At 36.5% G+C, this 72,089-nt stretch overlaps 5 protein-coding genes across 7 annotated transcripts in view; 3 read left to right on the top strand and 2 right to left on the bottom strand.

Annotated features, from left to right (window-relative positions):
• Positions 1-15,383: 15,383 nt before the first annotated feature.
• On the top strand, positions 15,384-17,935 carry LOC122037924. Its single transcript, XM_042597410.1, has 3 exons — positions 15,384-15,691; positions 16,078-16,151; positions 17,802-17,935. The coding sequence occupies exons 1-3, from the start codon at positions 15,503-15,505 to the stop codon at positions 17,875-17,877; spliced, it is 339 nt and encodes a 112-aa protein (XP_042453344.1). The 5' UTR covers positions 15,384-15,502; the 3' UTR covers positions 17,878-17,935.
• Positions 17,936-22,468: 4,533 nt separating this feature from the next.
• LOC122037926 (fasciclin-like arabinogalactan protein 15) lies at positions 22,469-25,102 on the top strand. The gene is made up of 2 exons (XM_042597413.1): positions 22,469-24,070; positions 24,820-25,102. Exons 1-2 carry the CDS (start codon positions 22,705-22,707, stop codon positions 24,891-24,893), a joined length of 1,440 nt encoding a protein of 479 aa, XP_042453347.1. The 5' UTR covers positions 22,469-22,704; the 3' UTR covers positions 24,894-25,102.
• Positions 25,103-27,737: 2,635 nt separating this feature from the next.
• On the bottom strand, positions 27,738-32,156 carry LOC122037925 (calcium-dependent protein kinase 10-like). Its single transcript, XM_042597412.1, has 7 exons — positions 30,872-32,156; positions 29,963-30,106; positions 29,681-29,833; positions 29,160-29,275; positions 28,686-28,853; positions 28,223-28,447; positions 27,738-28,131 (listed from the first exon to the last, which is right to left on the bottom strand). Exons 1-7 carry the CDS (start codon positions 31,701-31,703, stop codon positions 28,021-28,023), a joined length of 1,749 nt encoding a protein of 582 aa, XP_042453346.1. The 5' UTR covers positions 31,704-32,156; the 3' UTR covers positions 27,738-28,020.
• A 1,036-nt stretch (positions 32,157-33,192) lies between these two features.
• Positions 33,193-35,728, bottom strand: LOC122037927 (dnaJ protein homolog). The gene is made up of 6 exons (XM_042597414.1): positions 35,383-35,728; positions 34,613-34,775; positions 34,384-34,525; positions 34,018-34,294; positions 33,730-33,928; positions 33,193-33,641 (listed from the first exon to the last, which is right to left on the bottom strand). Exons 1-6 carry the CDS (start codon positions 35,530-35,532, stop codon positions 33,319-33,321), a joined length of 1,254 nt encoding a protein of 417 aa, XP_042453348.1. The 5' UTR covers positions 35,533-35,728; the 3' UTR covers positions 33,193-33,318.
• A 32,280-nt stretch (positions 35,729-68,008) lies between these two features.
• Positions 68,009-72,089, top strand: part of LOC122037928 (nuclear transcription factor Y subunit A-10-like) — a 5,038-nt gene continuing 957 nt past the window's right edge. Inside the window, exons 1-4 of one of the 3 annotated variants that reach the window (XM_042597415.1) lie at positions 68,009-68,267; positions 68,823-69,202; positions 70,850-70,968; positions 71,050-71,124. In XM_042597415.1, the coding sequence (XP_042453349.1) occupies positions 68,929-69,202; positions 70,850-70,968; positions 71,050-71,124 (468 nt within the window). In that variant the 5' untranslated portion in view covers positions 68,009-68,267; positions 68,823-68,928. Of the gene's footprint in view, positions 69,203-70,849; positions 70,969-71,049; positions 71,125-72,089 lie in introns of all 3 variants that reach the window. The other 2 variants (XM_042597416.1, XM_042597417.1) reach the window with 2 other exon arrangements.

Genomic DNA, 72,089 nt, shown 5'->3' on the forward strand with positions numbered 1-72,089 from the left:
TTATGGTTTGTTGCAAATTTGGCAACGAATTTGGGGACGAAATTGGCGACGAATAATATTTTCGTCCCCAAATTCGTTGCAAAAAAATATACAAATTTGCAACGAATAATTTTTTTGTTGCAAATTTAGCAACAAATTTGGGGACGAATTCACATAATGGTTTGTTGCAAATTTGGCAACGAATTTGGGGACGAAATTCGCGACGAATAAAAGTTTCGTCCCCAAATTCGTTGCAAAAAAGCATACAAATTTGCAACGAATAATTTTTTTGTTGCAAACTTAGCAACGAATTTGGGGACGAGTTTACATAAGTTTTGTTGCCAAATTTGTCTCTATTTTTGCAACAAATTTGGGGACGAATTCGGAGACAAATTTTTTTTTGTTGCGAAGTTTGTCCCTAATATTGCAACGAATTTGGGGACAAATTCGGTGACAAAATATGTTTTGTTGCCATTTTTGTCCCTAAATTTGCAACGAATATAAATTTGTTGCAAAATTGGCAACAAATTTGGCAACAAAAATTGCCAAATTTCATGAAAATATTAATAATTCAATTTTGTCCCAGAATTCGTCCCAAATTCTGGAACGAATTTTTTGGATTCGTCCCAGAATTCGTCCCAGAATCTGGGACGAATCCATAAATTCATCCCAGAATATGGGACGAATCCAGAATTCGTCCCAGATTCTGGGACGAAATCTGGGACGAAAATAAATTTGTCCCTAATTATGATAGAACGGGGACAAATCATTTTCGTCGCCAAATTCGTCCCTATATTAAATATTTTTTCCAGATTCAATTTATTTCTACAATTCAATCCATAGATACATAAACACCAAATTCAAATAACATATAATATACATTCAACACATCCTAATTTCACATACAATATTAATAATTGAACTCAACTCATAATTCAACAAATATAAAGATCTCAACAATCTTGTTCAAGCTTCTAGAAAATATTATACAAAGTTCAACAACCCAATGTTATATAAGTTCATCATCCATCAAGAAGGTAAATAAACTAATAATACATCAAGTCATCTTCGTCTGCCACAAAAGCTTTGCTCCCCATCAAATCTCCTTTGCCTACATAACAACAAACAAATAAACCAGATCATGTGTAACAAGAAAGATTATAAATATGATACGATATGACCATGTAACAAGAACGATTGGAAAAAAGACATAACTGTGAAATTCCTTAAACATTCAAATAAATGCCCTATTTACCAACGATATGAACCATCCATGTGATAGCAACGGTAAATAAAAGTATAAGAATTATCGTGAAGCTAAGTACAAGTATCGTAACTATGATACAACCTAATATAATTGGCACATCATATATATAGAGAGAGAAAGAGATCTTGTGTAGTATGGTATTAGGGTTCAAATTTCCTCACTTTGTTCACTTTATTTTTCATTTTAATTTGCTGAATTTATAGTTTTGTCCTTGGTTTGGTTGTATTTTGGTGTTTAATGTAAACTAAATAATGTTTAAAATAATTTCTGTGAATATGCAAATAATTTCTGTAAACTAATGATGGTTTTCATGGTGAATATGCAAATCTTTCTTCCTTTAGCTTTCATGCACCTGATCCTCATCTAAGTAAAACGGTTGCTAATTTCTATGTATTTTAGTTGAAACTTACTATGGATCCTGGACTAGGAGTCTAAGACACAACTACTGTTCTTTACACTAGTTCTTTTCTCTAGTAAGTTCAATCACTTGCTTTTGGTACAAAGTTTACTTATTGCTAAGCAAATATGATTAATTGTAAAGTGTCACAAAACGTTAGGACGACCAAAAAGGATATATTTTCGGAGCTCATTTATCAAACTATAAAAATTAAGCAAAATGATGGCATCAAAAGTTGTTGGATGCTTGTTGATCATTTTTATTAATTTCGCCTAATTGATTCTTTTCACATCCTCCTTGTAATCCTCTCCTCTTTTATGCTTTTATGTGGACATCTTGTATATGTGGTACTAATAATTAAGATAGGCTGATGAAGGGACTTGGCTTTGTTTAAATTAGATTGCCTTTTAATACGGAAAAGATGCATATCATGAAAAAAAGTTGATTTATGGTTTGATAGTTCTAAATTCAGATGTGTACAATTAATTTTGAAAATCTTAATTGGTATATTTTTTGATTTCTTTTACATAGCTATATTATCTTACAATTTAGATGTGTATAAATAATTTTGAGATTTTGGACATAAGATCGCTACTGAGTTTATCTAATACTTCTGTTTGCTTGTTTTTCATCTAAAACATGAATAATTAACAAAAGTTCAGACATATTAGAAGCATACAATTGAAGAAAGGACGAATAAGTGTAGGAAGAGTATAAAAGTAAAATTATCTCACTATAGAAAATGCTAATTCCAATGACCCATATTTCAACTTCAGATCATTTGATTCTTTGGAAACCTTAGCCTTATCTGCAAGAGCAATATCAGTTTCAAGAAAATCGAACCGCAACATAATGAAGCATCCTTGCTGCAAGAAGGGATGCTTTAACTTGCATTACCTACAAAGAAACAAACCTTCAGCAAGTTTCTTCTTCAAGTAGGTTAGCCGTTCCTTCAATGCCTTGAGTTCCACATTTTGCATCACTCTCCAGTTAATCTGCTGATCTGCTTTCCTCTAAAACACAAACAGCAAAACATTTAACGAAAATAAACTTACATTTCACCTAAAAGAAAGAGCATAAAAGCTGTCGAAGAAAAATCCATTAGTAAAAACAATTGAGCGAAATAAAGTTTTTTTTTTAAACGAGATGGAAATACAGTGGTACCATTCGGGAAAATTTAAAATTGAAAGTCACTAGTGTAGTACAATACAAAGTCAAAACGCCACAGACAACAGGCTTGAAGGCTAACCTTCTTGGCGAGCAAATCGTCCAGCTTCGAATAATGAGATTTACAGACGGTATTCAGAGATTTCAACAGAGGGCTGTACTCGTTTAACCTGAAATTTCTGAAATTATATCACTACATACCGACAATTGCCCATATCCAACTCCATATCAAAGATGATCAAAAGAAATCACTAGCTTGTGGCAGGGAGCACAAATTGATGCCAGATTTGAACCCTCGCAGATGGCGCAGCAACTGCTGCTGGGCTTCCTCACCATCAATTGACACCGGATTCGACCACGATCCAGCGACTGATCGCCAACAACAGAATGGAGACTTCGATTTTGTTTCTGGAAACTCGACTGATCGCCAACAACAGAACGGATCGTTCTCTGCTTCCAGCACGCACCTGCCCACGACTGCAGGCAGCCCCGCGACGCGGACAAGATTCGGCCAGCCACGGCAAGGCCCGCGCCGTCGCCGAGAGAGGGAGATCCGAGAGCAGTGGGCTTACCAATCGAAAACCTTCCACCGCTGGAGAGCAAGCGGTTGTCGCAGATCACGCCGTCGTCGGTCGGAGATGTGGCCGAAACCCTGGAAATCGCATGTTGGAAGGGGGAACGGGGGAGAAAGAAATGGGGAAGAACATAGGAATCGGGATGAGATGTAGATATAGGGTTTTTAGCATCAAATATGTTTTTGTTCCTAATTTTGGGACGAATCCCTGGATTCGTCCCAAAATCTGGGACGAATTCAGGAATTCGTCCCAGAATTTATTTATTTTTAAATAAAAGAGGAAAAAAATTAGAAAGAATAAATACGGACCTAGAGATATCGGAATTTGATGAAACAAGTTTCTATACGTTTGTATCATTGTCCTGATCGTAAATATATCCATGAAAATATTTTTTACCAAATATATTTATTTTTGGAATTTTTTAATCCCAATTTGACCTAATTTATTGTTAAAAATTTGAATCACTGAAAATATTAATTAAAAATTATGGATGAAGACATATTTAGGATCAGGTCAACGATACAAACGTATAGAAACTTATTTCATGAAATTTCGATGTCTCTAGGTCAAGATATAAGCCTTCGGTGTATGATTTTACCTTTTTAAAAATTATTTTCAATTTTGGGACGGATCCTGGATTCGTCCCAAAAATTTAATTATTTTAAAAAAATATATAACAAAATGGGACGCCTTAAATACAGACCTAGAGACATCAGAATTTGATGAAATAAGTTTCTATGCATTTGTATCATTGTCCTGATTGTAAATACAACCATAAAAATATTTTTTGACCAAATATATTTATTTTTAGCATTTTTTAATCCAAATATAACCTAATTTGTTGTTAAAAATTTGAATCACTGAAAATAATAATTAAAAATTATGGATGATGATGTATTTACGATCAGCTCAATGATACGGACGCATAGAAACTTGTTTCATCAAATTCTGATATCTCTAGGTTCATATTTAAGCCTTAGGTGTTTGATATTATTTATTTAAAAATAAATTCAGTTTTGGGACGAATCCTGGATTCGTCCCAAATTTTGGGACGAATCCAGGAATTTGTCCCAAAAAATTAATTATTTAAAAAAATAAAACAAAATTGGACGCCTTAAATACGGACCTAGAGACATCGGAATTTGATGAAACAAGTTTCTATGTGCTCGTATCATTGTCCTGATCGTAAATCTATCAAAAAAAAAATATTTTTATCAAATATATATATTTTTGGAATTTTTTTATTCCCAATTTGACTTAATTTGGTGTTAAAAATTTAAATAACTGAAAATATTAATTAAAAATTATGGATGATGATGTATTTATGATCATCTCAATGATACAGACGTATAGAAACTTGTTTCATCAAATTCCGATGTCTCTAGGTCCATATTTAAGCCTTAGGTGTTTGATATTATTTATTTAAAAATAAATTCAGTTTTGGGACGAATCCTGGATTCGTCCCAAATTTTGGGACGAATCCAGGAATTTGTCCCAAAGTTTGGGACGAATCTCTGGATTCGTCCCAAATTTTGGGACGAATCCTGAGATTTGTCCCAAAAAATTAATTATTTAAAAAAATAAAACAAAAATGGACGCCTTAAATACGGATCTAGAGACATCGGAATTTGATGAAACAAGTTTCTATGCACTCGTATCATTGTCTTGATCGTAAATCTATCAATAAAAATATTTTTTACCAAATATATATATTTTTGGAATTTTTTAATCCCAATTTGACCTAATTTGGTGTTAAAAATTCAAATCATTGAAAATATTAATTAAAAATTATGGATGATGACGTATTTATGATCAGCTCAATGATACGGATGTATAGAAACTTATTTCATCAAATTCCGATATCTCTAGGTCCATATTTAAGCTTTTGGACTCTAATTTACAATCGTTCAGTACACAACACCTTTTTAGTTAGTAACAACCTATATATGTTTTAAAAAATATCGACCTAGGGATATCGGAATTTGATGAAACAAGTTTCTATACGTTCGTATCGTTGTCCTAATCGTAAATCTATCAATAAAAATATTTTTTTTACCATATATATATATATATTTGGAATATTTTAATCCCAATTTGACCTAATTTGGTGTTAAAAATTAAATCACTGAAAAAATTAATTAAAAATTATGGATGATGATGTATTTACGATCAGCTCAATGATACGGATGTATAGAAACTTGTTTCATCAAATTCCGAGGTATTTAGGTCCATATTTAAGCCTTACGTGTTTCATTTTAATTATTTAAAAATAATTTTAGGTTTGGGACGAATTCTGGATTCGTCCCAAATTTTGGGACGAATCCAGGAATTCGTCCCAAAGTTTGGGACGAATCCAGAGATTCGTCCCAAATTTTGGGACGAATCCAGAGATTCGTCCCAAAAATTTAATCATTTTTTTTTTAAATAAACAAACTTGGACGGCTTAAATACGGACCTAGAGACATCAGAATTTGATGAAACAAGTTTCTATGTGCTCGTCTCATTGTCATGATCATAAGTCTATCAATAAAAATATTTTTTACCAAATATATATATATTTGGAATTTTTTAATCCCAATTTGACCTAATTTGGTGTTAAAAATTCAAATCACTGAAAATAATATTTAAAAATTATGGATGATGACGTATTTACGATCAGCTCAATGATACGGATACATAGAAACTTGTTTCATCAAATTCTGAGGTCTCTAGGTCCATATTTAAGCCTTACGTGTTTCATTTTAATTATTTAAAAATAATTTTAGGTTTGGGACGAATTCTGGATTCGTCCCAAATTTTGGGACGAATCCAGAGATTCGTCCCAAAAATTTAATCATTTTTTTAAAAATAAACAAACTTGGACGGCTTAAATACGGACCTAGAGATATCGGAATTTGATGAAACAAGTTTCTATGTGCTCGTCTCATTGTCATGATCGTAAATCTATCAATAAAAATATTTTCTACCAAATATATATATATTTGGAATTTTTTAATCCCAATTTGACCTAATTTGGTGTTAAAAATTTAAATCACTAAAAATAATATTTAAAAATTATGGATGATGACGTATTTACGATCAGTTCAACGATACGGATGCATAGAAACTTGTTTCATCAAATTCCGAGATCTGTAGGTCCTTATTTAAGCTTTCGGACACTAATTTACAAACGTTCAGTACACAACACATTTTTAGTTAGTATCAATCTATAGATGTTTTAAAAAATATCTACATAGAGACATCGGAATTTGATGAAACAAGTTTCTATGTGCTCGTCTCATTATCATGATCATAAATCTATCAATAAAAATATTTTTTACCAAATATATATATATTTGGAATTTTTTAATCCCAATTTGACCTAATTTGGTGTTAAAAATTCAAATTACTGAAAATAATAATTAAAAATTATGGATGATGACGTATTTACGATCAGCTCAACAATACGAATGCATAGAAACTTATTTTATCAAATTCCGAGGTCTCTAAGTCCATATTTAAGCCTTACGTGTTTCATTTTAATTATTTAAAAATAATTTTAGGTTTGGGACGAATTCTGGATTCGTCCCAAATTTTGGGACGAATCCAGAGATTCGTCCCAAAAATTTAATCGTTTTTTTTTAAATAAATAAACTTGGACGGCTTAAATACGGACCTAGAGACATCAGAATTTGATGAAACAAGTTTCTATGTGCTCGTCTCATTGTCATGATCATAAATCTATCAATAAAAATATTTTTTACCAAATATATATATATTTGGAATTTTTTAATCCCAATTTGACCTAATTTGGTGTTAAAAATTCAAATCACTGAAAATAATATTTAAAAATTATGGATGATGACGTATTTACGATCAGCTCAACGATACGAATGTATAGAAACTTGTTTCATCAAATTCCGAGGTCTATAGGTCCATATTTAAGCCTTACGTGTTTCATTTTAATTATTTAAAAATAATTTTAGGTTTGGGACGAATTCTGGATTCATCCCAAATTTTGGGACGAATCCAGGAATTCGTCCCAAAGTTTGGGACGAATCTCTGGATTCGTCCCAAATTTTGGGACGAATCCAGAGATTCGTCCCAAAAATTTAATCATTTTTTTTTAAAAATAAACAAACTTGGACGGCTTAAATACGGACCTAGAGACATCGGAATTTGATGAAACAAGTTTCTATGTGCTCGTCTCATTGTCATGATCATAAATATATCAATAAAAATATTTTTTACCAAATATATATATATTTGGAATTTTTTAATCCCAATTTGACCTAATTTGGTGTTAAAAATTTAAATCACTGAAAATAATATTTAAAAATTATGGATGATGACGTATTTATGATCAGCTCAACGATACGAATGTATAGAAACTTGTTTCATCAAATTCCGAGGTCTCTAGGTCCATATTTAAGTCTTACGTGTTTCATTTTAATTATTTAAAAATAATTTTAGGTTTGGGACGAATTCTGGATTCGTCCCAAATTTTGGGACGAATCCCGAATTCGTCCCAAATTTTGGGACGAATCCAGAATTCGTCCCAAAAATTTAATCATTTTTTTTAAAAATAAACAAACTTGGACGGCTTAAATACGGACCTAGAGACATCGGAATTTGATGAAACAAGTTTCTATGTGCTCGTCTCATTGTCTTGATCATAAATCTATCAATAAAAATATTTTTTACCAAATATATATATATTTGGAATTTTTTAATCCCAATTTGACCTAATTTGGTGTTAAAAATTTAAATCACTGAAAATAATATTTAAAAATTATGGATGATGACGTATTTACGATCAGCTCAACGATACGAATGTATAGAAACTTGTTTCATCAAATTCCGAGGTCTCTAGGTCTATATTTAAGCCTTACGTGTTTCATTTTAATTATTTAAAAATAATTTTAGGTTTGGGACGAATTCTGGATTCGTCCCAAAAATTTAATCATTTTTTTTTAAAATAAACAAACTTGGACGGCTTAAATACGGACCTAGAGATATCGGAATTTGATGAAACAAGTTTCTATGTGCTCGTCTCATTGTCATAATCATAAATCTATCAATAAAAATATTTTTTACCAAATATATATATATTTGGAATTTTTTAATCCCAATTTGACCTAATTTCGTGTTAAAAATTTAAATCACTGAAAATAATATTTAAAAATTATGGATGATGACGTATTTACGATCAGTTCAATGATACGGATGCATAGAAACTTGTTTCATCAAATTCCGAGATCTGTAGGTCCTTATTTAAGCTTTCGGACACTAATTTACAAACGTTCAGTACACAACACATTTTTAGTTAGTATCAATCTATAGATGTTTTAAAAAATATCTACATAGAGAAATCAGAATTTGATGAAACAAGTTTCTATGTGCTCGTCTCATTATCATGATCATAAATCTATCAATAAAAATATTTTTTACCAAATATATATATATTTGGAATTTTTTAATCCCAATTTGACCTAATTTGGTGTTAAAAATTCAAATTACTGAAAATAATAATTAAAAATTATGGATGATGACGTATTTACGATCAGCTCAACAATACAAATGCATAGAAACTTATTTCATCAAATTTCGAGATCTCTAAGTCCATATTTAAGCCTTACGTGTTTCATTTTAATTATTCAAAAATAATTTTAGGTTTGGGACGAATTCTGGATTCGTCCCAAATTTTGGGACGAATCCAAGAATTCGTCCCAAAGTTTGGGACGAATCTCTGGATTCGTCCCAAATTTTGGGACGAATCCAGAGATTCGTCCCAAAAATTTAATCATTTTTTTTTAAAATAAATAAACTTGGACGGCTTAAATACGGACCTAGAGACATCGGAATTTGATGAAACAAGTTTCTATATGCTCGTCTCATTTTCATGATCATAAATCTATCAATAAAAATATTTTTTACCAAATATATATATATTTGGAATTTTTTAATCCCAATTTGACCTAATTTGGTGTTAAAAATTCAAATCACTGAAAATAATATTTAAAAATTATGGATGATGACGTATTTACGATCAGCTCAACGATACGAATGTATAGAAACTTGTTTCATCAAATTCCGAGGTCTATAGGTCCATATTTAAGCCTTACGTGTTTCATTTTAATTATTTAAAAATAATTTTAGGTTTGGGACGAATTCTGGATTCGTCCCAAATTTTGGGACGAATCCAGAGATTCGTCCCAAAAATTTAATCATTTTTTTTTAAAATAAACAAACTTGGACGGCTTAAATACGGACCTAGAGATATCGGAATTTGATGAAACAAGTTTCTATGTGCTCTCATTGTCATGATCATAAATATATCAATAAAAATATTTTTTACCAAATATATATATATTTGGAATTTTTTAATCCCAATTTGACCTAATTTGGTGTTAAAAATTCAAATCACTGAAAATAATATTTAAAAATTATGGATGATGACGTATTTACGATCAGCTCAACGATACGAATGCATAGAAACTTGTTTCATCAAATTCCGAGGTCTCTAGGTCCATATTTAAGCATTACGTGTTTCATTTTAATTATTTATAAATAATTTTAGGTTTGGGACGAATTCTAGATTCGTCCCAAATTTTGGGACGAATCCTAGATTTGTCCCAGAATTTGGGATGAATCTTCGATTCGTTCCCAAATTTGGGACGAATCCAGTATTTGTTCCTAAATTTGGGACAAATTCTTTTTTCGTTCCAGATTTGGGGACGAATTTAGCAACGAATTATTTTATGTTGCAAACTTGAAACGAAACTTTTTTGTTGCAAGTTTTGTTGGTTATTTGGGTCGAAATTTATTTTCGACCCGAAATTTGTTCCAATTTTGGGACGAATTTTTTTCGTTCCAAACGTTTGTCCCCAAAATTGTATTTTTTTTGTAGTGGAATAAGGACTGTTTTACCTTGACTCCACTCTTATTTACTTGCGCTTGATACTTCCACTTAAACCTTTGAGTCATTCGTTTCTATATCCATACAGTCTCTTGTTGTCATCTATGATATTTAGCAGATACTAGATACCATGTTTGCATATTTTGATTGTTGTTTAGTTATGTTTTGTATTGAGCATGCTGGCTTCCTGTAGCATACCTGATTCTTATTTATATAGATATATATGATGATTGTTGCATTTGGTGCATAATATCATGGCAGACATGTCAACGACCAATTCTCTCTTGCGGTCGAGAGAGTCGTTGACTAGGGCCGCATCCTCGGCCACTCGACAGAGTGGTAGTTGGAGTTGATGCCGCTTGTCCCGTCGTGCCGCACTCGACCACTTGCAATTGGTGGTAGCTGGAGTTGCGAGCAGCAGGGACCCCCTTCGCTGTGTAGCTAATTAGCTACTTAGCACCTGTCCATCCGGTCACTCGAGAGGAGTGACGGCTTTGGGTGGTACAGTTGTCATCGATCCGGCCTCTCGACCATACAGGGGTTGTGGTGCAGAGAGGTGGGTCGGGTGACCATTCGTGCATACGCTGTTATCATTATATCTGCTGATAATGTTATTAGCTTATGCTGTTGTTGCTAGTTTATACTACTGTTGTTTCTTATGCTGATATGCTTACTTATGTTGAGATATACTCTCATTGTAGATATTTAGACATTGGTTTATTCACTGAAAGTTTGTATATACATTGCTTAATACTTCTGTAGTTATGAGCAGTACTGAAGCATATTAGTATCATTTATGACCTTCTATACCTAGCCTATGATATGGTTTCATGTATGAGCATTTATTGTGGTTTTCTTTTAGTATCTACTATTCTCTTATCAGACTGTATACTCTTGGCTTACTTTCTATTTGTGTATAATGTTCATGCACTATCTTTTTTTACCCGCTGAGTTCCAATACTCACCACCCCACAAAATGATTTTCTTTCGTCAGGTAACAGGTAGATGAGTCATGGATGCTTGGAGAGATGTCGGTTGCCAGTCCTGGGACCTACGTCACACTCGAGGATAATTTCTTTTTGGGTTTTGTTATCCTTTGGGTGGTATGTTGATTTTGTGAATTTTTTGTTTTTCAATAAGTCGATGTGAATTTTTGGAGTCAAGTCTGGTGATTGCAGGTACTTTTGTTAGTGCCATTGTTGGGCTTACGTTCGTATTATTTTATGTTTTCCGCTGTGCATATTTCCAGCCGTGTGAGCTGTTATTAATTGTGTGTTATGTTGTTTATATTTTATGTATGTTCTAGTCATGTGGGTTGATGGTTATATAGATGCATTGTGTGTATTTATTGCTTCAGATTGTCACCCGTACAGGGAAGGTGCTGTCGGGTTTTTGTCTGACAGAGACTCCTCTGGGGCGTGACATATACCCTAAGACACCAAAGGGACGTTAAGTGCTCACTTTATTGCTCTGAGTGAGAAAATATTCGATGAGACGATTGAACTCATTAGATGACTCTTGCGATAGTGAGGGAGACGAGATATCGTTGAATAGGGCTCTTGGCTCCCGTACGAATCTCAATCTAAGGTAGGGGAAAATTAAATATAATAGTAGGTGCCCTGGAGAGGTTCAGAGAGGATAGGAGTAGACCATAGGGATAGGAACGAAGACTCATTCTTTTCTTTCTTTTTGCGAGTAGTTCGTGAGAAGGGATAGGAAGGGGGACTCCTACAACTCCTTATTTAAAGATAGCTCCAACAAGAGAAAACCTCATACTTAAAGATAGCTCCATAGTTGATATGATTCCTGGTAGACTCCCTTAATTCGGGTATTCATTCTAGGAAAGATACAAAGTTAACTCACAACTACAGCTCTGGCAATTTATACTCCAAAGATTCAAAAAAACACACTACAAAAGAATCAGAACAGATTACAATATTACGTGATGACATGCGCCATTCACTTTAACCCTACCCCTACCCCTATCTGTATTTTGAGCCTATCGGGAATGTCGTCTCCCGTGTCGGTACAAACTCATAAGGAAGATTCTTTCCTGAACTCACTATGGGTGTAGCACCCGCTACTATTAGTTAAGAGTCTCTCCCAAGTTGCCTCTTTCCATTCCCAAGAATAGGAGCATATTCAACTCTATATGGGGCACGAGACTCAAGCGATAATAGATTTAGAATTTCAAAATCCGAGAAGAGTATTTGATCTTAGCATTATGTCTTTCCCTACAATCCTGACCTCATCCTTTTCTGCTTTTCTCCTTTTGTTTAGTGAGGCGAATCGAACTATACTGATATTCTCGTATGGTAATCTAGAAGGAGAGGGGGTAGGAAAAGGGTTCCTTCTAAACAAGGAGAGTCAGTCAAGCCTCACGTAGTCTAGTCCTTTGCTGGGATTGAGTTAAGTAGGCGGATCACAGAGGCTAGGGGTGGAGGGCTTATCATGTGTCGTCTTTATGAGGGTCCCGTCCTTCTATACCTAACTAAACTCATTAGTAGCGAGTTGACTAACGAACCTCTTAGCGAGTTATAAAGTAAAGGCGAGTTGACACTACACTAGTAGGATAAAGAGAGAGAAAGATTGAGACGACTTATGGGATATAGGTCTTGTTCTATTTATGGATGGGCTATTGAAGTTTTTTGGTCAAAGGTGAAACTATAAGGAGTTGTGGATGAGTGCCTAAAGTCATCAAGCCATTGAGTGTTCAAGAAGCTAGGACTACTGTTGGTGAGAGCCTTTTTTTTTTTAAAGGTCTTTCCTTAGCACATTTGACTCATTAGTGTTGGTCTACAATGTTATGTGCTATCCTCTATTCCTTTAGTCTCATGTTAAGGGTGGGTCTGGCTAGTCTAGAACCGAAGTGGTGTTCTTGATACGGGAGTGCGATGCCAAGAGGTGTTTACTATACAGTGGAGCCCAAAGCTGATCTATGAATCAAAACATTCACACTGAAAAGGATTTACAACTATCATTCAATCCAAAGCACCATATCTGATCTCCTACGCCTATCCTATAAGTGAACACAACCTTAGTAGGAGCCGCTCTAACTTTCTCTTTCAAAATCTATTTGACTTTACTTTAATAGCTTGAAGTGTACTAACTACTCACTTGTCCTCGCTATCTATGTTCAATCCCTGACCTGCATTCATCACTTCATTCTAAGAAAGGGCGAATCATAGTCTTGATTCTAGGCCTACTTTCTAGTAAGTGAAGAGAGGGAGGTGATATTGAACACCCAAGCTAAGGAGGGGAAGTAGTTTAGCAACGTATTAAACTGATAATATATTATATAAATATGTGTAAATTAAATTAATTTATTATATTAAATATTAAATTGATAATAACATATACTAAACTTCATCTTAACCAAAAGGCTAAGAAATATACACTTGCTAATGTTGTCAACCCAAGGTATTTATAGAAATTTTTCCGCTTATAGTATTGTCAATTCTAAGATATGGGACTAAAGAGAATCATGATTGTGCAAATTTTTTATATAAAAAATAATTATAGAAAATTATTAATAAGTCTTAAAATTATTTCCAGTGTGAAAAGAGAAAAAAAAGGACATTAATATGATTTAATTTTAGATTTCATCAAAATTAATTATTAAAATGTTAAGATTCTTAATTAATAAGTAAAATATAAAAGTTATGTTGGTTGCCTATGTGTACAGGAAAATCTATTGATTTTGGGTTGATTGATCTAATAAATTAAATTACCAAATACCTTGAAAAATCGAAGGACAACACAATAAAAATGGAGCCACGGGCTAGGGCTTCATGTTTCAAATTGGTTCATGCTTTACATCCTAAACTTGATATCAAAGTGAATTTTATGGTATGAAAAGCAAAAATTCTCAATTAATTCTGAGATTGCACTAGCAGAGCGCAATGTTTCATGATAAGAAATTGCTATCGAGTTTTAGTTGATGATAGAAAGAGAGAAAAGTGATCGATTATTTGAGTTTCCTATATTTTATTGGACAAAAAGAAAGTTAACAGGTTAAAAAAAATTATAAAAAGTTGAAGATCAAAATAATTTACCTAGGAGTTAAGTCCTATAAAAAATAAAATCCAATTCGTACCACTAACTTAAAAAAAAAAAACAAGTCTGGCCGGAGCCCACCCCAGCCATTAGGGTGCGTCTCCGTCCTAGTGTGTATATGTGCCCAATGTAACAAAAGTTTTTTTATTATTATTTTTTTGTTTAATCAAAGTCCTATATTGGAAATATTTAGAAAAGATCATAGGGGTTTAAAAAAATATAAGATATTTCCATTGGCATAAAACCTTTTAGATAGAGCCCAGCAGTAAAGTCATGAGAGCTTAAGCCCAAAATGAATAATATCATGCTATTGTAGAGATATGTGAACATCTTTCGATCACAACAAATGGTATCAGAGCCATCTAGACCATATCTCGTGTGAGATATCTTTGAACGAAGTTGTGGGTAGACCTAGAGCAGGTTAAGGTGATTGGATGTTCGATATCGAAAAGATCATGAGTTTAAAAAAATATAAGATATCTCCATTGGCATGAGACATTTTGGGTAGAGTCCAAGAACAAAGTTATGAGAGTTTAGACCCAAAGTGAATAATATCATACTATTGTGAAGATATGTGAATATCATTCGATCGTAATATTTTTATATTTTTTTACTTACTAGTATACTATTTAAGATTTTACCTTTATGTTTAGATGTTAGATTATAATATTAAGAAAAAAAATTAAAATGGAAAAAAAATTTAGGTGTTCATGCATATATAGATTTAATAGATTAATACTCACAAGTTAGTGGTTAGGATGGGAAGTTATTGAGATAATGGTAATGTTTGTTTATTCATTTATTGTATTTTTTTATCCTACTTGTTTTTTTAATTGATAATAATAATAATAATTATTATCATTATTATATAATTGTCCAAAACTTTATACCAATATTCAAGTGCGTTTTGGAAAATTTGCCATACAATAAAATGTTATTTGGGCTTGGTTTCCTAGAGTAACGCCAGGCTTAGCCCTACTATCCTTGGGCCCGGGCCTGGGCTCGATAAATAGGCCAGGTTATCATTATCAACAAGATGTTGAGCTTAATTTTTACCAACTCCACGGGCGTCATTTGTATTGGGTGATTAATTTTAGGTTCTACCCATCATCACAGGCGGTCTTCTTCGTCCCGGAAGATAAACCCTAACGATCTGGCCAGCAATGTCTATGACGGCGGCGACAGGGTTGCTTCGGCGGGCGTCGTCCCATCTCGCTCGTGTACCTCGCCCTTTTCTTCCTTCCGTGTCATTCGACAGGCTTCTCATTCCGGAATCGTCAGTGGGGGCGGGGCCTCTCCCTGGTTTTTCTTCTCCTAGCTCCATGGAGCTCATGGCCGTCCCAAAAAAAAAGGTGCAGTCTCTTTTCTCTCCTCTTACTTTGTTATCCGTCTTCTTGCTCTCCACATTTGATCGATTAGTCTTTTCTGATTTATTGAGTTTTATGGGTTTATTTATGTGTGTCTACTGTTGCTAATGACTCACTTTATAATTATCTGTTTGATGCCAAGTTTAGGAAAATAAAACATTTAAGTGGCAATTACTTGATAAACGAGGTATTTCTTTATCTTTCAGGAAAATTTTCAGTTTATTTTGATGTTTTTAGCTAGCTTTCGAGACTCCTTTTTTATGTTGATTCTTTTTTGTTGTGGACTTCAACAATTTGGTTGCTTCGTTGTACTTTCTCAATCTGAAATCATAAGGCGTAAGGCAACCTCTAACTATGTTGTTTGCAAACAGGTTTCTCCTCATAAAAGAGGACTTCGGAATGGACCCAAGGCCCTAAAACCTGTTCCTGTGATCGTTCGTTGCAAGTAAGATCATTTGTGTTATGTTATTAACACATTTTCATGAATTTAGCAATTATAGATGCAAGTTACTATTTTTCGATTCAGTAACTCTAATGAGGTAACTCTTAGGGCATGTTTGGTTCAGGGTTATTTTTCATAACCTTGGTTATCCAATCAAGGTTATATTATTTAACCTTGTTTGGTTTAGGTGATGAATGATTCCAAAGTTATATTTGATTCCTGCCACATCAGCAAAAAGGGGTTATATCCCGGAATCAAAAAACCTCCAAATCGTAAGGTTTTGGACGATTCCGGGGTTAAGTAAATTATTTTCTCAAATATAACCTTCCTTCTTCGCTGTTTATCTCGACACTTTTCTTCTTTTTTGGGGCAAAGCCTAGAGCAGCGGCGATAAACCGGCGGCGGCAGACTTCGGCTTCGTCTCCCACTTTGTTTTCTTCGAACCAACGGCGACAGACTTCTCCGCCTTCTTCATCGAAGCAGATCTCGCTGCCGCCGCCGACACAATCTATATATATTATAGAAGAAGATCTCAAAGCAGATCTCGCTGCAGATCTCGCTGCCAACACAATCAGCCTTCTTCGCCTTCTTCATCGAAGCAGATCTCGCTGTCACCGACGACGCAATCTATATATATTATAGAAGAAGATCTCGAAGCAGATCTTGTTGCCGCTGCAGAGTTGTCCTTCCGCCTTCTTCATCGAAGCAGATCTCGCTGCCGCCGCCTTCTTCACTTTTTCATCTTTCCATTGTAGGAGATGAAATCGACACCTTACCCAAAAAAACAAAAATGCTTGTGAAAAGAAATCGACGATTTTTGCTACTTATTTCCATTGCTGAAATCCTCTTCCTAAGCTGTGTTTGGAATTGGAAGTGATCCGTCGATGCCTTATTCTTGGCCGTTTAGTTTAGTTTGGGGAAGATAACTAAATATTAATATTAATAATTTAATTTATTTTATTTTAAAAACATTAATCAAATATTAAATTAATTTAACTATAAAAATATCTATTCAGGGTATTAAAGTAAATGTTGAATTAGGTGATACACTAAAACCTCCAACCAAACAAATTTTTATTACATTATCTAGGATTGAACCAAACAATATTAGGTTATGTTGTATTCCCTATAACCTTGGTTATGTGATTACTAAGTAATCACATAACCAAGGTTATAAATGATGACTTGAACCAAACGCACCCTTAGGAATACTAAGAAAAATTTGACTTTTCAACGCCTTGAATTTTTCTTTTTTGTTACTTTTGTCTATTAGAAAGCATCCCTAAAGCTGATGGGAGTATCTCTTGATAGCTTGGAGGGGCAGCATGTTAATTACAGTTCAAAGACTCTGCCAAACTTTTTGTTTTGTTATACTATGAAGATTACATCAATTATGGATTATGTTAACAATCTGTAAATCTTATGATTAATTTTTGTTGATGGGTTCTGACTGCTTGTTTTGTTTCCAAGTTGAAATATTCGTGGTTATTTTACTTCTTGTCATGCATTTTGTATGTGCTATTTTTACCCAGACAGGGAAATCGGTGCTAATGTGGATTTATTTCTTTCAGGATGACCAATGGTGATTTTGTTTGAGTTTCAATATATTGTCATTTTTTTCCACTGAATGCGAGTGATTATGTACCTTTGCAGGAGTTGTGGGCGAGTTAAGTTACCACACTACTACTGTTGCAGTGGAGATAAGGGAAACAATAATACAACAAATTGATGGAATAAATGCAACATTGGACAGAGAAAACAGCTCAACTAAGAGCCTTTTTACTAGTTGGTGTTTTAAACCTAAGAAGATTTTATTTCGTTCCTATTTAGTTGCAGGAACTCACAGTGTTCAAGTCTGGAAATGAAATTTTTATGAATATGTTGAAGAACCAAATTATAATATGGAAAAGTTATGAACTTCCAGATTGTGTTCAATTATCAATGAAAAGTTCTATTTTAAGACTGATATGTGCACAACTTACTTCCGTTCTTCTTGGTTAATGATGTTCATTAGCAGATGATGTGCGGAATGCTGTAACAGTAAAGCAGGCATATTTATAATTGAGCTAAGTATGTGCGGATGATGGACGTGTAGATATAATTTCTTAAATGTTTGTGTATCATTAACTCAGTTTGAACCAGTTATTGGGAAGTGTTTGCTTTGATATGTTTTGGATTATTTTCTTAACTGAAATGTATAAGCACTCCAACCTGGTGTTTTGGGACCACATTATCAGCTGCATTTTTGTGTTGAAAAAGCAAAAAAATTGTACCTGCAAACCTATGATCAGAATTAAGAACTGAAAACATAAATGTAGAATAGATGAATGTGCGTGGAAGTGTTACTGGTTAGCATAAATATCAGTTCATTTTGATTTATTTTATGCAGATGTGTAGATGAGTAGCATTTTGAAGCATCACCAACATTGACACCAAGTGCCTCACCAGGTCTTAATTACTACAGAATCTCCTCCTACTGCATGTACTTTTCAGATGAGTTTTTCCTAGTGCTTCTCATGTTGTATAGTTTCAGCCTCTTATACTTCTCATATTCAAATTTGCAAACCAGTAGCACTTTTTTTATAAGAAAACAATAACAGTTGGTAATTGTCTGTGAAAATAACTTGTATCATGATCTGTCTTTATGTATGGTGCTGGTACCCTTAACTTAAATTTGTATTATGGACTTTTATTCCATTCTAACAAATGAAATAGCCGTAGTATTGTAGCTTAACAAATGACATACCATATGTATCAGATAGATACTGATCTAACAATATGTTAACTGCTTTTTGTTCCAGGCCCATGTATCATGAACCTGCAGTTATCAGCTTTGATATCAAATTCTAAGTGATCTATGGCCTTAATTTCACTTTGTTATACCTGTTTATTTCTGAATTGATTCGGAGTTATTTTTCTGAAACTTCATTCAATTTTGGAAATTTGATTCTAGTTCTGAAACTTGATTCGTTGTTAAATTTATGACGGCTTCAGACTAAAAGACTTCATGGCAACTTCAGAGTGAAACAAAAACCGGAACTTAATTTATGAATTCATTTTCTGGCTTCTAAACTGAGACTGACTATGTTTCTGATACTGGATTCCAAATGGGCATGCCACGGTGTTGATAGATTTTCGGCGATGGCGATGTGACAATATTGGATTCTCAGTAGATTTTGGCGGTGTTTTCAGATGGTGCTGCATCTAAACTAGCAGCAGGTTCAGTGATCTAAATTAAAAGGTTCAACTGAATTTTGTGTTGCTGCTTTGATTATTAACTTGCAGCAGTTTGGCAGTTACTACTACAGTGATCTAAATCAATTTCAATTGGATTTGGTTATCTGAACTCATTTTATTAGCTTTAGCTATCTGAATTGAGTTAATTGAAATCTGTTTCTCTGACAGCAGCTAATTCAGTCATCTGTTTTGAAAATCCCAACGTAGACGACCTCAGGAGTTTCTGAAAACTACTGCTGTAGGTCACCAAAACTTGAACATATATCCCAGGCGAGCAATATGTTAATAACAGAACCTTTAAATCAAAAATCGAACAAATTAGATTAAAACCGAACAAATTTTAATTGATTTTTGGTTCGATTTAAGTGATTTTTGAGTTTGAAAATTGAGACGAATTAATTAATTATTTTTTTTTGAATAAATCTAATTGAATTGGTTGATTCGATTTTATCTATATTTTGCACTCCCTTATCCAACCTTGCAAGAAGCCAACGTCAGGTAAGGATCACCCCATTGGGCACAGCGTATCGACAAGAGACGGTGATTAACTCATTCAACTAGGGTTTGATTATCTTGCCGGGTATATTGGTGCTCGAACTACTAATGACACTGATTGTTGCGTCAAAATTTACTTTTGGATGAGTGAATTAAAAGGGAAGGCTGCGCACTCCATGTTAGTCTGACTTAAGGTTCTAAATAAGTTAGGTTGAATTAAATTTCAGAGTGTTCAAGTTTATTGATAAATTAATGGAATTAAATTAAATCATTGAAATTACTATTCAAATTTGACTTGATTTATTTTTTTATGAGTTTGAATTTGATTCGTTTAGATACTATCGAGCTCTCAATTCAAAGTTATTTGATTATTTTGTTTAGAGGTTTCAAGTTCTCAATTGAAACTTGTTTGATTAATTATTGAACTTGATAATTTAAATTTATTTGTTTATTTTTAAATTTCTTTGTTATTTAGTATGTTAATAAGAGTTTTATTAATGAATATGATTTGTGAATATTGTTCGTTGTTCACAAACATTAACCAATTTAACATACATAAATGTGTTTTAATTTATTTGTTTAGTTTAATGAGTTGTTCAAACTTATTTATTTAATCTATTTTATTTGTATTGAACGAATATAAATAAATTTTTATCAAGTTGAATATCAAATTTATTCATGAACATTCGATTCATTTATTGTCTTAATCAAATCAGATCGAAACCTAGATACAAGAATTTAAAAATAATATTAATATACGGATCAAATATGTGGATGCTACAAAATACACATTTAATATAATTTAGTTATTTTAAAAAATAGCAAATTGTCTTAAAACCCCTAATAGAAAACGCAACTTTCTACTTGGGTTAGAATTTTTTTTTTCCCATTCCTTACATGTAAACTTTTCTTTACTCTAACTCCCTTTAACTTCCTAATATATACTTATTTACCCAATTGTTCTTATTTTTTAGGTACAATAAATCTAAAATGAGATATAATTCCTTTTAAATTCTACATCATTTAACTAGAATCTAATATATTTTTTATCAATTGCGCAGCTCCGATTGATTAAAAATCAATCAGAAATTGATTGGTTTGTTGTGAGGGAACATAAGTCTTCATTATTTTTTATTGATACAAAAGGTTCAAAACAGGCTACAATTCCTTTTAAATTTAACATCATTTAATTAGAATTAAGTATATTTTTTATCCAATTGAACATGACTCTTTTTTCGCCTAACCAATCGATTGTGAGTAATATCAATCGATTGGATTAGATTAAATCGATTGAGTCAAATGATTCATACCAATTGATTAGTCAGATGAAAAAAATCATGTTAAATTTGATATAAAATATATTATATTTTAATTTAAATACGTTAAATTTAAGAGGAATTATATTTTATTTTAATTATTTTTATTTAAAAAATAATAATAATTAGATAAATTAGTATGCATGAGATAAGTTGACAAAAAGAGTTGCAGTAAAAAAATAAGTAGCTGACTTTATTAGTAAGGAGTCTAGGGACTAGGAATACTATATTATTATTTTGAAATAATAAGACATCTCGCTCCTCATATTTATTATTATTTCAAAATAACATATTAAAAAAAAATAGATCCGTTATATTAAAGATTTTTTTTAATATTTGTTCCATTAATATGAAGGAAGGTACATGTATATACACAAATATTAGATGCATGATAAAATAAATCTTAAATCGTTAATTTCTAAAAATTAATTTCTAATCATTATATCAAAATATCATATATCTTATCGTCTGTGTCAGACCGTGAGGAAATATCATATTTAAAGCCAAAGCAACCCGGGGAGAGGTAGAGCAACCGAGACCGAGCCTCCGTACTCCTAACAGCCCAATTAATTTCGGTAGGTTTTCCACTCGTCACAGCCCAATTAATGACTCTACGTTTTCCACGGTCACTTATCAGCCTTCACTAAGATGGGCCTGCCGTTGGATGGGTAGAAATTGTATTCGAATACAACAGGGGCAGCAGGGAAAGAATTTAAATGGTAATATCACCTAATCCCGCACCCACTCACGAAGTCCCCTTCTGGTTTCGGCCGTGGGCCCCCAACGAGAATTAAAAACGGCAGACGAACACCGCGGCTTCCCTCGGCGGTTAAAGCGTCGTGCTCATTCACTAGCTCACCGCCCTCTTCATACGCTTCCCGTACAATTATGATTTATGCCCACACACGTTTTTTTCTCATGGAATTTAATTGATTCCAAAAATAAAGAAACTCTTTTTTTACCTATTTATTAAAACAATTAATTTAAAATACTTTTATTTAACAAAAATAAAAAAGAATAAGAGTCTTCGCACAAAAACAAGCAAACGCTTGAGACGGCAGGTGGAGATTCCGGTTGGCTTCGAGCTTCAAGCGACGGCGACGACGACAGCTCGTCTTCCATTCGTTCACGGGTGGCCGGTCCTTTTTTTTTAAGTGAACGAGTCAATTTACTCTTTAAAGTGCGTTGCAAACAGAGCAGATAGCAATAATAGTGAGGGCATATTGGTCTTTTCAATACTTATGGCGATGAGTTTATTTACCTCAACGCAGTAGACCAGTTTTTGTTGCGCAGCCGAAGGGTCCCGCTATCACCAGCCTGTTACGTTGCGTTCGTCACGCCACGTGTTCATGGCATCCCAGTAAGTTCTACTTTCTACCCATCGTCGCACAGACTTCTTCACCTCCCTCTTCTCTTCTGCCTCTCCTCTGTCCCGTCAGTAATCGGAAGGGAAAGAAATCGGCGATAAGGGGGGTTTCTTAGAGATCTACTCCGCCGTCGTCGCCGCCATGGATCGCCCCTCCGTTGGAGGTGCTACTGAGCTGCTGCTACTTTACGTCATGTCTGTCGTTGCCGTTGCCGTTGCTGTCTCTGCACCGACCTCCTCGTCTTCGTCGCCAGCATCGCCTGGATCTGACTCCTCTGCCGTCACATTGGCCGGCGTGTCGAATTCTACCGGGCAGATTAACTCCAATTCCGTCCTCGTTGCCCTTCTCGATTCACGCTACACTGAACTGGCGGAGCTGGTGGAGAAGGCCCTCCTTCTCCCGTCCCTCGAAGCCGCCGTTGGCCGCCATAACCTCACTATCTTTGCCCCCAGAAACGAGGCACTCGAGCGCGATCTGGACCCTGAGTTCAAGCGCTTCCTCCTGGAGCCCCGGAATCTCCGCTCCTTGCAGGCACTGCTTCTCTACCACGTTGTCCCCTCCCGTATTGCTTCCGGAGTCTGGCCTCAGGCCCGCCACCCCACCCTTGCCGGGGATCACCTTCACTTGGAGGATAATAAGGTCGGCCTTGCGGCCGTGGCGCACCCGGACGCGGTGATTCGCCCCGATGGTGTGATCCATGGAATCGAGCGGTTGCTGGTGCCTAGATCCGTGCAGGAGGACTTCAATCGTCGGCGGAGCCTTGCTGCCATTTCTGCTGTGCTTCCTACCGGTTCGCCGGAGGTTGACCCGCGCACCCATCGCCTCAAAAAGCCGGCGCCGCCGGTCCCCCCTGGTGCCCCACCAGTGCTCCCTATCTACGACGCTCTAGCCCCTGGTCCTTCGCTGGCGCCTGCCCCCGCGCCTGGCCCCGGATCCGGGAAGCATTGGTTCGATGGAGAGAGCCAGGTGAAGGACTTCATCCAGACACTCCTCCTTTACGGTGGCTACAACGAGTTCGCCGACATCCTGGTTAATCTTACGTCGCTCGCTGTCGAGATGGGCCGGTTAGTGTCGGAGGGCTACGTGCTGACTGTACTGGCGCCGAGCGACGACGCCATGGGGAGGTTGACGGCGGACCAGCTCAGCGAGCCTGGCGCACCGGAGGCCATTATGTACTACCACCTCATCCCGGAGTACCAGACGGAGGAGAGTATGTACAACGCTGTGCGAAGGTTCGGGAAAGTGCGCTACGACACTCTGCGGCTGCCACACAAGGTGGTGGCGCGCGAGGCTGACGGCTCCGTCAAATTCGGCTCTGGCGAGGGCTCAGCCTACTTATTTGACCCGGACATCTACACCGACGGCCGCATCTCCGTGCAGGGCATTGATGCAGTCCTCTTCCCACCAGACGAGACGCCACCAGCCACACCCCTTTCCCCCGCCGCCCGCAAGGCCGAGCTCGCCCAGGTCAAATCCAAGTCCAAGCTCAAAACCAAACTCAGAAGAGGTAACTACTGTGCTCCTCTTATTCTTACCTGTCTGTGCAAGGTGATTGCTGGTGATGCTTTCCGGCGACTGCGGCCGGTGCGCATTCCTGCAAGATTCCTTTTTTATACAATTTTTACTGCATTTCAATTCACTACAGTTTATCGTAAATTAAATAAGTTGTAGTCTTTAAGATTTGTAGTTTAATTATTCTTGCCAGTGGTCCGTAGAATGTGGTCTGCATTAATTCGCTGCTTTATAATTTTCGAAGGCATATATATATATATATATATATATATATATATATATATATATATATATCAGTCGCCGGTGTGAGTTGTCGGTGGAGTTTTTGCTTTGTGGTGAAGGAATACTTTTCTTTCTTGCAAATCGCCTCTTTGCTTTCTTCCTTTTGTTGTATTCTTTTCCACATAAAAGTGATTTGTGGATGTTAACAGATGTGAAAGATGAGTATTAGGTCTTGACCAATTCAACCATGGTTCATCATGATCACGTTACATTGTTTGCGTAGCGTTTGTTGATTTGTCACCTCCAATGTTTTAGAATATATAAATTTTTATTCTTTTGGTGGCTTTATAAAACACACCCAAGTTTGATTTTTTTTTTTGCTTCAAACTGACATTTTAACTTCTCATGAAAATGGCATTAGCATTTCAATCGAGTTGGTGAATAGATACTTTTTCTATAATGCTGTCTTGTCAATTATGCAGTTTAGACTAATTAAGACGTGTTTGCAATGATTCAATGCAGGTAAATTATTCGAAATGGGATGCAATTTGCTTGGGGTGTTGGGTCAACGATCTAACTTTGCCACCTGCCAATAGACAGAATGGAATAAGATTTAAGGTAAAAAAAAATGATGCACCTGCCCCCTCCGTTGTGTAGATAATAAAACTGTTCTTTCACAGTGGGGGATGAATTGTGTTTGCATATTTGTAAAGGAAATGTTCTTTTTGTATTGATTGTCGTCATTTTTGTTTTGATACAAAGTCAAATTCCAGATAATGGTCTCAAAAGATTTCCTTCTTATTCATATTAATAATGGTAGAAATGTGAATGGAAATGGACGAAAGAGAAATGTGAATGGAAAGGAGAAATGTGAATGGACAAGGATGAAGGAGATTATTTTGTATATGAGTTTAGTCTTATATTAAAAGTTTTAAGGTATTATTGTTGGTTTATATTGTTGCACATATATTGATGATGTTAATAGATATATGAGGAGAGATTAAGTCTTTCATGTATGGGTACGTGGGATATGCAAGTTTAGGGTTCGGATTGTATTGAACTAAATTAATTTGTGTGTGAGTATGATTTGTGCGCGTTGAATGTCTGACCGATTGAGTTAAAATTTACACAAGCAAATGAACTATACATTCCACAGTATAGTCTATTTTTTCAGTTAATTTCCTACTTGATGTCTAGTTTTTCAGCCAATTTAGTCCTACTAAATAGTTTCTTCTTGCTTAATGTCTGATTTGATGTCTGATTATCAGTTTAGATCAACTTAATAGATAAATTTTATTTAATTTATAATTTTAATTTGGATTACTCCTCTCATGATTGTCCGGTGTCTTCTTTGATACACTAAGTGACTAATTGTTTTGGATGTCTTTTGAGGAACAAGCCAAATAATTTGAGAAGTGGACGAGTTATGGGTAAGAAAGTAAGCAGCTGTCCTGTAGGACTTAATTATGGGCTATTAAATATGAACTTAAATTTTTGGAATTTGATCATAGCTGCATATCATGTTGTATTGTCTTCATTCTGCAGCCAGCCGTAGTTCACTCGGAGAAAGCACTGTATCCAGTTGTAATCCAATATGATTCTTTCCATATGCAATTAAAAATTTGAAGTTCGATATTTTTTTATTATTTATCATCTTTTCTGGCAATAATTTCCATTTATACATTTAAGAAACTATATTATTTTGTGTAAATATTGGTGGACTGTTTTTTTTCATTCCTATTTTTCTTAATGCTAATAGAAGTAAGAAGGTTAAACATAATAAAGGGCGTCCCACCTGTTCAGCTCGCTTTATAAAATGATACAATTATCATATTATTTTCATTATTATTTTTTATTTATAATTTTTTGCTAAAACTTAAATGAAAAGTATAAGTATAAAATTGTAACTATTATAATTATATATAATAGTTAGAAATATAAATAATATTTTTTTTTTCCAAATGGGATATGCGATACTAGGCTCCTGTATTATTCACTACAAGCACTTTTCGATTTATCCTGATGGTCGGTGAGAAATTTTCGTAGGGCCGGATCGGTCACCCTAGACTCAACGTTTCCAAGTTTGATTTTTTTTTTTTTTTGTCCCCAGGGCGTAGCACAGATGGGGAGTGCATGGTTCTGTGACTGAAAGGTCCAGGGGTCGATCTCCGGGGTGTCATTGCCTAGGGTTAATGTCTCCGCCATGTACTTTCCACCTACCTGTATTTACCTCCCTTCATATCCGTGAGACCGGCTCTAGGGGGCCGCTGATGTGACGGTTCCATTTTTTTTTTTGATTAATTAATTTTTTTTTTAGAAACATGAATAGTAGGTGAATAAAATTTAATTCACATTGTCTATTAAGATTAACTATACAGATCAAAATAAAATTTTTCTATATATTTTGCATCCAAATAAATATATCATCATCAAAATTTCAAAAACATATAGAGAAGAGAAAAAAAATTAGAGAACCCATTATTTATATTATAACAATTTTAAAATCGTAACTATTATAATATATTTAATAATTATGATTTCGTAACTACTATATCAAACGGATTCATAAATTTGATTAAAAATTTAAACAAGAGATAATAACATTAAAAGGATAATCAGATAATTATATATGGCTGAACACTGAACAAGAAAATAGATACTCTTTGATAAGAAATCAAAATAAAACTGATTTTAAAAAAAAAACCTCTGCTTGATTTTTGCTAAGAAATGGCAGGGGATTTTGTTTTAGCAAAATAGTCGACTGCAGGTGAATTTTATCGTTTCCACCTTTTGAGTGTCTAAGTTATTTTTTCTAAAAAAAATACTGAAGAAAATTTTACAAAGAAGAAGAGTAAGTTTTGTGTTTGATGCACAAAGAGGACAACATTCTATGGCAACTTCTTCTCAAATTGTAAATGGAGGAAATAATAAAATGCAACAAAACAATTAGTGATCTTCTACACTAAGATTTTTAAAAATAATAATAAAATGAAAAATAATCGAATATAAATATGCTGAGAGAATAAACAAATACATGTTCATTTGGTTTCTCTGGATACAAACTGAAACTAACAGCTATTGGCTGGAAAAACCTCAGTTGCTTGCTACCAACAAAGAGATAAGTGATGAGACCAAGATTAGGAGACCTGTTGATGATCATGTTCTTAAAATAAAATAAAAAAAAAAAAAGACAGCCCGATGCACGAAGCTCCCGTCATACGTACAAAAGGTTATTTCCAAGATTCGAACTTGTGATCTTTAGGTCACAATGCAATAACTTTACCGTTATACCAAGACTCCCCTTCATGTTCTTAAAATAAATAAAGAAAATAATTTGGTTTTTGGACAATTCAAATGCAACTTGATCATACTTTGCAATTCTAGAAGCATCAATGCACACTGTAAATCGTAATGAAATCCAAACTATTTTGCACCCTTAAGATACAACAACATAGGGACTCAGTTCCTAAACTCTGTGGATGATAATTACAAAAGGAATAAGAACTTTAGTATCCAGAGTCCTCTGTATCTAGACTCTTCATATTTCCCCATTTTGGATACAAACACTTAGAATGCTGAAACTCCAAGTGAATACTTGACTTTCCTATTGATCGTATGTAAATATCTTTAGGAGTAATTGTATCGAATACATGGGACGAAGTATCTGAGCACTCGTACCCAAGTGTGAGTGACATAATCCAAAACTACCTTGTTAGCTAATATTTAATGTGCTCGGAAAGCAATACTGAAACTAGCCTGTATCCCTTTCTTGCCAAATCCAGCATCTCCTTTATGCATCATTGCGACAAATTCACTGTAATCTATGCGTCCATCCTGCAAAAAGGAAAAGGAAAAAAATGAGAAATTTCTTCTCTTAATGTAGCTTTTATCAGCAAGAGACAATAGTAGATGCCATAAGCTTTACATTATCTTGATCAACTTCTCTGATCATATCCTCTAGCTTCACATCTTTGATACCAAACTCTTCACATGCTTGTTGCAATTCATCTTGAGTTATATAGCCACTCCCATCTTTGTCAAAATATGAGAAGGCAGCAAACAAGTGATCCTCCCTCTCTATCTTATTTAGATGCAAAGTAGCAGCAACAAACTCGCCATAGTCAATAGTCCCACTATTATCAACATCTGCCTAAAATTTTCCAATACCAAAAAACACAAAAACAAAATTGATAAGAAAGAGTTTTGTGTTAATAGACTCAACAGAATCTTATCATATGTTCTGCATTCAACACGCATTCTCAAAACAATGAGGTGATCATGATACATGCAGCATTTGTGGCTGATATTAGGAAAGGAATATGTTTCTTTAACAGAATCCTGATTGTCACTACAGACCATGAAAAGTCTTGCATTTTTTCAATACTTACAGCCTGCATAAGTGCATAAATTTCCGATTCCTTTAGATTAGTACCAACTCTTTCTAAACCAGCCTTGAGTTCTTCAAATGATATTTGTCCACTATTGTCTGTGTCTATCATCTTAAACATTTGCTTTAGGCCAGCAATTTCATCCTCTGAAAGTTGTTCAGCAATTACCTACAAAAGCTCATCTTGGATAACAGGATTTGGAGAAAATAGAGTTTGATGAAAAACATACCATAGCATAAAAATATTGGAACTTTTGAAATCATAATGATGAGAATAGGAACTATTTGGAAAATTCATCTCTGTAATGTTTGTAACATGCATAAATATGCATGAAATGGCCAAAATTGGTGAAAATGCTGTAATCTTTCAGAGCTAAATGATAACTTCTTCAGTTAATTTGTCCCAGAAACATTCATAAGAAAACATCCTAGCAGTATTAAATTGTAGGACATTTTCCACAATTTCAAAGCTTACTCTTATAGCTATCTTTTTCAGCTTGTTCATTGCAGAGAATTGCTTCAGTCGAGATAAGACAGCAGAGTCCAGAGGCTTATCAGGAGCCACTCCGTCTATCTGAACCCATGGATGACCTGAGAGGAAACCAGGAGCAAACTAAGTTCATCATAGAAATGTTCCTATAATAGGGTCTAGTTGTCATAGCATCAACATTCTCTCCATCTAATATGATGAAATATCTAACAGATGATCACCAGACATCTTTGCTTAATTTGACTCAAAGGTGCATTTACCATGCTAGCTGAATAACAAAACTGTGTGGATGTATTGCTAATCATGAAACAGCGAGAATAAGATCCAACAACAGAGCTACGCTGACCATGCTAGGCAGACTACAAGAGTTTTTCATGTGGATGTGTTGGTTTACATGCAATAGATACAATAGGATCATACAGAGAAATGCAAATAATCACTCTTGAATACAAGTTGACGATTTTAAATAAAAAATTAATGCATCAAAACTAACAATAAATACTTACGCAAAACATCATGGACATTCAATCGCCTCTTGGGGTCCCTAATAAGCATTCGTCTCACAAGATCTTTGGCACTTTCAGAGATGCTAGGCCATGGGTCTGACTGAAAATCAAGAGAGCCATGTAAAACCTCTTCAAATATACCTTGCTCAGTTTCTGTAAGTAATATTCATTTTAGAAGATATTGGTGCAGAATATTATAGACAAATTCATGTATATATGGTAAATATACAAACAGAATAAGTTTGGTAATATATACTCATAAGACTAGAGATGAATTTTCACCAGCCCAAAATGGTGGAACACCACTAAGAAGAATATAAATGATAACCCCAGCACTCCAAACATCGGCCTCAGGACCATAACGCTTTTTAAGGACTTCAGGAGCAACATAATAAGGACTGCCAACCACATCCGTGAATATCTCTCCTGAAATAGAGAACTTGCTCATCAGTGAACTGGAAGAAAAAATTCCATAGATGAGATCTCCATGAAATTAGAGCAGATTAATAATGTATCATTGTGTTATCATGCATTCTACAAGATAAATCATACTTAAACAATTTCATGCTATCTAGGATACTCAAATTGTATGATTCATTTAGATGTTGTTAGATGAGTTTATGCATTTGAAAGCACAACAGTAAAAACTCTGTAACTCAAGCTGAGATAAATCCCAAATAAAATATAATGACAATATGAACAGTCGAGTTAGAGTATTTCTATTTTGCTTAGTGCCATTGTATTTACCCGAGGCAACATTTATGATGCCAGAAAGTCTAATTCCAAACTTGAAACAGTTACACTCGAATTTCACATGAAATGCTTTATTACCAATTCTTCTAAATATATAATGATCTAACCCCATATTTAAAAGATTTAGAACATCAAAATTCGCATGGATGCCGAATCAAATTCTTATATGGTCAATTATGGGTAGCTGATGAGTTCCTGATTAGTGCTACAATCAAGATGCGAGTCAAGGTTTCATGAATCAACTAAAATGCCTGATGGTCTAAGATAATTCCTAATTTTCATCATGAAAATTCAAAATGAAAGATGCTGCAAAACTGCTTATGATTAAAAATAATATGCAATTCAGACCAAAATCACAAGCACAAAAAGGCAAACACGAACCCCGAGATTCATAAGCATATCAAAACTAACAAGAAGAAAACTTAAAGAACAAGATACCTGGTCGGAAGAAAATGGATAATCCAAAATCAATGGTCTTAAGAGGTGAATCCTCCATTTGGTTGACAAAAAGAAAATTTTCCGGCTTCAAATCGCGATGCATGACTCCCATTGAATGACAAGCTTCTACAACACCTAGGATGACTCTTGCGAGCTCTGCTGCCTTTCTTTCTGTGTAATGCCCCTTCTGAATGATCCTGTCAAACAGCTCTCCCCCAGCACACAGCTCCATGACAACATGAACAGCCACTGCGTCTTCATAAGCCTCCTTGATGGAAATGACGTTTGGATGGCCGGCCAAATGATGCATTATCTGGATTTCTCTCCTTACATCCTCCACATCCTCTTCCGTCGTCAACTTTCTCTTCAAAATGGACTTGCAAGCAAACTCCTTACCAGTTGTCTTCTCTACGCAGAGATATGTAGTACCAAATTGTCCCTGTCCGAGCTTCCTACCTAAGCAGTAAAGATCCTTCAAATTTTCAGTTTGGCGCTTCAATACGAATTCTGCCTGAAGCCCTGCGACACTGGAAACTCTCTTGACATGGGTGGGCCTCTTGGGTCGGTCCGTTGACGATCTGCTAGGTGCCCGCTTGGCTTCCACTTCCCGGACCTTTACAGGCTTCGGCTCATCTTCATGGATCTTAAGCGGTTGGGGCGCTTCGGTGCGTTCTGTAATTGGCGAGGGCGAGATCGAGGAAGCCTCGCCGGAGGGTTTGCTATCAGAAGCTGGAAGAGCGTCCTGATTTGCTCGGCTACGCCATAGAGTAGCGGATAATGATTGGAAGAATCCATTTTTCGATAGGCTCGGCCCAATGCACGCATTCCCCATCTTGATTCAAGAATCAATATTCCCAGTAATGCCTCTTCAGCATTGGATCGAACTTCTCGTGGGATTCCAGAAAAAACAAAACCCCACGCCCTAGGTCGATCAAATCCCTACCTCTGCTGCAACTTCGAAACAAGACCACATAAAAATTGGATCTTGCGACAATGATGTGCATTCAACCTTAACAAACCGATTCAAATGAAGAAGAACGAGGAGGAATCGACAAAATCTCCTTTATGCATCAATAGGCGATTCAAAAACATTTGAAGAACCGAAATGAAACGAAGGGGGAGATGGCGACAAGTCCCCCGTCCGATTCAGAATGTCCTTGTCTTGCTTGCGACGAATCCTGCGAAGGGAATGCCGATCGGAGGTGATCTCGCGCCGGGATTGGTACTCGCGAAGAGGGGAAGGAGCGCGGGAAGAGGAGGAGAACGGAAACGGGAAGAGGACGTAACGAGGTCAACGGAAACCGGCAGTTTTTTTTTTCCTTCGCCGATTTATTCGGCTCTGTCACGAAGCAAAACGCGTCTGGGGTTGAGAAAACAAACAATGATGCATATTAATGAATTGTTTTTATTTATTTATTTAATTAATCAGTCAATAATTTAAGGCCTACAACCAAATGAGAATTGAAATGAAAAGAAAATTATATCTATATTTTTTATTATGATTAAAAAAATATATATCCAAATGAATCATGCTCTAAAAGTACATAGAAATTTTAGAAAGCAACATGCATGATCAATAGTTTTAAGTTAATTTTTCCTCCTGCTTAGTCAACTAGCTGCATGTCTCCCCACCACTTCACCAGCCTTTGCTCTTCCACATTTCCTAATATTATTTCTAAACATGTAGAATTTTTAGATTTGATGTTACTATATGTAAAATATTTCTCTTTGATTATATTCTACGATCAATGGTAGAGGATACTAGACTAGTGCCTCTTGACTTGCTTAATTTCATTACAAATTGTTCTGTTGCGGTCAGCAGACAGTTTGTTTAATCTTTTTCTAAGAGTGATTCTCGTGGAACATTTTCCCTTGTCTGCTCATTCCATGCACTTTTTCACTTTTTCGTAGCTTTCATTATCATTGTTTGAACATTTTATCACATTAGCAACTTCCACAATATGCCATTTGAACCTGTTCATCTTACAGGTAGGTCCTAGTATATTGGATTTGAGAGCTTCTGAGGATTGTGATACAGATGCCAGTTACACCACCCTTATCACCTCCCTTGGAGGAGTTCGCCCTTTTCCAAAAGATGAACAGTCCACCCTATGTAAAAAGGTTTGTCCAATTTGCTAAAGGGCGAAAACTTTTTGCTGAGAGCGATCCATTAAGGCATGCCAAGATGATGATGGCAGTGAGAGATGCTCTTCCAGAGATGCTCTTTGGATAGCATCATGTTTTGCTCTTAATAGCACCTAATTAAATCAGTTGAAACATAACGACAAAAATTATGATGCGAAGTAAAGCCAATCCAAGCATTAACAAACCCAAAGATAGTCAAGATTCTGCTCAGTACATTACATTGCTAAAATCGCTACCGCAATTTAACAGAAGCAGGAACAAAAAGTAACAGTAGATTTTAGAGGTATTCGTATGTATTCTGCTTATTGCTGTGCACACTGCACTCTCTGGGCACCACCTCCAGGGCCGTCGTCATCTTCCTCGTAGGCTTCCTGTGCCTGAGCTTGCTTCCTCCGCATTTCTTCCTCGATATTGACATCATGTAATGTTGTTTCTTCGCACTCATCAAGCTCCATGTCAGTCATCTGTGCACCAGGCTTCGGCGGTAGCACTGCCTCGAGAGCTTTGCACTGATCTGGTGTCAATGAATCAGGGAAGTCGACACTGAAATGGATGTACAGCTTCCCTTTCATGAAGGGCCTCTGGTACATAGGCATGCCCTCATCGTTTATTGCTTTGAATTGATCTGCAACAATCATTATTTCCACGCATTAAGGATGCACCGAACCAATACCGTCAAATACAAACAGATTAATTGCGACTTCAATGCTTACCAGGCTTTACAACTTCACCGGGATTCGACTTGATAAGCAATTGTCTGTTATCCAAGTGGGTCAAAATAAATTGGAAGCCGCAGAGAGCTTCAGTGAGGGATAGTGTGTGCTCATAAAAGAGATCGTCACCCTTTCTCTTGAATTTTGGGTGTTCCTTTTGTTGAAGGACAAACACAATGTCTCCAGTCACTGTATCGGGCTGCAAAAACAAGTTTGTATAAACTACCATCGAATGTTCAGATCCTAACAGATTATTTGAACCATCGAAGGAAAGGGAATAGAACATACTGCTTCATCTGCCTCTCCAGGGAAGGTTATCTTTTGGCCATTCTGCATACCCTTCTCGACCACAACCTCCAATACTTTCTTTTCCTGCACAACCTTCTCACCTTTGCATTTTGGACATCGGTCCTTCTCATTGATCGTCTCCCCAGTCCCCTTACATTCATTGCAAGGGTGCTGCATTTGTTGTATCATGCCAGGCCCCAACTGCCGAATTGTTACCTTCATGCCAGAACCTTGACAGCCAGAGCACTTAGCCGAAGCACCAGACTTAGAACCCTTCCTGCAAGAAATTAAAATATGAGTAAACACCCGTCTGCTATAAATATGTGATATTAGTAATTGTCGCAAGTTGCATAATAGACAATTCACCCGCTGCATTTTTGACAGATGACATTACGAGAAAGAGACAGCTTCTTAGAAGTTCCATTGTACAGATCTTCCAATGACACCTTAAGAGGATGGATAACATCATCTCCCCTCCTTTGCCTTCGTCCACGGCTGCTACCACCTCCTGCACGTTAGAAGTAGCAAAATATTGAGGAACTAGCACCAGACTTTTGGATTATTTATTAACAACAAGAGGTTGGTCCAAGCATACCTCCAAAAGGACTCCCTCCAAAAAATGATTCGAAGATATCAAATGGATTGTGGCCGCCGCCACCGCCCATTCCCTCCTTCAGGGCATCTTCGCCATACTGATCATAGATTTCACGCTTCTCAGGGTCACTTAGAACCTCATAAGCCTGAGCCAACTCCTTGAACTGTAAAAACATAATAGATCATCATTGCCTCATCTAGGCATCCAAGAGATTGTAGAATAAATCTACATCACAAGCTTGCTTGTTTGGGTGAAAGTATTAAAATATTGATCACATTGCCAATATCTTGGGGGAAAAAAAACTAGATCTTAATCAAAGAACCAAAGACCAAACACCCGTTATTGGAAACTTCAGTAAGAATGTAAGATTAGAGAGAAACAATGATTCATCTTAATTGATCAGAAGGCATGGTTGGATGGCCTTTAAACCTATTAATAAAAACCAAATGCAGAAATTACACTTTTATTCATAAAGCCATAATGTAAAAGAGGTAGCTTTCGCTGGTTTTCAGATCTACGTAACGACGTTCAGCCTTTGCACTCAGGGAATCCTAAATTATAACCCCACGAATGGAAAACAAGAAAAGAACAGTTACAATAGCAGCCAATTCATACACGAATAAACATTAGTAGCAAACAGCATAAAGATGGAAAATTTGCATATATAACAGTAGCAGACCAAACTAAATAATAATTAATAGAACAAAGAAAATCTATGCAAATTAACACAGATCGCATCGACTTACAAAGAAAGATCAGCAAATCCTTACCTTCTCGGGATCGCCTCCCTTATCAGGATGGTTCTTGATAGCAGCCTTCCGATAAGCCTTCTTGAGATCCTCTTGCGAAGCTGTCTTCGGAACCCCAAGGACCTCGTAGTACCTGGTATTATCGCTCTTCTTCGGCCCCCTCCCAAACATCTTGCCGACGAAATCTTAACCGATCAAACAAAAATCGGGAAGAAGCGAAAAAAAACACAAACTCAGTGGCCTAGTCGTCCTCCAATCTGTACAATACCCACTGCGGCAAGGCCTAATCGCGCCCACGGAGGAAGAGGAGGAAGAGGCCGCGATTGCAAGAAACCCTATCGATGCGGAAGTAGAAAGGGTCAGGGGCGAATATATGGCTCTGGGGGTCGATAAGAAGACTCTAGAAGGAGGCATAGGGAAGATCATCGACCGTGTGATCTGAGATGGATGGCTGGTTTATGGTGTTCTAGAGGTTTCCTACTTTCCTTTGGTCTTGGCGTTCATGTGGAAGATGCTTGAAGGAACGGTCTGTTTAGCGCGTGTCTGACGGAAAAAGTATTTAGGGTATATTTAATCATTTTAATAAATTCAAAGATTTGTAATCAAAATTAATGGTCTTTTTTTTTACGTCAGCAAATAGATGTCATTCAAAGAGGAATAAATGTAACTGGGCAAAAAGTAAAAAAGAATAAGAATATTTTTTATATAATTATTATCATCAAAATCATATATTTTTATTTTTATTTTTAATTCGGATAAATCTAGAAATGCATATGTCTCATCACTCAACAATATTCTTTATCCGGGTGGTCTTCTCCGAGACTTTATCAATGCAAAGATTATATGATAGTATTTCATCTTCCGAGTTGGTCTAACTTTTAAGTGGTTCTGAGTTATCAATTCGTGCATCTATCGAGCTTTCAGTGTGCAGAGGTTATTCAAATTAAAGGATAGGATAGTTATAACAAGACCTCTTAAGGATCCTTTAATAACCCATGAACGCACCCATTAATAACCCCTTACGAGAAGTTATAGAATTTTATCTATAAAAGTAAGGGAAAGAGAAAGTATTAGAAAATTCTTTAATTTATGTTTTTCTATATTCTTCTATCCTATTACGATTACCATCAAATTTTTATATTAACTTAAATATCAGAATGTTGAGTGTCTCTATAGGTATTTTAAAATTTATTTTTATAAAACATATGACAGAAGCATAATAATTTTCTAAATTATTACATTACATGTATCACACACATATATGATACACAAGCACAGACATAATCATAGAAAAAAAAGCTTCGTTTAGTAATTATACATTCGAGTTCGTAATCGAACGTTGAAGAGAGTATTTAGCTAGCCTCTATTAGTGTCTATGCTGAGATACCTTCGAGACGACTTCACAAAGTCACGAGCTTTGTCTCAGTTTTGGTATTAGCTAAAGAAGGATGACAACACGATATGAGAGAGAAACAACGACTTGATTTGTTCTCGGTGGCAAAAGCAAACCGACGACACAATATCAAGAGAAGGCAACACCCTTTTGCTGTTGTACGATGGCACGATAGCCCTTGGTTACTGTCCAACAACTGGACAGTCGTGTCTGACGGCTGGGAGGTCGGCAGTAGGGAGGAAGCCGACAGCAAGCAAGTGGACAACAACTCTTTGTTATCCGATTGATTGTGCTACTGTTTGGTGACCTTATGGCCACTGTCCTTCTGTTGGAGAGTTGACAACAAGGAGCAGGTAGCTTGGAAATGGCCCGACAGCAAGATGAGGGTGGCGACAACTAGGATGCTGACGGTAAACATGAATCAATAAGCACTTTCTTGTTAGTTAGGACTAGATAACTAATAAGGAAAGTCCTAACCGAATGTTAGGCTAGTGAGAAGTCTATTTAGTGACTAGTCCTAATCGAAGGTTAGGCAAGAGTAAGTTCAAGCAAATCAGGGGTGACCAAATGTTTGGTAAGAAAAAATCCTAACTAGAGGTTAGGTAGGTGAGAAAACTACCGAGTAATTAGTTATAATTGGAGACTAGGCAAGGAAGTCTTGGTCAGAGGGATTGGGTAAGAAGTCTCGGCAGATCGAGGATATCGAGCGAGAAGTCCTAGGGGTTGAGGATACCAAACGGAAAGTCTAGATAGGTCGAAGACCTGAGGTCTAGCGAAAAGTTCTGGGGGTCAAGATCAAGTTGAGTAAAAGTCCAATCGGATTTGAAGGACTGGGGCTTGGCAAAGTAAAATCTTAAGTATTAAACCTTATGTAGTAAAGTCGTAGAAGAATTGATCTCAAGCTAAAGGTAAGTTTAGTGGATTAGGTAGGCTTACAGTATTACGTGAGGTTGCTTGCTTGTCTTTTATATGACTGGTTTTGTAGGAACTTGGAATTGAAAGCAAAACATAGAGCAGACAAACACAATCAGATGTAGCTGGACCAATTTCGAGGTAAACTGGACTTGACTCAGGCTAAACCTATCAGAGTCATAGGTTTACAAGGCCTGTTTTTCCATATTTTTAGATTTTCGTTATTTATTTTCTCGATGTGACTTCTCGAGATTTTGGGACCAGGCTGCAACAGGAACTTCCAAGTTATAGGATGCAAGTTTTATAATTATAACCACATATTATTGTTAGTCCTTATCTAGTTGTTTATACCAGGTATGAGATGTAGTCGATCAACTGCTAGTTACTGTCGCGGTTCGGGGTGACCACGGAAATGACCTATCGAGACAGAGGGACCTGAACCAGTTGGCCAAGAGGCGGATTCTTCTAAGGATCCTACTGACGTTGAGACTATTAGTCAGGGCCAGACCCATCAGACTCAGAGCAGAGATCAAGTACGTCCGCCTCAGGGGATTCCTCCTATTGCACCACCGGTGGTGGATAAGGGATTTCAGCCTCAGAGGATTCCTTCTGCGATACCATCTATAATACCGACACCTACTACTACTACCGGGTAGGTGATGGATAGAGCTCGTATACCATTGCTGGCGAGGTCTGTAAAGGATCACTTTACTTTGTTTCGAGGCAATGCTGATCCTTGGGTTGCTCATAGTTGGTTGAAGAATTTGGAGGGAACATTCGGATATATGAACTGTACAGATGAATAGAAAGTGGAATTGGCTGCATATCATTTTCGGGATCAGGCTGTCACTTGATGGGACATGCAGAAGATGATCTTCGGGGAGCAACACGTTACTTGGTCGTTGTTTCGGGATGCTTTTGAGAGGCAGTATTTCCCCGCTACATTTTGCTTAGCTCGTCGCCAAGAATTTCTGAACCTCAAGTAGGGTAATCATTTTGTGATGGAGTACAACGCAAAATTTAGTAAACTGACTGAATTATTCCCTTGCCTGGTGGCTCAGGATCATGATCGGATGCATCAGTTTACTTAGGGCCTTACTGTTGGTTGCTACTCGGAAAACCTATAGGTTCCACTGTACAAAAATTTTGTACAAAGGTCTGAACCTTTTCCTACCTACCATGTGTTCTTTTAAATTAAATTTTGGATCGCCTGCGGAACTTAACACGTTTGATCCAAAACTTAATCTATTTGTTCTTTTAGGTTTTGACTTGGATCTCCTGCGAAACTTTACACGTTCGACCCAAGTCTCCTTAAGTTATTAATTCCATTAAATATTAATTTCCATAATTGGTTCCCAGTACTGACGTGGCGAGGCACATGGCCTTCTTGGATATGGGAGCAACCACCACCGACTAGACAAAACCTTTTATAGAAAGCTAATATTTAATTTCCTAAAATAACTTTAGGTTAACCAAAGAGAACAATCAAATCACAAGGAAAAGAAAAAACAAAAGAACACAGCATCGAAAAAACATATTCGAAATTCTAGAACGTAAGCCTCTTGTATTTGGTATTATTTCCATAAATAACTAGCATGATGCGGAAATAAAAATTACTAGTTATACCTTGTAGAAAAACCTCTTGATCTTCTATCGTATTCCTCTTCTAACCTCGGACGTTGTGTGAGCAACGATCTACCGAGATGAGAAACCACCAACCACCTTCTTCTCCTCCAAGCAAGGTTCGGCCACAAAGGAAGAACTTCACCAAAGAAGAAAACCAAAATACTAACCAAGCTCCAAGAGATGTTAGCTTTCTCTCCTTCTTCTTCTTCTTCTCCAAGTAGCATTTGGCCACCACAAGAACTCCAAGAGGGATGAAGTATTCGGCCACCACAAGAGGAAGAGAGGGAGAGGATGATGGCCGGCCACAACACCAAGGAAAAGAGGGAGAGAAAACAATAGAGGTTGTGTCTCATGAAGGCACCCTCACCCCTTCTTTTATATTCCTTGGCCTAGGCAAATTAGGAAATTTAATTACAATAAAATTTCCTTAATTTCCTTGACTTGATTTAATTGAGAAAAATAAAATAAAATTTCCCCAATTAAAATCAAGTGGCCGGCCATATCAATGAGAACAAAATTGGACAAGTTTTAATCAACAATTAAAACTTCCTAATTTGTTTCTGGAAATTTTAAAAAATAAAATTTCTCTTCAAATCTCTTCATGGTTGATAAAAAGGAAATTTCTATAATTTTAATTTTACAACATGTGAATAATTTTTAAAGAGAAAATAAAATATCTTAGCAATCTACAAATAAGGAAAGAGATCTAATCTCTTTCTTTAATCTTTTGTAGATCTTTTACAAGAGAGATATTTTAATTTTAATTTTATTTAATAAATTATATCTTCCACATAATAAAAATTAAAATTAAATTTCTTTTTTAATTTAATTTGGCCGGCCCCCACTAGCTTGGGTTCAAGCTAGGGCCAGCCACCCAATCTTATACCTAGGCCGGCCCTAGCTTGTTCCCAAGCTAGCTTGGCCGGCCCCTATTGGGTGGGTATAGAAGGTGGGTATAGGTGGGTATAGAACTCTATAAATAAGAGGCTACGATAGGGACCGAGAGGAGGAATTAGTTTTGGTCTCCCGATAAAATTAAGCATCCCGTGTTCGCCCCGAACACACAACTTAATTTTATCAATGATAATTCATTCCACTAGAGAACTATCATTGAACTACCGCACCAATCCCAAATTACATTTTCGGGCTCCTTCTTATTATGAGTGTGTTAGTCTCCTTGTGTTTAAGATATCGAATGTCCACTAATTAAGTGAGTTACTGACAACTCATTTAATTAATATCTAAGTCCAAGAGTAGTACCACTCAACCTTATCGTATCGGACTAAGTCCACTGCAGGGTTTAACATGACAATCCTTATGAGCTCCTCTTGGGGACATTATCAACCTAGTATCTCTAGGACACAGTTTCCTTCTATAATCAACAACACACACTATAAGTGATACCATTTCCCAACTTATCGGGCTTATTGATTCATCGAACTAAACCTCACCCATTGATAAATTAAAGAAATAAATATCAAATATATGTGCTTGTTATTATATCAGGATTAAGAGCACACACTTCCATAATAACCGAGGTCTTTGTTTCTTTATAAAGTCAGTATAAAAGAAACGACCTCAAATGGTCCTACTCAATACACACTAAGTGTACTAGTGTAATTATACAGTCAAGATAAACTGATACCTAATTACACTACGACCTTCTAATGGTTTGTTCCTTTCTATTTTGGTCGTGAGCTACTGTTTATAATTTATAAGGTACTGATAATATCATCTTCTGTATGTGACACCACATACTATATTATCTTCAATATAAATTAATTGAACAACTACAACTAAATGTAGAAAATTTGACCAAATGTGATTCTTTATTCATAATGAATGTTTACAAAGCTTAGGCTTTCAGTATACACTCCAACACTTACGGCATATATACGGATTAGGATGTCAGGATTTCAAGGTAGTTCTTATCGGGAGGTATTAGATCGGGCAGTATTCATTGAGATGACTCAACAGCAGGTGACTCAGGAGAAAGGTAATGATAAGCAGTTGTCGCAAGGAATAATGGTCAGGACTTGTCGGTTACTTCCGGAGGATCTCCTCGGCCTCAAAAGTCAGGGCGAACATTGGATGGATCTTCTTGTCCCCCTCAGTGAGACCGGAAGAATGACATTAGTAGAACTAGCTATTTCCAGTGCGGCTCGAAAGGTCACCCCAAACTCAATTGCTTATTGTATCACTCTATATGCTTCTATTGTAAGCTTCCGGGTCATGAGAGTCGGGATTGTACTTTGAAGGGTCAGTTTGAAACTACTAAAGTTACCTCTCAGGGAGGTCAACCCACCCAGTCATGGCAATAGGGAGGACCTCAAAGGACTCAGAGTGCTTAACAGCGATCGCGGGGCCCCCAGGGGCTGGTATATCATATCCAGAGTCAGGAGTATCCAGTGATGCCAGCAACCACACAGTACTTTGCCACAGCATCTCCTCATCAGACATATCATGTACAATAGGACCCTTCCCTTCTATCTTAGCCTTATCTGGAATTCTAGCTGCAGCCTCAGCCTCAGTACCAGCATCAACAGTCGGTTGTCGTACCTCCGATTCCATTTCAGACTATTCCAGGGATGTCACCAACGAGCGCAGAGGTGGGGCGTATTTATGCCGTCACACGGGAGGAGGCGCAGCAGGTCGAGGGATCGGTCTTCCGGGGTATTATTTCACTTTATACATTTATTGTAGATCTATTGATAGATACTAGTAGTTCTAATTCGTTCATCTCTTGGATATCTTTGGATAAAATCAGGGTCTTTCCTACACGGTGGACACATGAGTTAGCAGTATCATTACCATCTAAAGAGGTAGTACTTATTATTAGTCAAGAAGTCAAAGGATATCTTTGGACTTCTATGGTCAAACACTTGTGATGGATCTACATGTGTTGGAAATGGTGGAATTTGACATCATCCCGGGCATGGATTGGCTGGCTATAAAACATGTCATTTGTTGTTTAACGCATTTATGTCGTAAATTTAGGGATCAAATTTTTATTAGAGGGGGAAAATGTGAGATACGGTAAATTAAATAATAAGTATTATTGGAGAAATAATCTTTTTGGATTTTTTAAGAATTTTTAGAAATTTTTCAGAATTTAAACGAACTTCGTATGATTGTTTAGGGGATGAGTTACATAGATATAAAACCTATTTTGGAATCACTGTTAAGCGAGAGTTGATTATGGATTACCTTAAGATAAAATCAATCAAATCCTACCTTTATAAAGGGTTGCTACAATAATCATAGGTCTAAAAACATTATTTCCTCTCTCTTGGCATCTTCTCCCGACTTCGTCGATCAATTCCACTGCTTAATGCATTCCTCCGCACCCGATCGTGTCGGCGCCAGCCAACCTGTCGCCAATCGAGCTTCTTAATTCCTTCCCCCTTCACCTGAAACCCCACCAATGGTTCTTCCCATCAAATCGTCGCTCACATAAGATGATCTTCAGCAAAGGGGAAAATCCAAACCCTAGCTTCGCTGTATTTGGTGGTGGTCGGCCTTTCAGACGATTATTTCTTGCTCAAGTACCCTGATTTCGAGGTACAACTGTTGACCCCATCCTTGTCGATCTCAACAGCAGCTTGATGTGCCTTCTGTCGGAGAGAAAAATTGTTGATACAAAAATTGAGTAAGGCATTTCGATTTTGGATGATAGATTTGTAGATATCTGAGTTTCGATTTCAGTATGGGTTATATGTGTTAACTGGGGTGGTTGTTCCTGACAATAGCTTCACAGTAGCTCCAGCCACGGATCTCCGACAGCAAGCACCATGGCTAGCACCTTCCGGCAGCCACTCTTCTTGGCAGTGGGTCAATAGGGGTGACATTGTTGTAGGGTAAGATGATGGAAACTCGATTCTTGTTTTAGTGTAAATCTGAATTGATTAGGGATAATTAATTCAGAGGATTGTTCGAAATGATTGAGGGTAGATATTGGATTTAATCTAATGTTCGGGTTAGATCCGATGAGTTTAGTTAACCGAGATTAATGAATGAGTTAGGGTTTCTTGGTTTAATAGGAATTTTGATTTAGTTATTGGATATACATGAGAGTGGATTAATTATATGCATGTTGTTACAAGACCTTGATTTACGACGAGCCACTTGACGTGGGGATAACATTAGGCACGTGCTATATTTGAGGTGGGTATTTCCACTTTGTTTCTCTTTAGTACTTTAACTTTAGTGCATGAACAATATTCGGATAGCTGTTGTATTTACCTTGACTTCACTCATGTTTTTCTTGTGCTTGATATTTATCCACTCGATCTTTGTGATAATCAAATCTATATCTATACAATTTCTCGTTGTTATCCATATATATATAGCAGATACTAGATACCATATTTATCTATTATGATTGATGTTTACTCATGTATTTTATTGAGCATGCCGGCTTCATATAACATACCTGATTTTTATTTATATATGTTATGACTGCTGCATCTTGCATATCATGTCATTTCATGCATGCATGCGACCATGTCACCTTTGTGGCCATTCTTATATGGTGATGTTTGAAGGGTTTGGGGCTAGTTGACACTTGGAAGGCTTGGTGGCAAATTTGCACGGTTTGGAAGGCTAGGTGGCTATGTTTATACGGTGATGTTTGAAGGTTTTGTGGCTAGTTGACACTTGGAAGGCTTGGTGGTAAATTTGCACGGTTTTTGTGATTTTTTGACATTTGGAAGGTTTGGTGATATTTTTGATTTGTGATTGAGACTTCTAGAGGACACTTGGCAATGGGTAAAAAGAAGAAGAGCTTCAAATATTCTTCATTGAGTGAGACTCATGCAAAGATCTCATTTGAAGAATCAAGATTTGCCAATATGGAGGTTGCAGCGGCTCTGGCTATTGGTGTTTCATCTCATGTGGTTGGTGTGGCTGATGCAAGGACTGATGACATAGCGGCTCATAGGTCCTATGTGGCAAACACGGTGGAATGTTAAATTGATGATATGATCATGTAGCTGGTGTGGCTACTTTGCCACATGGGACATCGGAGTTTCCTCCCCTAGGACAGACTCAAGGATCACCATCGCCGGATGTGGTGGAGGAGACCCCGTTGGAATAGCAACCTCCAGTAGCAAACAGTCTATCGGAAGAATGCAACAAGACTATGGGAGATGGAGAGGACAAGCAACCTCAGCACAAGAAGTCCTGGGCTAATCTTTTCAAAGATAATCAAAAGACGAAGCTCGCTATGTCGCTGGATCAATATGAAGCTAAGGGGGAAAAGACTTAGTTTTGACTATGATGACATTGATAGCGTTGAAGATGCAATAGGGTTCTGTTTAGTCGGTTGTTTCATGGGTTGATGCCTTGGGATAGATGGCGTCAGAACTATTGGTGTCCGATGGAAAATTAAGCGCACATATTTCTTGCACAAGAATGGATAGGTGGTCTACCGTTTTGACACAGAGGAAGATCGTGAAAAGGTTCTAAAGGGAGGACCATACTTTGTCTTTGGTAAACCTATCTTTCTGAAAATCATGCCAAGGTGCTTTGTCCCTACTTGGATTCAAATCCATGGACTACCGCCGGATTGTTAGACACAAAAGGTGCTGAGTATGATTGGATCGGAGGTGGGTAAATCGCTTTACACAAATAACTTGACGCGTACAAGAGACTGTTTGGAGTATGCTAGACTTTTGGTGGAAATTTCGACGATTGGAGAGAGAGTGTATGAGGTCCCCATCACTTTACCTACTAAAGTTCAGATTGACCTCCGTATAATTTATGAAAGCCTACCAGAATTCTGTGAAGTGTGTAAAAGATTGGGTCATTGTTCGGACACTTATCGTCGAAATGACGTCCCGACGGGACAACATGTAAATCGATTAGGTGCTAATGTGCAACATCGTGCAAATGGGCAGCGACAATGGAAGCCAAGGTCGCAATCAGTAAGAGAACGGGGGAGAACAAGAACGAGGCAACAATGGAGGTCGGCTCAACAAAAACAGAATATGGGAGTTGTTGAAGCCCAAGCCATTGAAGTCTAAGGTGTTGTTGATCAAGTTGGGCTACAAGCTGATGTTGACCATAATGTTGTTATCCAAAGTGGTGAGGACGTTGGAGACCAGATTGTTCATGATGGTGTTGTCAAAAATATTGAAGATGTTGGAGCCAAGGTTGTTGACCAAGATATAGTCCACACTTTTGAAGACGTTGGTGTCCAAGGGAAATTTGTTGAAACTGTGGAAATAAAAAATCTTAAAGTTACTGTTGTTGACCAATCCGTGGAAGTCCAAAGTCTTGAAAGGCAAGCGAGAGTCCATGTTGATCAGGTTGGCATCCATAGATAGGCCCACGTTGCAAAATTTCAACCATTAGTCATCAAAAGTGTTGTTGAAGAAATACCGCAGCAGGTGGCAACATCCAGCAGGGGTGCTTCGTTTCTTCCTCCGCGGCATCAAGTGAATCACTATCATCTACATCTAATGAGTCTTCTTTCTCCTCCATTTCTACAGCTACTACCTCAACTGCAAATTAAAACACAAAAAGAGCTACAAAGGAGGTGATGCTGGCACCAAGTTGTGGGAGACAATTTCGGGCGCGAGCAGCCCACCGAGGCGATCAATGAAGGTTGCTGCGTTGAATATTAGGGGCTTTCACAAGCCCCTAAAACATAGGGGAGTGCATCACCTCTTCCAACAGAAAGATATCCAAATTATGGCTTTAATGGAGACAAAACTCAATAAAGATTCTTTAAGTCCCATATTACAAAGAAGGTCTGTAGGTATGAGTTATGCGCATAATTTTAATTTGTCTAACCATGGTAGGATATTTTTTCTTTGGGTCATGCACAAGGTAGATGTGGATATTATTTTGAACACCGAACAATATATACATTGTCGCGTGTGTTGTCGTATCTCTAGCAGGGGATTCTTGGTGACCATTGTTTATGGACTCCACTCTATTGTCACAAGAAGGCCACTGTAGGAAGCTCTTGTTGATCTTGGGGACACTATTTCTGAAGCTTGGATGATCATGGGAGATTTCAACTCATTCCTATCAATTCATGAAAAACAAGGTGGTTCTCCAATTACAAACCATGAAATGAAAGACATGTAGATTTTTGCTCAAGCTTGTGGTTTGGTGGATCTTCAGTCTGTTGGACGTCGCCTTACATGGTCAAATGGAAATGTTTCTTGTAAGTTGAATAGAGCTCTTGTAAACACTTTTTGGCTAATGACAGATTTCGATGCGTATGCTGAGTTTACAGTCCCTGGATATCTTTCGGATCATTCTTGCACTATTGTTCATACGCTAGCCAAGGACCGCGGCCCAAATAGATCATTCAAATTCCTTAACATGTGGATATTGCACAAGGATTTCTTGAAGGTTGTGGGGGATTCATGGGCAGCCCCGGTGATGGGCAATGCACAATTCATCCTAAAGATAAAGTTGTTTCGATTGAAGAAATGTTTGAGGGAGTTAAACAAAAATCATTTTGGTCACATTTCAAAGAAAGCTAGGATAGCAAAAGATGACCTTGCGGAGATACAAAAGGGTATTCTTAATGGTGGTCCAATTCACTCATAGTACAGCCATGTGAGGAAGAAAATTACTCTACTTATGAAGGCGGAAAGACAATTTTATCAACAAAGGATAAAGAAACTTTACTTGAGGAGTTCAGACAAATGTACAAAGTTCTTTCATGATGTGGTAAAAAGAAATAACAAGAGAAATGCTATCATTATGCTCAAGAAAAGGGATGGGGAACAAACTAGTGCTTAGGTAAAGTAGCAAAGGAGTTTATTGATTATTTCCATGGATTACTTGGCCAAAAGGAGGTGTGTGCCGAATGGGACAGCAACTCACTCATGGGGCGGAAACTCATAAGGGGTCAATATGAGAATTTATGCAAGTTGGTTGAGGAAGAAGAGATTAAAGTTGCCCTACATGATATTGGATGTGGAAAGGCCCTGGGCCCGGATGGGTATAGCTCAAAATTCTTCACTTCTTCATGGGATATTGTTGGTAAGGACTTTGTGGCAGCAGTGCAGGAATTCTTTCAACATAGCAAGCTCCTCAAACAGTGGAACCACTCTTTGATATCACTAGTGCCAAAAGGAGATCATGCTATTGGGGTTTTGGACTATAGGTTGATATCTTATTGTAATGCCTTCTATAAGGTAATATCAAAGGTACTTGCTACCCAGTTATCAAAGGTATTGGACTTCTTATTGGATCCGGCTCAAGTGGCATTTATTCAGGGGCGTTCTATAGGGGACAATATATACTTAACTCAAGAATTGCTTCGGAAGTATGCTCACAAAAGGATCTCCCCTAGATGCATGGTCAAAGTTGATTTGAAGAAGGCCTTTGATATGGTTGATTGGGACGTTCTCATGGTCGGTCTCGTTGGTTTTGGATTTCCTCAACATTTTTATGATTGGATCAAGTTATGCATCTCCACGATATCATATTCTATATCATTAAATGGCGGAGTATATGAGTTTTTTAGTGGGAAAAGAGGGCTAAGGCAAGGAGATCTACTCTCCTCCCTTCTATTTGGCTTGTACATAGAGGTTCTCTCAAGGAAGCTAAAGGAAACCTCCATGAAGTCTTCATTTCATTTTCATCCTATGTGTAAGAAGGTTGGTATTACTCATCTTGTATATGCCGATGAGTTAATGCTATTTTGTAGAGCGGATGAGACATCTACCCAACTCCTAGTGGATTGCTCGAATATTTTGGAGGGATCTCGGGCTTTAGAACAAATCCACAAAAGACACAAATTTACATGACGGGTATGGACACAAGCTTGAAGAACCAGTTATTGTAACTTTTGGGTTTTCAAGAAGGAAAAATTCTTTTCAGATATTTAGGCATCCCTTTGGCGACGAAGAAGTTAAGGATTGTGAATTATGGGCCACTTCTTGAAGCTATTGCAATGAAGATCAACTCATGGCCTAAGCACACTTTATTCTATGTCGAACGCTTGGAACTAGTAGGGACGGTTCTTCAAGGTATGGAATGTTTTTGGCTTTCCATGCTCCATATTCCTAGTGGTGTGATTGACAAAATATATGCTTTATGCCGAACGTTTGTGTGGTCCTCAAAGCATCTACCCATTTCATGGTCGAAGATTTGTTTGCCTAAACATGATGGGGGTTATGACCTTAGGGACCTCCTAGCATGGAATGAAGCTTTGTTGTGTAAATTATTATGGAATATTCAAGCATGTATATATGCTTTATATTGTCAGTGGCGATGTATATATGCTTCATATTGTCACAGTTACAGGAGAGATGTTGTCTGTTTGTCGGGCAGGGACTCCTCTGGGGCATGACAAAACCAGACCCAAACTGATTCAATCGACTAAACCAGGGTTTTGGTAGACTAATCCCAAGGATAGGTGGATTGATTGAGTTTGATTAACCAAGTTTGAGTTTGAACTCAAATAAGTGACTTGGCTTGGTTTAGTAGACTGAAAAATAGGTTCGGTCGATTGACTCTGTTAGGTTGACTAGATTGTTAAGTTTTCAGAAATGTTGGCATGATAAGTTGACATGGAAGATAACATGGAAAAATATCAAGTTCAACTTTATGATGTGGATGATGATAGGGATAAGTCAGATGATGAGGATAAAGATAAGGATTGATTCAAATAAATATCTAATCCAACTCTATAAAAGGAGACAAGGACTCTATTTTCAAAAACAAAAATTTTCTACTCTTCAACACTCTGATTCTACTCTCAAAAGTCGACAAGTCTCTGCTCATGCGTTGGGGAAGCGCCAGGAGGAGTGCGAGGCACTTAGGACTTCCGGGTCGATCGACGTCAAAGTTTATTTGTATTCACAAGCTGCACTTTATTTCATTCTATGTGTGCTTGTGTTATTAATTTGTAAGGAGTTTCTCTACCTCCGGAAAAGTTTCGGAGAGGAGAAGATCTAGTGGACAGACGTCTCCTGTACTTAGGCCTTGGATGTACTGATTATGGGGTTGAAGACTAAATTAATTTATGCATGTCTTTTCGTTCTTTATTGCTTTTATTATATTCCGCTAAGACTAACTTTGATAGATCTAATGAATGAAGAAACAAAAATAAAGAAGATGAAGTGATATTCACCTCTATATCGATTGCATAGATCCTATAGAGATACCCATTAATTATGATCTAATTATAATTTCTCTCATACTATGCATTGTATTGTGAACTTCATTAATTGATTTTAAGATCAATATCATATACCTATAAAATGCACACTTAAATAAGAAATTTTATTTATCAAATAAATAATACAATATCTAAGGTGATTACCTTAGAACATATCTCAAATATAATATACTCTCACTTTACTTAATGTTAATTGTCGTAGTATATAATAATACTAGAGGACTAAATTGTAGGGACCCTTGGTGGCCGACTAGAGGAGAGAGGGGGGGGGGATGAATAGCCTTGCAAAAAAAAAAACCTTCCTCGGTCTTTTATAGCTTAATAATTATCAATACTGGCATAAAATAATTAAAAGACTAAAAGAGACGAGACACAAAGAAATTACTCGGTTACAACTGGGGAGGTTGTTAATCCAAGAAAGATGTAAATCTCACTAAAATTCTCCTCTGGGCAGAGAAACCTCTTACAACAATTAAATCTTACAACTAGAAAGCTAAACTGAAATTTAATCAATTACAAGTGTTGTTTCTCACTTTTCTTGTTGTCTTTAGCTTCTAGGAGCAGGACTGCTTTTATAGCCCTTCTCAAGGCGCCTAGAAGGGTTAGAGGCGCTTGGAAGGGTTACAGGCACCTAGAATGAGATAAAAGTTTATCCCTGACGCAGTGGGATGCGCCACATCATAAATTGGCTAACTTTTGGTTTTGGGCGCCCGGGTCTTCCACTCTAGTCCCGCTCGCATTGGTTTAGATCTTTCGCTCCAGCTTCATTCGCTTGGGTGATCTCGGCAATTCGGAATAGGGCTCACCCGAACCTAACTTCCGGCCTTCGAGCAATCTTTCGTCCCGGCTTCTCGTCCCTTAGAAACGTCGCACGCCTCCTTCTTGTTTGCCCGTGTACTCCTCCGCAGTACATCGTCCCTCAGACGCACCAAGCCCGTCAACTCTCTCCTGTGCCATCCTTCTCTCTAGCTGCGTCTTTCACTCGACTTCCTATGCTCCTAAGTTCTTGCACACTTAGACATAAGGTTAAAATCAACAGGACCTAACCTGACTTGGTTGATCACATCAAAACTACCTTGGGGTACTAATAATCTCTCCCCTTTTTATGTGATCAAACCTAAGTTAAGTTAGGGTAATCATAAATAAATAGTAGTTATAATGTTTGCAAAAAAAAATTAAATTGCAAGTATAAAAATTAAAATTTAAAATTGTACTACCCTCCCCCTAGACTTAATCTTACTATTCTCCCTTTTAATCACATTTAAAAGTGGGCTACGTTAAACATATTACTTGGAATGTCTAAAAAGTCTAAGGGAAAAACAAAAAAATATGAAAAGTTAAGTTTCAAAAATTTTGATCACTAGTTCATAAAAATTTTAAAAGATTGTTTAGATTAGCCCTAAAAAAACTTAAACAAATTTTAATGATTAGACCTTCTTAAATAAATTTTTCCAGTAAAAATTAAAGCATTATTTAAATGTTTCACATTAAGTTAATTAAAATTCAATTTAGCAAGACACTAGATTTTTTTAGTTATTAGAGCATCAACCACTTCCAGACAAAGTCTTTTAAAGAATTTAAACATTTAATTTTTTTCTAAAATGCCTAAGTCCAGAAATAATCAATCTAAATATATTTTTGGAATAACCCAGTAGAAGTTCCTTTCTACTGGGTTAATTAACAATTTCTTAGGGATATATTCTTGTGATATTTTTCTAATTGGACTCTTGTGATATCTAAGATGCCACTTAAATCTTGAATTATTTCTAAATTTTGAAGAAATGTAAGTAGAACATGCAGAATTCTTCAAATTTTGTATTTGTTCCTTTAAATTTGTATTATCGATTTCCAAGTTTTGAAGATCCTCTATTTCTATTTTCAATTTTTCATTTTCAGTTTTAATCTTGTCAAAGTCCTCTAATCGACAAGTCATTGCTAAAGTTGATTTTAACTCTTTATTTTATTTTTCTTATTTACAGTAACTTTTTAATAATATTTTTATAAACTGAAATAACTTATTAGACGGAAGATACCATACCAGACTTACCTTGTTGATCCCGCAATCTATAGCTCCTCCTGTAGAGCTACTTTCTTCTGATATTCCTCCCCCTTCATCGATGCTTTCGTTCGAAGACTCTTCCCCTTCATCAATGTTCATCTCGGACGAGCTTTCATTGTCTTCAGGTAGGTACTCGGCTATAAGAGCTATTTCGGTAATTTCCTCAGTCTCGGATTCTTCTGACGACGACTCGATGTCCATCGAGGAGTTGGGTTCGACTTCTTTAGGTTCTTCATAGAGTTTCAAGAACTTTTTCCAAAGTTCTTTTGTACTCTTATATTTGCCAATTATGTCGAGATCCTAAGTAGGCAGAACACTGAGAAGGTGGAACTCAGCCTTACCATTAGACATGAAGTTGTTGCGCTGCTCTTCAGTCCATCGATACTCCTTAAGTTTTTTTCCTTCTTTGCTTTTGATCATATCAAAATCATACTTAATTGTTAGCAAAATATTAAAATCGGTTTTAAAAAATACCTCCATTCGATATCTCCAAAATGTGAATTCCCCCTCGAACTTCGATGGATAGATGCTAGCTCCGACTATTTCTTATGTTTCGTTAGTCCTCCTGAAGCGAACTTAGCTCTAATACCAATTGTATGGACTCTTGGCGATCGGCTAGAAGGGGGGTGAATAGCCCTGTAAAGAAAAACAACCTTCCTCAGTCTTTATAGCTTAATAATTATCAACACTTGTATAAAATAATTAAAAGACTAAAAGAGACGAGGCACAAAGAAATTACTTGGTTACAACCGGAGAGGTTGTTAATCCAAAGAAGATGTAAAGCTCACTAAAATTCTTTTCTGGGCGGAGAAGCCTCTTACATCAGTTAAATCTCACAACTAGAAAGCTAAACTGAAGCTGAATCAATTACAAGTGTTGTTTCTTTCTTTTTCTTGTTATCTTTAGCTTCTTGGAGTAGGGCTATTTTTAAAGCCTTTCTCGAAGTGCCTGGAAGGGTTCCAGGCATAGTTTGCAAAATCGTGATCCGGATCATAGGATTGTACGATCCTACGATCTTACGATCCGGAAACCCAAAATCAATCCAGGATCGTGCAAATTCACTTTTTGCAGTAGAATCGCAGCAGGATCGGTAGGATCAGTAGGATCAGAACAGAATCGGTAGGATCGGAGCAGGATCGGTGGAAGCTTTGAGAGGTCATAACTTTTGACTCGGATTGAACCACAAGGCATATAATATATCAAATCAAAGCTCGTTCAGAGATCTTTAATAAATTTCAAAGTTTATCCTTAATCACCCTATTTTAAACCCAAAAATATCATTTAAATCCTTTTCAGATATGTAGAAGATTTTATCTTTTTTTTTCTTATCTTTTTTTTTCATCTTATTAGGGTTTTAAATTATTTAAACACATGTTTAATTATTTTTGAGTTAGTTTTTTATCAATAATATTCTATCATTTCTTTTCTCCAAAATAATGTGTTTTTGGATGCCTATTGTCTAGTATTGTGTGGTATCAACCAGTCTTTAGAAGATTATTTCCGACGTTCATATTTGAATCAAAGGATTCAATAGCTTCTATTATATACGTTAGGTGGTTTGTTGGCTTTTAAATTAAATTATTTTATAAACCAAGGAAATATTTTTGACATTGAATGTGTTATTATTATTGTATTAATAGAAATTTTATATTCTTTCATTTTATGATATGAAAATATAAATATTATTACTATACGAGAATGATAGTTGAATTACAAGTTAATTTAAATTTGTACATGTAATAATATAATTTGAGGCATTGAGTGTAAATGATTGCATATATACCAAATTAGTTATTTATTTACATATAAATGAGTTTTTAAGATATTTTTTCTAATTATTAATCACGTATGATAAGATTTTAAGGGTTTTTGGTAGTATCGTACGATTCTACGATCCAATCTTGACCGATCCGATCCTGACCCTAAATCGATTCTGCGTAGGATCATGATTCTACAAACTATGGTTCAAGGCATTTGGAATGGGATAAAAGTTTATCCCCGATGTAGCAGGACGCGTCACGTTGTAAATTGGCTAACTTTTGATTTCGGGCGCCCGGACCACCCGAAGTCCGGGCCGGACCAGAAAGTCAACTTCCAATTGACTTTTTGGTCTGGGTCTTCCACTCTAGTCCTACTTGTTGGAGGATCTTGCGGCCGGCTTGAAGGGGGGTTGGATAGACGACACCCCCAAATCGTTAGCTTCCTACACTATTGTTAGCTTGCGCAGCGGAATACAAATAAAAACAAACAAGATAAACTAAATACAAGACAAAGAAAGGAAATGCAAACCAAACCGCTAACACGTTCGATGTAACGTGGTTCGGAGATGATGCTCCTACTCCACGGCTGTCCGTAAGGTGGACGATCCCTCAATCCGTCGGTGGATTAGTCCCCGGAAACTCCGGCTATCTCAAGTCACTCCTTGTGGGTGGAGAAACCTCACCACAACACACCAAGACCTCTTGGATTACACAAAAACTTGAGCACTTGTAGACTACTAATTAGACCTTAACCAAGTCTAATTTCGTCGCCTTGGCCGGCCATACCAAGCTCCTTCTTATAGAGCTTGGAACAAATCAGAACCTGATTTGCCCGTTACCAGTCGACTGGTCCTTACACCAGTCGACTGATGCCAGCCCAACGGCTATCTCAACGGTCGACTGCTACAGTACGCTACAGTACCTGCTACAGTACCGCTACAGTAAAACCCTGAAACTAGGATTTTACTCCGAGTACAATCTCTCATGCACTCGTACCCTCACGACTCATTTGACTCTTCTTTGCAGCCTTGACCTCTTGCCTTCAAGCCTACTTCCTTTGGCTCTCGTCCCTCGAATGCTTCCAAGCCCGCGGCTTGTCTCCAATGCCATCCTTCGCGTATGCCTCGAAGTCGCTTCCCTCGCCCATTGTCCTTGCTGCCTTGTCCATGGTCCCTCGGATGCTCCATCCTGTTGGTTGCTACTCGAAAAACCTAGAGGTTCCATTGTACAAAAATTTTGTACAAAGGTCTGAACCTTTTCCTAGCTACCATGTGTTCTTTTAAATTAAATTTTTGATCGCCTGCGGAACTTAACACGTTTGATCCAAAACTTAATCTATTCGTTCTTTTAGGTTTTGACTTGGGTCTCCTGCGGAACATAACACGTTCGACCCAAATCACCTTAAGTTATTAATTCCATTAAATATTAATTTCCATAATTGGTTCCCAGTACTGACGTGGCGAGGCACATGGCCTTCTTGGATATGGGAGCAACCACCACCGACTAGACAATACCTTTTATGGAAAGCTAATATTTAATTTCCTAAAATAACTTTAGGTTAACCGAAAAGAACAATCAAATCACAAGGGAAAGAAAAACAAAAGAACACTATATCGAAAACAAATTCGAAACTCTAGAATCGTATGCCTCTTGTATTTAGTATTATTTCCAAAAATAACTAGTATGATGCGGAAACAAAAATTACTAATTATACCTTTTAGAAAGACCTCTTGATCTTCTACCGTATTCCTCTTCTAATCTCGGACGTTGTGTGGACAACGATCTTCCGAGATGAGAACCACCAAACACCTTCTTCTTCCTTACAAGTTTCGGCCATCAAAACTTCTCCTAGGATGAAGAGGTTCGGCCACCACCACCATGCTCCAAGGGATGCTAGAAAAGAGGCTTCTTTTCTCTCCTTCTTCTCCTTCTTAGATCCGGCCACCAAAGCTATCTCCACCATGAGAATGTTTCGGCCACACAAAGGAGAGGAGAGGAAAGAAAGGGCCGGCCACACCCAAGGAGAAAAGAGAGGAAAAATAGAATAGAGTCGTTAGCCTTGAAGCCTCCTCTACCCCCTCTTTTATAATCCTTGGTCTTGGCAAATAAGGAAAATTTAATAAAAACTTCCTTAATTATTTTGCCATTGAAAAGGAAAATTTATTTAATTAAAATAATTTTCTCTTTTCAAATTATAATGGCCGGCCACTCTTCTCCCCAAAACAAAGAGAGCTTTAATTAAAACAAAAATTAAAACTTCCTAATTTGTTTCTAGAAATTTATAAAAATTTCTCCAATAATTTTAATCCCTTCATGATTGGTTAATAAAAAGAAATTTTATAAATTAAAATCTTTCTTTTAAACATGTGGATAATTTCCAAAAAGGAAAGTTATCTCTAAAAATTAAAATCTCCTTTCAATCTACAAATAAGGAAAGATATTAAATCTTTTCTTAATCTTTTGTAGAAACTAATAAAAGAGAATTTTTAATTTTTAAACTTTCTTTTAAATCATGAATATAATTAAAAGGAAAGTTTTTACCAAAAATAAAATCAACCTTTTAATCTACAAATAAGGAAAGAGATTTTAACTCTTCTCTTAATCTTTTGTAGAATCTTATAAAAGGAAGGATTTAAATTTTTAAACTCTCTTTTAAATTATATTATCCACATAAGAAAAATTTTAAAATTAAAATTCTTTTTATTTTAAAGGGCCGGCCACATGAATTCACCCATGAACCATACCATGGCCGGCCCTAGCTTGGTCTCCAAGCTAGCTTGGCCGGCCCCTATAGGATGGGTAAGAAGGTGGGTATAGGTGGGTATAGTACTCTATAATTAAGAGGCTACGATAGGGACCGAGAGGAGGAATTGGTTTTGGTCTCCCGATGAAATTAAGCATCCCGTGTTCGCCCCGAACACACAACTTAATTTCATCAATAATAATTCATTCCACTAAAGAACTATTATTGAACTACCGCACCAATCCCAAATTACATTTTGGGCTCCTTCATATTATGAGTGTGTTAGTCTCCCTGTGTTTAAGATAACAAATGTCCACTAATTAAGTAAGTTACTGACAACTCACTTAATTAATATCTAGCTCCAAGAGTAGTACCACTCAACTTCATCGTCATGTCGGACTAAGTCCACCTGCAGGGTTTAACATGACAATCCTTATGAGCTCCTCTTGGGGACATTCTCAACCTAGATCACTAGGACACAGTTTCCTTCTATAATCAACAACACACATTATAAGTGATATCATTTCCCAACTTATCGGGCTTATTGATTCATCGAACTAAATCTCACCCATTGATAAATTAAAGAAATAAATATCAAATATATGTGCTTGTTATTATATTAGGATTAAGAGCACACACTTCCATAATAACTGACGTCTTTGTTCCTTCATAAAGTCAGTATAAAAGGAACGACCTCAAATGGTCCTACTCAATACACTCTAAGTGTACTAGTGTAATTATATAGTTAAGATAAACTAATACCTAATTACACTACGACCTTCCAATGGTTTGTTCCTTTCCATCTTGGCCGTGAGCTACTGTTTATAATTTATAAGGAACCGATAACATGATCTTCTGTGTGTGACATCACACACCATGTTATCTACAATATAAATTAATTGAACAACTACATTTATCATAAATGTAGACATTTGACCAATGTGATTCTTATTTTTAGATAAATGTTTATACCAAAAGCTAGGCTTTTAGTATACATCCTAACACATCCTTCACCAGACCCGAAGCTGTCAACCTGAGTCACATGTGTCACCTGCAGTCCTGCACAACTCAAGTACACATATCAAATAACAAGGGTAAACCTAACTTAAACCCTTTGCCCAAACACCAAAACACATGGTCCCACGAACCATTGGGATTACTCCAACACTCTCCCCCTTTTTGGTGTTTGGCAATACGTTTAAGCTAGGGAAAACAAATAGCAAAACAAACATGCTAAAACAAATGGACTTACGATGCCAAGGCTACACACTTGGACTTACACCGCCGAATGGACTTACGTTGCCAAGGCTACACACTTGGCAACCGCCGAATGGACTTACATTGCCAAGGCTACACACTTGGCAACCGCCGAAACAATACACCAAGAATTGGAACCTATCACAAGGCTCCCCCTACACCTACGCTCCCCATTGAGCTAGGATTTTATCACAGGGTTTTTTAAGAACCTATCCCAAGGCTCCCCCTACGCAAAGGCACTAAAGGTTTTCCCAACTAAACCTTAATTCTCCCCCTTTGCCTAACATCCAAAAAGTTCTCCAACAATATCCCAATTGTTGAAAATTTCTCATCCAAACTGACCCTAAACTCATGTATTAATCCCCCTTGGATCCCATACATCTAAGTGAGTTGACATGGTCACAAACCAATGCTGAAAATAGTTTCAGACTGGTATCAGTCGACTGCCCCAAGTGCCAGTCGACTGCCAGAAGCATTCTGTGGTCGAAATCTACTGTTACCAGTCGACTGGTATCGGCACCAGTCGACTGGTATCAACAAAATGAGCTTACAGAGGCATTCTGTGCTCAAAAACACTCTTACCAGTCGACTGATACCCTATTTCTGAAAAAATTAACCTTTTTAGGCCAACTTCAGAAATGCACCAGAAATTCCCTAGACCTCCAAAAATTCCCAAATTTTGTGGAGAGGTCTATTGTACCCTTGTCTACTTGGGAAAAATACATTACAAAATGTATCTATTACCAATCCCAAGATTGACACAAAATCCAAAACTAACTAAATGGTTCAATTGAACCTTGACCTAAAGTCCTAGTTTTGGCTTCCTTTTGATGTATTTGCCCATACCAACCCACAATGCATCCCTAGCATTGGTTTATATGGCATCTATACATCCAAAACCAATTATCATGCTATATGACCCCAAATGTCATATTTCTTGCATGAAACACAAACCATGTGTGCCAAATCCCTAGGTTTGAGACTCAAATCCATCTCCAAACCTTTTGGCACACTCCATAGCTCCTCTAGACTCCCAAGTAGTACCCACCTGAGATCCATTGGCCATGGGTCCCAAATTGACTCTTAGAGCTTCTCCTAGAGCTCTTAGCCTTAGCCACCTCCCTAGGTGACTCATCCACAATGGCTAGGCCACATCGGTCCACCCCCCGTGACACTTGGCCTACAAACGTAACTTTCTTAACCTTGGACACCTTGTCCTTGGTTAATTTCTTCTTACCATTAAATGACTTTCCCTTACCATTTATTGGCTTCTCCTTGCTATAGTCATATGCAACCCTAGCATAAGACTTTCCCTTAGATTTGGAGGACTTTCCCTTGCCATGATCATTTGCCACCCTAGCATATGAACTCTCATTGGCCTTGGAGGGACTAGATTGGTATCCCAAGCCCGATCTATCATTGTTAGGTTTTTAGCTACCCAACATCATACTTAATCCCTTAGATCCAACATTGAATCTCTTAAGAAATTGTTCTAACTTATCAAGCTTTCCCCTTAAAGCTTGATTCTCCTTCTCTAGGTTTCTAAACCTAGAGTTAATTTGTCCAAATTGGACATTCCTAGACCTACCCTTCCTAGGCATGTGTCTCCCCTTCTTGGGATTAATGCCTTGGTTCTCTATTACCTTCTTCTCCTTAGGTAATGAGAATTAAACTTTCCTAGGTCTATCATGCATAGGTCTCCTAGGGTTATGATCCACATTTACCCTACTCCTATCACGATATCTAAATCCAAAATTTTTCATTGCTATATAATGATAATCATTATTTCTCCTAGTATGCATGGGAACATAAGAATTTGAATTTGAATTACACTTCAAATTAGGGTATACCTCCCTTGCCCTTGAAGCTCCCCCTTGACTTGAGCTTCTCTTCTTCTTCTCCCACTTCTTTAGATGCTCCAACTTCTTGAACTCTCCCTTCCTCGAGCATCTTGTGTGGTAGTGTCCAAGTTCTCCACACGTGAAGCATCTAATGTGTTTCTTCTCCTTCTTCTTCCTACAACTCAAATTAGATTCTAAAGGAATTGAATTGAGTTTAGGAGATACCTTCTTCTTACCCATTGGACACCTACTCTTGTAGTGTCCCTTCTTATTGCACCCGAAGCATACTATGTGATCTTTAGACTTTGCTTTGGTGGAGGTGCTTGCTATGTTGACTTCTTCCAAGACCTCTTCTTCATCCTCTTCACTTGTCTTAGATTCTTCTTCAATTCTTGAGGATGTTGATGATACTTCATCCTCCTTCTCCTCCTCGGATGTTGAGCATGGCTCAACTTCCGTTTGCTCCTCTTCAACTTGAGCAACTAGACCCATCTCAATGGGTTCTTCTTCCTCTTGTGTAGGTTTAGGTTCTTCTTGTAGAACCATCTTCACCTTGCTCCACAACTCATGGGCGTTCTTATACTCACATACACCATTTATCACATGATTAGGCAAAATATCAATCAATATAGATATTACCTTTGAATTTGCCTCCGATCGTGTGGTTTGCTCTTCCGTCCAACGTCGTGGTTGGAGTCTTTTTCCTTTCTTGTCTTTCGGGACTTCAAACGGTTCTTTGACCACCATCATGGTGTCCCAATCCGTGTTGAAGAAAATCTCCATCCTCATCATCCAATACGTGATGTCCCCAAGGCTTCCTCCTTCAAATTTTGGAGGGACAATAAACCCGGCCATCTTGTGCTTCCTTGGCGGTTAGTCCAACGGAGAGCAACCTCGCTCTGATACCACTTGTTGGAGGATCTTGCGGCCGGCTTGAAGGGGGGTTGGATAGACGGCACCCCCAAATCGTTATCTTCCTACACTATTGTTAGCTTGCGCAGTGGAATACAAATAAAAACAAACAAGCTAAACTAAATACAAGACAAAGAAAGGAAATGCAAACCAAACCGCTAACACGTTCGATGTAACGTGGTTCGGAGATGATGCTCCTACTCCACGGCTGTCCGTAAGGTGGACGATCCCTCAATCCGTCGGTGGATTAGTCCCCGGAAACTCCGGCTATCTCAAGTCGCTCCTTGTGGGTGGAGAAACCTCACCACAACACACCAAGACCTCTTGGATTACACAAACACTTGAGCACTTGTAGACTACTAATTAGACCTTAACCAAGTCTAATTTCGTCGCCTTGGTCGGCTATACCAAGCTCCTTCTTATAGAGCTTGGAACAAATCAGAACCTGATTTGCCCGTTACCAGTCGACTGTTCCTTACACCAGTCGACTGATGCCAGCCGAACAGTGCATCAGTCGACTGGTCCATACACCAGTCGACTGCTACAGTACGCTACAGTAACTGCTACAGTACCACTACAGTAAAACCCTAAAACTAGGATTTTACTCCGAGTACAATCTCTCATGCACTCGTACCCTCACGACTCATTTGACTCTTCTTTGCAGCCTTGACCTCTTGCCTTCAAGCCTACTTCCTTTGGCTCTCGTCCCTCGGATGCATCCAAGCCCGCGGCTTGTCTCCAATGCCACCCTTCGCGTATGCCTCGAAGTCGCTTCCCTCGCCCATTGTCCTTGCTGCCTTGTCCATGGTCCCTCGGATGCTCCATCCTTCACCGGACCCGAAGCTGTCAACCTGAGTCACATGTGTCACCTGCAGTCCTGCACAACTCAAGTACACATATCAAATAACAAGGGTAAACCTAACTTAAACCCTTTGCCCAAACACCAAAACACATGGTCCCACGAACCATTGGGATTGCTCCAACACTACTCACATTGGTCTAGATCTTCCACTTCGGCTCTGCTCGCTTGGGTGATCTCGGCCATCAGGAATAGGGGTCACCCAAACCCAACTTTCGGCTTTCGAGCAATCTTCCGCTCCAACTTCTCGTCCCCTAGAAATGCCACGCACCTCCTTCTTGTCCGCTTGCATACTCTTCCGCAGCATCTCGTCCCTCAGACGCACCAAACCCGTCGGCTATCTCCCGTCCCGTCCTTCTCGCTAGCTGCGTCTTTCACTCGACTTCCTGTGCTCCTAAGTTCCTGCACACTTAGACACATGGTTAAAACTAACATAACCTAACCTAACTTGGTTGATCACATCAAGACTACCTTGGGGTACTAACATAAATGTGACTCTCAAATTTTCTTTGTGGTAGAGCATTTGTCAAAGAATCCACTAGAGTCTTTTCGGTGGAAATTTTCTCAATTTATATTTCTTTCCTACTTATAATCTCTTTGATCAAATAATAGCGGTGAAATACATGTTTAGATTGTTGATGAGACCTTGGTTCGTTGGTGTGTGCAATGCCCCATTGTTGTTGCAATAAACTGGTAATACTTCAACAATACTTGGAACCATACCAAACTGGTAATACTTCCTTTACTGCTTCAAAAGTTGCAATGTATTCCGCCTTAGCGGTAGAATCAACAATGATTTCTTCCTTGGAACTTTTCCAACATATTGTGCCTTCATTTAGTGTGAATATGTATCCAAACTAGGATTTGAAGTCAACTTTGTATGTCTAGAAACTAGCATTAATATACCCACGTATTACCATATCACCATCTCCATATACCAAGAACACAGTCTGAGTTCTTCTTAAGTACTTAAAGATTGTCTTGCAGCCACTCAATGATTCATGTATGGATCTGACTGATATCTTCTCATGACACTTAGAGCATACAATACATTGGGCCTAGTAAATAATACAACATACATGATCGATCTTATAGCTGGCGCATATGAGATCTGACTCATGCGCATCCTCTTGTCTTGTGTACTCAAGCACATATACTTCGAAAGGTGAATCTCATGTCTCATGGGAAAAAAAAACCTTTCTTGGATTCTTTTATGCTAAATTGTTTTAGTACTTTATCTATATATGTTGATTGCGAAAGGCCAAACAATTTTCTCGATTTATCTCTTTAAATCTTAATCCCAAGGATATAGATTGTTTCTCCCATGTCTTTCATAGAGAACATTTTGGATAACCAAAAATTAATTAATTGTAGAATATGCATATCGTTTCTTATTAACAATATGTCATCAACATATAGGAACACAATCGCACTCCCACTAACCTTCATGTGCATATATAGTTCATCTAGATTTTGTGAGAAATCAAACATTTTGATTACCTTATCAAAACGGATATTCTGACTCTTGGATGTTGACTCCAATCCATAAATGGGTCGTTGAAGCTTACATACTTTAGTTTTGTCAACCGATGTGAAACTCTCGAGTTATATCATATACACATCTTCGAGTAGATTTTCATTAAAAAAAAGTTATTTTCACATTCATTTGTCATATCTCATAATCATGATGAGCTACTATAGCCAAGAGTATCCGAATAGATTTAAGCATAACTATTGGTGAGAATATTTTGTCATAGTCAATATCATATTTTTGATGATAGTCTTTCACCACCAATCTTATTTTGTAGGTAATCAAATTATCATCTATATCAATTTTCTTCTTGAAAACTCACTTGCATCTAATAAGTGTAATACCTTTGTGTGGATCCATCAAGTTTCATACTTAATTTTCATACATAGAATCCATTTTTGATTTCACAGCTCTAACCATGAGTCGCTTTCTAAACTATTCAAATTTTTTTTCATAACTAGTAAGCTTCTCATCCTCAATGAGCAACCCATTTTTCTATTCACTTTTGAGATATTGATATCTCTCGAGAATTAAATGTGCCCTACTAGATCTATAAAGAGGTTGTATAAAAATAGGTTTAGTCGTTACCTCAACATTATGAGTAATTAGTTGTGGTTCCTAATTAGGTGTCTCTTCAGTGTCTATTAAAGTCTCTTGAACAATCCTAAGTTGAACCCCACTCCCACTATTTTCCTATAAGAGAAATACGTTTTCTAGGGATACAATATGCCTTGAAGCATTGTTCCAAGGGATGATAGAATTGATAACCATTTATTTCCTTAGGGTGACCAATAAATATATGTTTATCAGACTTAACATCTAGCTTATTTGATACAATCCTCTTCCCATAAGATGAACAATCTCATATCTTCAAATAAGACAAATGAGATTTCTTACCAATCCATATCTCATACGAAGTATTAGAGACTGTCTTAGTCGAGACTCTATTTAGCGAGTAAATAGCTTTCTCGAGTGCGTAAGTCTAAAATGATTTAGGAAGACTTGATCGATTGATTATCGACCTAACTATGTCCAACAAGATTTGATTTTGTCTTTCTGACACATCATTATGTTATAATGTGTATGACGGAGTCCATTGAGATATTATATCATTATCTTTGAGATAATCCTAAAACTCTTGGTTTAAGTATTCACCACTTCGATCCGATCGAAGTATTTTAATACCTTTTCCAAGTTGTTGCTTTACTTCATGTATGACTTCTTTGAACTTTTCAAAGACCTCAGGCTTATATCTCAATAGATACACATACACAAATTGTGAGTTATCATTGATGAAAGTAATAAAGTAGCTATCACCTCCTCGTGAATGAGTAGACATGATCCACCTACATCAGAATATATAAGGGTCAGTATATCATTCTCTCATTCACCTTTTCTCGTAAAAGATAACTTAATCATCTTGTCTTTTAAGTATGAAGCGCATGTATCAAATAAATTTAATTCAAATGATTCTAAAATTTCACACTTGTGCAATTCAGACATGTGTTTCTTACTTATATGGCCAAGGCGACAATGTCACATGTAGGAAGTTAATTGATTGTCTTGTTTAGTGCATTTGCTACTTGTTTCAATATTGAAAATGTCATTAGATATATCTAATGTGTAGATATCATTGCATAATATTTCAGTCCCATAAAAAACATCATTCAAAATTATATAACAACAATTGTTACTAAAAATTAAATGAGAACATTTTCTATTTAAGTAAGAAATAAAAATAATGTTCTTTATTAACAAAGGAGTATAATAGCAATTATCCAATTCGAAAACTAGTTTATTATGGAGTTTTAACAAATAAATTCTTATGGCTATAGCCGTAACTTTTGCCCCATTGCCAACTCGTAAATTTATTTTTCCCTTGACTAGTCTTCTACTATTCCTTAGCTCTTGTATATCATTACATATGTGTAAGGCACATCCGATATCCGATATCCAATATCCAAGTGTCCAAAATCGAGCATAAATTTATAGAAAACATTCTAATTCTATTAACTAAAAAATATAAAATTGAGCATATAAGATAATTGATTTAATTACGTAATGAAAATAATTTACATACATAAAATGAGATTTTATATGTTTATCAAATTCAAGAGCTCTTACTTTAAATTCGAAAGATGGTAGATTTTTCTCTAAATGGATTGATATCCACTATAGATAAGACCAACCTTGGAGTAAGTTCAGCAAGTCATTTTTAGTTCTAGTAGTAGGTATCAAATATACCAATTATATATCACATAAATATATAATTATTATATTATGCTATCAACTTTTGATATTTGCATAAATGTTGGTTTGTTAACTCATTAGCACATATGTATCAAATGCATATCACTCGACTTCATCTCTTTCCACATTAATATTGAAGTGAGTCCAACAAATTAATGTTTCGAGTTAAAACCAATCTATCAATCATGAGATCGTATCTCAATAGTCCAAGTATGTCTAATTTTAAGTTAGACTTATAGTGAGTTCAATAATCCAAATATAAAATTAAACTCTAGTTCTTATCATATCAATAAAAGGTGTAGATTTTAATATTTTAATAAGGGTTTTAATTAATTTAAGTCTCAACAATCACATGTCAAGAAGGTATACAAACATTTATAAATTATTTACATGGTATAACATGGTATAATCATAACATCTAACAAAATTATATTATTTGTTATCCTAAGGCAATCGTTTGAGAGGTAAGGGCCCACAGGACGAACTATTGACCTAGTCAATAGGGACTCTGGGTGGTCTTGAACTTAGCTAATGCAGGGATTATGTGGCACTATCTCATCTTCTGAGATGTTCCAACTTTTGAGTTAATTTAAGTTGCCAACCCACGCACCTCTCAAACTCTCCGCATACTACTATTACTGAAATTAAAGAGTAGAACAATTACAACAAGACCCATAAGGATCCTTTAATAACCCATGAATGACCAATTATTAACATTTTAATGAGAAGAATTTCTAGGTTTTTCTCTCTATAAAATTAAGAGAAAGAGAAAGTATTAGGGGATTTTCTTATTTATTATTTTATCTATTATTTTATCTTATCTAGGCTATTATTAAGCTTCAGGCATCCAAGTGGTCTGGACTTCTTCCGATAAACCCTTTGATATTTATTACTTTTTACAAGAAATCGTAATCTTTTTGGATGGGTCTAGTGGATAGCGCATGAGATGTTGTCACAATGAGATTTGAAGTTCAAATCTCAGTAAAATCGACGTAAATATCTCTACTAGTTATTATTCCAAAGACTAGTAACCACTCGTAATAAATTTTTACCACTATTTTATTAAGGTGAGATATGAATATGTCGTACTAAATTTAGCATCCACTGTAGACAAATATTGTAATGTGTCGTAGCCTCTACACAGTACTTTGCAAGTTTGACCCTAACTTTTCCTATTCTAACACTGCTCTAATATTTATTCATTAAAACTTTTCAACTTTAATTAAAGCTTAAAAAATACACAGTTTTATTTAAAATTATTTACCTAAAATTTCTATATTAGAATGATTTTAATAAATATTAGAGTACTTTTAATTATAATTGATTGGGATAATAATTTTAGAAAGAAAAACCAAAATACGAGAAAAAATAAATTTGAATAGCAAATCTTTTAACTTCAAATTTAACATTTGATGAATTTGATTTTTAAGATTTGGGCTCAGCTGCCCTATTTAACCCTAAAGGATTGGACCCCAATTCTCTAATCTGTGTACAAATTTGTCAAACAAGTGCGAAATCATGATTTGATCAACCCATTCTGCACACCCAATATCGAGCTATTCAAGTAGCTCTGCCACACAGGAAACAATCATGAAAAAAAAATGCAGGGTAAAATTGTGTTAATAATGCAGTAATGGTAAAATTGCGATAATGTGATTTTGAGGTCACAATTTCAAGTAAATAATCTTTTGTAAAATATAAAGTAAAATTAAGTATAATAAATTAAATATAATTTTATCCGTCTCCGAAACTTGAAACCCTTATTGATAGAAATTTTATGCACGGGTAATTGTAACGCTAGATTTATAAAATCTAAGAAGTTGTTTTGTAAATCCAATAATATTATAAATAATATAAATTTTATAAATCTAGAAATCTAGCATATAATTTTGAATGCTGGGTCATAGTTGTTTAAAAACGAAAAAAATAGTAGGCATGGCCCCTCGTCTAGTTGTTTAAAAACAAAAAAAAAAAAAAAAAATAGTAGGCATGGGCCACGTCAGTCATTATTTTTTTAAATAGAAAATTTAATGAAACGGTGATTTTATATTAATTATTAAATTAATAATTTATTAAAAAGTATTAAATAAAACTAATATATTATTAATAAATTAATTAAAATGTATATTATAAATATATATTTTTGATACGGGATAAATGAATATTATAAATAAAAATTGTAAATAGAGAAGATAGATAATGATGTGATGAGATATGATACGGTGATAAAAAAGAGTCCATTTGTCACGGGTCAGTTGGTACAGTGTCGGTCAAAGTTAAAGTGGTCAACACTGGTTAGCAAAGGAGTGACTGAGCGGACATCACTCGATCGATCAGGACATCATGGGTCAGTCGGCAGGGAAACGAGCCGCTCGGACCACCTGTCTGGCGCAAAGAATAACATTACACGGGAGGATACACAGGAGAAGACAAGAAAACAAAAGAGAACATATTGTCTATCATTAAATATAAGAAAATCAAAAATAAAAAAGAACACTATATTTATCATCAATATACGCTTCTGTCAATCAATATTATTAAATAAGAACAGATGAATAATCATAAAAAAATATATAAAATAGTACGCTATGTATGAGGAAGATAAGATTTTCTATTTTATGAATTTCTCTTCTTAATTTTGACTTCAACGTCAAAGGATTACCACAAGGACCCTTTCCTTAATTTTAATTTTATTTTATAGAATCGAGATCTTCATTCCGTCTCATCCCATCATCATCTTTTCAACTCCCTTCATTCAAACAGAATAATTCGAACATTATCAAAACCAATATCAAATTGTATGTTTAATTTATGGTTATAGGAAGAAATTTATAAAGTTGTGGAGTTTAGAGGCTCAAAGGAGACTTTTTATTTTTTTAAATCAAAATGTCCCCCACTATTTCACTCAATAATTTAAAATAATAATTAAAGATTTAAAGGATTATTATTATTATTATTATTATTATTATTAATTCGAACGGAATCCACAGCGTCAAAGCGCAATACGGCGCCCTTTTTATCGGGTGGCTGCCACGTCGCCACTTGGATGGATCAGCCCAAAAGCCATTACGAACTTCACATTTTTTTTAAATTTTAATTATATTTTTTATTGTACGCCTCCATTATTTTTTTTTTCTCGTTTTTTTTCTCGTTTAATAATAATAATAATAATTAATACATGTGTGTTTAACTTTGAGTTAATTAACAATTAAATCTTTTGTTTGGTGGTCAAGTGTTTGTAAAATTAGTTGAGCAGTAATGACATCAATATTTAATTGTTAATTTTGAATTAATTTATGTTCACACGTGGCGCAGCAACCCGAAGCACCAAAAGAAAAGGCGAAATGTGAATAGAAGCCTGTATCACTGAGCAACGAGTGGTAGATGACGAACACATGCCTGCCATTATGCGTCTACAGTGCTCTCAAGAATTCCTCTTCACCCGATGCCGATGGCTTTTTGGAGAGATTGGGCATAAAATCCGTTCTCCCAGTGATTTCGTCCCCTCAACGGCTCCGGTGCTCGTTCTTGCCGCCTACTCCGTGCCATAGGCGTCTATGCCATTTCACCCGGCGATGGATCAAGCGGTTTAGGCGGCGGTTTCGGCTCAAGTGTGAGCGCCGCCGCCTCCATCTCTTTGCTTTTGAGTTGTTTTCGCGGCCCTCTTACGGTGGTTGGGTGCTTGTTCTTTACTATAGTGGGGTTTCCGCGAGTGAAATTTGGATGCAGATTCGTCTCTGGTCCGTTTGGGTTCTGGTCTTTTGGTTGTTGCACAGTTTGAATCTCGGAAATCATTGCGAGTTGGATTTTTTTTTTCCTTTTGGTTTCTTGTTGTTTGTGTTCTCGCCGTAACAACTGAACTAGAATCCCGGAATCGTTTTTCCCGAAAGTTTTGGGATAAAGAAGGGGAGAAAAGGCGTTCTGCTTTGATTTTTGGAAAACTATCTCCTTCAAACTGATCTTTTTGTCTTCCTTGTCGTGTATTTCGCTTTTTCACTCTGTTTGATGCTAGATATCAGCTTGACTTTGTTTGTCTGATCGGTCAGTTAATTTACTTCGTGAGTTTTGGTTTCGCGCATCAAAGTTTTCGTTTCGAATTCAAGTTTCCTTCGATTCGTTGTAAACTTGTACACGAAGTGTAAGGCTCCAAGATTCGAGCTGCATGCAGGTAATGGAGGATTGGTTTGATCATCGTAGTTGAGAAGCAGTAATAACAGTTTGAGACAGACATGGAACAAGTTTCTGATTGATATTGTGTTTGGAGACTGAACACAATGCAAACACCAATTTCCTTCGGGAATCATGGAGTTCGACAAGCAAAGGGTTCTCAGACAGCCCATGCAGATCTAGTGCCTTTGTTGATTGGATCTCAAACTCTCGACGGGGAGTCTTTCGGCCAGCTGAAGCCTCCATCTTGGGACCATGCCAATGTGGTGGACCAGCCTCCAGCTGTGTCACGAGAATTGAATCATGTTATTGATCCAAGGCAGTGGCTAGAAAACCCAGATAACGGGTGGAATACAATACCAAAGTTAACCATATTCCCAGGTAACCTTCTTGCTGTGCCATTTTCTCTTATTTCTTGCTGCTGTTTCAATCATGTCATTGGAACATTCACTTTTTTATTGTTTTCCTGCGGCTGGCTTTCAATTTGAGACGCCAAATCGCCAAGTGTTGAAGTTTGCCTAAGTGACATAATCTCTAAATTTTGTTCTGTGAAATTTTTTAAAGTTCTACATGACTTTTGAGGCTAGATTATTTAAGATGCTAGTCTACTCTCTCATTATGATTCCCATCTTCTTTTGTTTCAGAGCACACTTAGTTCAACCAATGATAAGCCATACTGGTATTGCTGCACAAACAGGAGTTTTTAGGTGGGACACGAACATGACTTTGCTTCACATAATAAATGATACTGAAAAGGAGGATAGCTAAGTGAAAGAAATCTGAAAGAAAAAAACTGTAAAAGCCCAATTTTAAGGTTACTCCAAGATTAGGATCTAACAAAGAGATTAAACAAAGAAGAATTTTATTACTTGATAGATGATAAATTTATTAAAAATTACACCTCTTTAATAGATTTCACCCAAACAAACTAGGAAGCAAATTGAATACATAGGAAACACACCAATCTAATTAGACTCCTAGCAAAACTATTCTACATTCTAAATTAAAAACATATCGAATTTCTTTACACCCTAGAATAAACAATTGTCATTTGTCAACTTTAAACCCTTCTTTAAGAAGCTTCTTCTGCTACAGAGATGTTATGAACTACACACTTAAAAGTTTAAAAACTCTTAAAAACTATATTCCTATTTTGCATTATTTACACTGTTGTAAAAATAAGACAACAGGAAAATGCTCAGCTTTTTACAGTTTTTATAGTGATTGTTGCTCCCTTTTGTCAGATTCCTGCAACTATTTTACACTGAATTTGTGTTTCCTTCAATATTTATTCGATTCTACGAAACAAAGCAAGTGTGTGTTGATTGAATGACACTACGAATCCTTGCTCTGACGCTCAATTAAGACAAGGGATGTAACCAGGTATTTGTGATGCCAATATACCAGGATCGAATCTATATAACAACGTTGTTGGGATATAATCTTGTTACCTCCACTACAAACAATAATAGTCTCATGTCCAACAATATGGTAAGTGGACACTTTGTGGTTACCAAAAAGGAAAAAAATATTGGGCATTTTTCAATGTATTGAATATAAAATCATAACAAAGTTTGCATGTAATGCACTAGGTTAATCATCATCATCATCGATTTCTTATCGTCACCAGCAAATTATCATCAAGCTTAGGCTGTGAGTTTGTCCTAACTATTTGTGTTTCCTGAATGAATCTATCACTTCATTAAACTCTATATAAGCTTACATCAATATTGATATTCTAATTAACTAAATTCATTTATTGACTAATGTATTGAAAAGTTTCAACCACATCAAGACCCTTCAATGCAGAACACAAACATGTATTTTAGCTGTACTACAATTGTGAAATAACTTTCTTTAGCAAGGATACTAAAATTATTGTGTTTCAATGGTGTGACTTGTGAACTCTATGTACGTGATGCAACTGATTCCAAGCAGCATGAACCATGTCTTTTGGTTTTTCTATTGTAGTTTTTGTTGATTAGTACTTGTACTGTGAACTTGTCCACTTACATCTGCTTACTTTAGGCCCCAAGTATATTGTGAAGGAACCGAAAACTCAGGAACATATGATGCCCTTCTTTCTACAATCTCTACCAGCAGACAACCCAGGTGGTTTGGAACATAGATTTGGTGAACAGACTGTGGTAAGTTATTGTTTGTCATGCTCTCAGTTTAAGTTTACTATTGCTTTGATTTTTCATTCTTATTTTCTCTCACCAATGTAGATTTGTCCTAGCTATGGTCTTTATGCAACTTATGAAGCTCAAGCATTGGTTGGTCGCTCCTTTTCCCTTATTTTGGTGACTAGTAAATATTTTATACCTTTTTTTTTGTTCCTTTGGAATTCAATTCCTTCATTTGTGAAGTGTGGTCATCAATTTATGCTACTGAAATGTTGGATTACTAGACCTTTGTGGCATTTCAAACTGAGTTAATCACTCAGTTGATACATTGACTTTATTTTTGTTTCCTGATTTTCTGAAAATAGCCTTATACAGGCCAAGTCAATTTATGTTCATAAACTTCACAAGTAGTTAATCGTTTTGTTAATTTGGGACCAAGACTAAAATTTTAAATAGTACAAACATAACCATACTGATGAACCGTGCATCGAAAATACGTTTTTATTCTGCATAAGCTTCATGTAAGGTTTCATGGCTGCTACTAAAACTAGACTTTACTAGAGATCACTTTGTTCATTTTTTGCTTTACTTTCACCTTCAGTCTAATTCATTCAACTTATCGTATTGTAAAATTTACTTGGCATTATCAATTTCATATTAACCTAATTATCTCTCAGTGTATCATTGATAGGGAAAGCTACACGTCTTGCTCATATGCTATCATTTTAATATCCTTATTCATCCTGATTGCTACGTATCCAATCTCAACTCTCATATGTATTACAATAATTTTTTTATTGTTTCGTTTCATAAGCATCAATCAGGAATTCTATTCAGCTCAATCTCCATTCATACTTAAAACCTACGAATGATATCGTTGTCAATCTCTCATTATTGAATAATAAACCAAGTGGATCAATAGGTCTCTTATTCATCCCTTTTAACCATTCCTTTTAACTGTTTTGTGATGGAAATTACATTTCATTTATATTAACATAAAACCTTTCCTCAGTAGGTTTCTTTTTCATCCCTATCAGTCATTGTATTAGCGTAAAACTTTTCCAATTATACTATCAATGAGTTCAATATCATTATCTATTTAGCTTTTGCTAGAATCGACAAAGAATTGTACTAACCAAATT

Source organism: Zingiber officinale, chromosome 1A (assembly GCF_018446385.1).
Source record: "Zingiber officinale cultivar Zhangliang chromosome 1A, Zo_v1.1, whole genome shotgun sequence".
Classification (NCBI taxonomy): Eukaryota; Viridiplantae; Streptophyta; class Magnoliopsida; order Zingiberales; family Zingiberaceae; genus Zingiber; species Zingiber officinale.

Bases quoted from the DNA above. Each gene is read 5' to 3' on its own strand.
- LOC122037925 (XM_042597412.1), bottom strand. From the start codon at position 31,703: ATGGGGAATGCGTGCATTGGGCCGAGCCTATCGAAAAATGGATTCTTC. The intron at 29,276-29,680 runs GTAAGTATTTAT...GTTTCCTCTCAG, and splicing joins GAATGTCCATGATGTTTTGC to GTCATCCATGGGTTCAGATA. The intron at 28,854-29,159 runs GTAAGCTTTGAA...GAGCTTTTGTAG, and splicing joins TGAAAAAGATAGCTATAAGA to GTAATTGCTGAACAACTTTC.
- LOC122037924 (XM_042597410.1), top strand. From the start codon at position 15,503: ATGTCTATGACGGCGGCGACAGGGTTGCTTCGGCGGGCGTCGTCCCAT. The intron at 15,692-16,077 runs GTGCAGTCTCTT...GTTTGCAAACAG, and splicing joins TGGCCGTCCCAAAAAAAAAG to GTTTCTCCTCATAAAAGAGG. The intron at 16,152-17,801 runs GTAAGATCATTT...GTACCTTTGCAG, and splicing joins CCTGTGATCGTTCGTTGCAA to GAGTTGTGGGCGAGTTAAGT.
- LOC122037927 (XM_042597414.1), bottom strand. From the start codon at position 35,532: ATGTTTGGGAGGGGGCCGAAGAAGAGCGATAATACCAGGTACTACGAG. The intron at 34,295-34,383 runs GTGAATTGTCTA...AATTTCTTGCAG, and splicing joins ATCTGTCAAAAATGCAGCGG to GAAGGGTTCTAAGTCTGGTG. The intron at 33,642-33,729 runs GTAAGCATTGAA...TGATTGTTGCAG, and splicing joins CGGTGAAGTTGTAAAGCCTG to ATCAATTCAAAGCAATAAAC.
- LOC122037926 (XM_042597413.1), top strand. From the start codon at position 22,705: ATGGATCGCCCCTCCGTTGGAGGTGCTACTGAGCTGCTGCTACTTTAC. The intron at 24,071-24,819 runs GTAACTACTGTG...GATTCAATGCAG, and splicing joins CAAAACCAAACTCAGAAGAG to GTAAATTATTCGAAATGGGA.